General features: G+C 35.7%; 1 protein-coding gene and 1 non-coding gene across 2 annotated transcripts; both read right to left on the reverse strand.

Moving 5' to 3' along the window:
• Nucleotides 1-43,420: 43,420 nt before the first annotated feature.
• LOC130956129 (indole-3-pyruvate monooxygenase YUCCA6-like) lies at nt 43,421-47,613 on the reverse strand. The gene is made up of 4 exons (XM_057883162.1): nt 46,672-47,613; nt 45,389-45,637; nt 44,560-44,682; nt 43,421-44,365 (listed from the first exon to the last, which is right to left on the reverse strand). Exons 1-4 carry the CDS (start codon nt 47,389-47,391, stop codon nt 44,147-44,149), a joined length of 1,311 nt encoding a protein of 436 aa, XP_057739145.1. The 5' UTR covers nt 47,392-47,613; the 3' UTR covers nt 43,421-44,146.
• Nucleotides 47,614-65,421: 17,808 nt separating this feature from the next.
• Nucleotides 65,422-65,525, reverse strand: LOC130958414 (small nucleolar RNA R71). The gene has a single exon (XR_009077537.1). It is a non-coding gene; the product is annotated as a small nucleolar RNA R71 (small nucleolar RNA).
• Nucleotides 65,526-72,089: the final 6,564 nt, after the last annotated feature.

Here is a 72,089-nt window from a genome sequence, read left to right on the forward strand (position 1 = left end):
CACCACCGCGGTCATCTCCTTCTCTTGGATAGTGTATCGCCTCTCTGTATCATTCAACTTGCGACTCTCAAAGGCAATAGGATGTCCTTCTTGCATCAGAACTCCTCCAATAGTGTAGTCAGAAGCATCAGTGTGGACTTCAAACACCTTTGAGTGGTCGGGTAGTGCTAGTATTGGTCTTTCTGTGATAGTAGCCTTCAACTCATCAAAAGCCTTTTGACACTCTTTTGACCATTCCCAAGAGTGATTTTTCTAGAGAGGATCAGTTAATGGTGCAGCCTTGGCAGAGTATCCCTTGATAAACCTCCGATAGTAATTAGCCAACCCAAGAAATGACCTCAATTCAGATACCTTGTTTGGAAGTTCCCACTCTTTGATAGCCTTCACCTTTCCTTGATCCATGCAGAGAGTTCCATCTTTAATGATGTGTCCCAAGAAGTGGACTTTGTCCCTTGCAAAGGAATACTTTTCCTTCTTCACATATAGGTTATTCTCTCGCAAGATCTTAAATACGGTTCGTAAGTATTCTACATGTTCCTCCAAGGTATTGCTATAGACAACAATATCATCCAAGTAGACCACTACAAACCGATCAAGGTAAGGTCGAAAGATCTCATTCATCAAGGTACAGAAGGTCACAGGAGTATTGATCAAGCCAAAAGGTATCACCAACCACTCATACGATCCATACCTCGTGACACACGTGGTCTTAGACTCATCACCATCGGCAATTCTCACTTGGTGATATCCTGACCTCAAATCTAGCTTTGAGAACCATTGGCTCTACCAAGTTGATCAAACAAATCAGCTACCAAAGGAAATGTGTATTTGTTCTTGATGGTTACCTTGTTCAGTGCTCGATAGTCGATGCATAGTCTCAATGAACCATCATGCTTCTTTTGGAACAAGACTGGTGCGCCACAAGGTGCCTTTGATGAATAGATGAACCCAGCATCTAGCAAATCCTTGAGTTGCTTCTTCAACTTATCAAGTTCTGGCGGTGCCATTCTATAAGGTGTTGAGGCGGGAGGCTTTGCTCCTGACTCCAATTCAATCTTGTGGTCCACCTTCCTTCTAGGTGGTAGTTATTTTGGCAACTCGGGAGGCATCACATCCTTATTTTCTTCAAGGACTTCCTTGATTTTGGGAGGAACGTCTTCTCTTTCGGATGTTGACTCCTCTTATAATAGAGCCAAATATGTAATCTCTCCCTTCTTGAACCCTTTCTTGAGTTGCATAGCAGATAGTATCGGTGGTTCGCCAACTTTAGAGACTGTAGGGACCATACATGGAGACCCTTTCTCCATGACGCATTGGTGCACAAAATTGTGATCATCAACAATGGCGCCAAAAACTTGGTAGCGCTCTCAAACGTGAATCACACTTTGTCACAACTTTGCACAACTAACCAGCAAGTGCACTGGGTCGTCCAAGTAATAAACCTTACGTGAATAAGGGTCGATCTCACGGAGATTGTTGGTATAAAGCAAGCTATGGTCATCTTGTAAATCTCAGTTAGGCGGATTCAAATGGTTATAATGGTTTCGAAAATAATAATAAATAAAGCATAAAATAAAGATAGAGATACTTATGTAATTCATTGGTAGGAATTTCATATAAGTGTATGGAGATGATGTGTTCCTTCTGAATCTCTGCTTTCCTACTGCTTTCATCCAATCCTTCTTACTCCTTTCCATGGCAAGCTGTATATAGCGCATCACCGTTGTCAATGGCTACTTCCTATCCTCTCAGTAAAAAAGGTCCAAATGCTCTTGTCACAGCACGGCTAATCATCTGTCGGTTCTCGATCATGTCGGAATAGAATCCATTGATTCTTTTGCGTCTGTCACCACGCCCAACAATCGCGAGTTTGAAGCTCGTCACAGTCATTCAATCCCTGAATCCTACTCGGAATACCACAGACAAGGTTTAGACTTTCCAGATTCTCAAGAATGGCCGCCAAAGGGTTCTAGCTTATACTACGAAGATTCTGGTTAAGGAATCCAAGAGATATGCGCTCGGTCTAAGGTAAAACGGAAGTGGTTGTCAGTCACGCGTTCATAAGGATGGATGATGATGAGCGTCACGGATCATCATATCCATCAGGTTGAAGTGCAACGAATATCTTAGAACAAGAATAAGCTGAATTGAATAGAAAATAGTAGTAATTGCATTAAAATTTGAGGTACAGCAGAGCTCCACACTCTTAATCTATGGTGTGTAGAAACTCCACTGTTGAAAATACATAAGTGATGGTCCAGGCATGGCCGAATGGCCAGCTCCCAAATGTGATCAAAGATGTAAAATCCAAAGATGTGGTCCAAAGACTCACCTAGTACAATAGTAAAAAGTTCTATTTATACTAAACTAGCTATTAGGGTTTACAGAAATAAGTCTTAGTGCAGAAATTCACTTTCGGGGCCCACTTTAGTGTGTGCTTGGGCTGAGCTTGAGCTTTACACGTGCAGAGGCTTTTTTTGGAGTTAAACGCCAAGTTGTAACGTGTTTTTGGCGCTTAACTCTGGTTTGTGACGTGTTTCTAGCGTTTTACTCCAGAATGCAGCATGGAACTGGCGTTGAACGCCAGTTTGCGTCGTCTAAACTCGAACAAAGTATGGACTATTATATATTTCTGAAAAGCCCTGGATGTCTACTTTCCAACGCCATTAAGAGCACGCCATTTAGAGTTCTATAGCTCCAGAAAATCCATTTCAAGTGCAGGGAGGTCAGAATCCAACAGCATCAGCAGTCCTTTGTCAGCCTAAATCAGATTTTTGCTCAGGTCCCTGAATTTCAGCCAGAAAATACCTGAAATCACAGAAAAACACACAAACTCATAGTAAAGTCCAAAAATGTGAATTTTTCATAAAAAACTAATAAAAAATCCCTAAAAGTAGCTAGATCCTACTAAAAACTACCTAAAAACAATGCCAAAAAGCGTATAAATTATCCGCTCATCACGCATACTACGTCGTAGTACGGCATAGGTATTACATTTTCCTTCCTTTGTAAATCGAGCCCGATGACTATTTTAAAATCGTCCATGGGTGCTACTGAGAAATTCACAAGGCCCTTCCAAGAACCAAGAGTCATCTCAACCCCTTTTGCTACTCCCTTAAGGGGTTCACCCTTGGTATTCACAGGTTTGAACCAGCCATTCTTTTCGGTGATTTTTACCCCAAGCCTCTTTGCTTCATCAGGCATGATGAAGTTGTGTGTAGCACCAGTGTCGATCATAGTCATGACAAGTTTTTCATTGATAAAGGTGACGAACGGATTCTTGCGTGGTCTAGAATTTTACAAATAAGCTCTCGTTGAAAGTATAGCTTCTAAACCAACAAAAATCCTTTCATACAAAAAACTTATTTGTCACTAAAGCAAACCCAATAAAATTTATAACCGAAGTATTCAAACCTCGGGTCATCTCTCAAGCAATTGCAGGGAGGTGTGTTTATTATTGGTTATGGAAAAAGTATATTCTTGGGTTTTGAAATAGGGAACAGAAAAATAAACTGGCAATAAAGTAAATTAATTATCATGAAAATCATTGCAAGGTATAAGAACTGGAAATCCCATCTTAGTTATCCTTATCAGGTGTGATGAAAATTGTTTATTGCTCCCACTTAGTTAACCCTTACTAAATAAAGGAAAGTCAAGTGTACTAATCAATTTAATTCCTCAAGTCCAAGTCAACTCCAATGGAAAGACTAGTTTTAGAGGGATCCAAATCAATTAGCAAATTCTAATTTTCAATCAACAGCTGAGTTTGATAACTCAAGTGTCACCAATTACTCAACCAAAGCAAAGGGAGGAGAAAAATCCAGATAATTTATATCCTAAAGAGAAGAAAGCAATCATAAATCTAAAATACCTCAATGTGTATTAAATAAAAAAATCAAATTCAACAAAGGGATTCATAAACCATATTGAAAATAAACAACTAAAGTAATAGAATAAATAAAAGTAGAAGAGAACATAAATTAAAGGAACATTGAACCTGGAATTAAGAAGAAGTAAACCTAACCTAAGAGAAATCCTAAATCCTAAAAACTAAGAGAGAGGAGAGAGTCTCTCTCTCTAAAAACTACATCTAAAACCTAAATTGTGAATAATGAATGTTGTGTCATGAATGGATGCATTCTCCCACTTTATAGCCTCTAATATGTGTTTTCTGGGCCAAAAACTGGGTCAAAATAGCCCAGAAATTGCCCCCAGTGATTTCTGATACATCCAGCATGCGGCAAAGTCACGCGTACGCGTGGATTGCATTTTTTCCAGGTCACGCGTCCGTGTGATCCACGCATGCACGTCACCTATCTTTAAAGAAGCTATAACAAATTATATATCATTGTGAAGTCTCGGACGTTAGCTTTCCAACGCAACTAGAACCGTTTCATTTGGACTTCTGTAGCTCAAGTTATGGTCAATTTAGTACCAAGAGGTCAGGCTGGACAGCTTTAGCAGTTTCTTCAGTTTCTTGTATTCCTTCCACTTTTGCATGCTTCCTTTCCATCTTCTAAGTCATTCCTGCCCTGTAATCTCAGAAAACACTTAACACACATATCACGGCATCGAATGGTAATAAGAGAGGATTTAAACATAGCAGTTTTAAGGCCAAAGAAGCATGTTCTCAATCATAGCACAAAGTTAGAAAAGGAAAATGTAAAACCATGCAAATAGTATGAATAAGTGTGCAAAGGCTTGATAAAAACCACTCAAATTAGCACAAGATAAACCATAAAATAGTAGTTTATCAAAAGGTTTTGACATACATCAATCCTTTCTTTTCTGCAGTGCTTGCTTCTTTGCCCTTCACAACATTTATGTGTTGGATAGATCCAACACACTTAGTTACTTGAGTTTGAGCTTCTCGTTCCTCGGCGATAGATACCAAAGTCTCTATCTTAGGATAGTCCTTCATTTGGTGTGGTTTCTTGTACACGAAACATCCTCCTTTGGGCACGAAAGCATTCTTCTTTTCCTCGTACTCTTTCTTTGAAGAGTATTTTCCTTCCTTCTTGGTTGAGAAACTCATCCCCTTGTCTCCCCCACCTTTAGTAGAACTAGGTTTGGAGGAAGACTTGGGTTTAAAGTCTTTCCTATGATACTCAGTGAGTGATTCGGCCACCACGATGGCCTCATCGACATTCTTAACATTCCTTCTTTGTAGTTCTTGTTTTGCCCAAGGTTGGAGTCCATCAATGAAGAAGAATAATGCATCCTTTGATGCTAAGTTGGGGATTTGAAGCGTGAGAGTAGTGAACTCCATTACATAGTCGCTAATTGTACTCTTGTGCTTCAACTCCCTCAACTTCTTTCTTGCTTCATAAACCACATTCTCGGGGAAGAACTGTCTTTTCAACTCTCTTTTGAAATCTTCCCATGTGGATATGTTACAAGTACCATTTTTCATATCTACGCACTTTCTCCTCCACCACAAAGTAGCATTATCAGAAAGGTAGAGAGCTGCAGTGGGTACCTTTATTGCTTCTTCGACCATCCCTTGACCTTCAAAGTACCTCTCCATTTGCCATAGGAAGTTCTCCACCTCTCGAGCGTCCCTTACGCCCTTGAACTCCTTTGCCTTTAGGAGATCAATATTTGTCGTCTCCCTTATAATGGTTGGTTGAGATTTTGCCTCCTCGAACCAAACACGAACTTTCTCAAATAGCTTCAAGGAATTCTCAAGCTTTTCTTCGATTTGGAGCATGCTTTCTTTGAAAAGCATCTAGTTCTCCCAACACGTGAGCCTCGAGGGTTTCCTTGTGATGTTCTATCCTTTGGAAGCGCTCATCTATAGAGGATAGAACATTTTCTAACATAGAAACTCTTTCTTCTAAGAAGTTAGAGTCCTTACCTCTAGGCTCACTTGAAGAACGAACCTTCTTGCCTCCCCATTGAGAAGGAATAGCATTCCTTTCCCTTTGTGACTCAACATGCTCCATGGTTACACTAGAAGCCATACCCACAAACCACATGTGCTCCCTCTCAAACCTTGCTCTGATGCCAAATTTTCACGGCCTTGGACACACTCCAACGCTACCGTGCCGGCACTCGGACTTACTCAACCTCTTGAGTTAAGACCAAGTCAGCCTAACCCTTAATACTTAGCAAGAAAGCTAAGAACACAAGAGAATACAAGAGAAAGGAAGCTTGGTGGAAAGAGCACTTTATTACTCAAGTGTTAGTTACAAATGATTCACACATCTTACACTAACTCTCACCTCCTATTTATAGCCATCTACCTCCTCAATGGATAGTTAAGATTAAATCTAATCAACGGTCCAGATTAATCATCCAGAACCTTCTTTACAAATATCTATCCTACCACAACTTTCTAAATATTTCTAGATTATTCCATACCACTCTTTATACTTCTATATACATCTACACTCTTCTAGAATACTCTATGACCTTCCAGAGTCTTCTAGAACCTTCTAGAGTATTCCAGGACCTTCTAGGGCATTCTAGAACACTCTGGAACCATCTAGAGCATTCTCAAACACTCCAGAAAATTATACAAATGCTGTTAAAACTAACCTTCTAAAATTTACCGTGACAACATGTACACTATTGTGCGCGTGCTCTGAGCAGGGGACATATTTTCACTTGTGCTTACACACATCCTTGTGTGCACACACACCTTGTAGAATTTTAAAAACGTGCGTACGCACATTCTGGTGCGCACACACGCACAAGGATGTGCCTTCTGTTGAGAGTGTTCGCACACTCTGGTGCGCACGCATATCCTGCAAAACTTGCAAGTTGTGCGTATGCACAACATCGTGCGCACGCACACGCTAGGAAGTGCCTTCTGTTGGGGGCGTTCGCTCGTATCCGTGCGTGCACTCAAAATGGAATATTTTACCTTCTGTGCGTACGCACACCTCTATGCGTATGCACACATTGAGAAAACTCTTCCGGACGTGTGTATGTACAACCCTATGCGTACGCACGCTGCCTTATTTTTAACCGTTTTACCTTTCTGACAAGCTTGCGAACTTCTGTAACACTTGTTTAAAACCTTTTTGCCAGTTTTAGGGTTCTGAATCAATGGAGAAAATAATAAATGAATAAAAAAAGGCGTATTTTAGTTATGAGTTTAGAGCCTGTGACATAGGTTTTGAAAGGTTTGTGTAATTTCTAGCTTGAATTGATGAATGTTGAGTTATGAAGTATATGGTTGAAGAGATTTTTGGGGAAATGGGAATACTTATGATGAATTTGAGAAATTAGAAACCAGTGATGGTTATGATGAGTTGAGAATTTGGAAAGGAATGATGAAATTATTAGATTATATGAGACTGTGTAGGGCCTATATCCCTGGCGTGGTAGTTTTTCTGCTGCAAGAGTGTACTAGGTACTATATCCTTGGAATGATTTATGGTGAGACAGTTGTTGTTGATTCCTTCTCTGCTGCATGAGTGTGCAGAGCCTATATTTCTGGCGTGACAGATTCCCTGCTGTATGAGTGTACAGAGCCTATATCTCTGGCGTGGTAGGAAGGCTACATCTGGGAGGATGTGTCAAGTTGGCATTTATAGACCGACAAGTGATATCACGAGCCAATAGGCAGACATTCATCATATGCATCTTCTATATGCTTGTTTGCTTTGCTTAACTTCAGTTATGCCTAAATGAATCACATGTCTACTTGCTATTTGTTTACTTGTTGTATACGTATATCACTTGTACTTTACTTGTTTGCATTAAGTGTGTTTTCTACTGGGATTGAGGAGGCTTGGTAGGCGGTGGTGATGGAATCGCATGGAGGTTAGGCTGACGAAGGCTGTGGAACAGCAGTTCTATATTAGTTAAAAATCTCTTAAGATAGAATACCCTGTTTATGGTTTAAGTTATTTATTTATTCTAAGCTTGAATATCTATATCGGTGTGAAGTTCTAGGATTGCCTTTGGCATTCCGAAACCTTACATCTTATATACCGGGCATTGTTACCATACTTAGAACCTGTGGTTCTCATACCATATGTTGTTGTCATTTTTCAGACGCATGTCGTAACCCACCTCGGTGAGTTGCGAGATGGTGACTGATGCGTGAGCATCTTATCCATCTTTTTCTAGTGAATTTGCATCTAAATTGTTGAGTTTAATTAAGAATTAATTATATTTTAGCCACTATGGATGCTATTTTGAGTTTTGTGCAATTTTATTTATTTTAGGTAGCATTCGGAGGGATTTGATGAAGTTTCTGCAGAGAAAAAGAATAAACCAAAGAGATGACCTGCGAAGACCGACGCAGACGCATGGCTCACGCGACCGCGCGGAATGGAGGAAAGCGCAATGACGCGATTGCGTGCCTGATGCGAACGCGTGGACTGGAATTTGCACAAATGACGCGTCCGCGTGACTTACGCGTCCGCGTGACTCACAGAAAAGATCATCGACGCGATCGCGTGCCTGACGCGTCCGCGTGACATGCGCCACGTGCAGAAAATACAGAAAAACGCTGGAGGCAAATTCTGGGCTGTTTTGACCCACTTTCCAGCCCAGAAAATACAGATTAGAAGCTGCAGAATGGACAAAACAAGTGGTCCCCACCCATCAACTGAAAATCTGTTAATTAATTCGAATTTGAATTCAAATCTTATCTTTTAGGAAAAGATATTAATTTTATTTTTTTTAGATAATTAGATTTTAAATTAATTAGAATTAGTTATAAATAGGGGAGACTTCTCTTCTATTGGATTAGATTACATTAGGAGGATTCCATTAGGGAATTCTATACAAATTTATATTCTACATTCCATGAGCAACTAATCCTCCATTGTTAAGGTTAGGAGCTCTGTCTATTTGTATGGATTGATTTTATTACTTTTTCTATTTTAATTTATGTTTTGGATTTATATTTAAGAATTGTTTTCGTTCTTTATATTATGAATTTGGGTGGAACGGAAGTATGACCCTCTTTCTATTTGAGTTCTTGTATAACTTGGAAAAGCTCTATACTTGAACAATAGCTTGAAAACATATTCTCCTAAATTTTAATTATTTGGATTTAAGGGAATACGTGACATATAATCCCCTTATTTTTGGGTAATTAGAGTTTTTGTGGCAAGAAAACTGAAAATTGATTTTTACCCTCTAATTGGAATTAATTGACCAAGGAATTGGCAGTTGATGAACTTTAGAGGAGACTAGAAAGGTTTAAGGAATTAGGATCTAGTCACATATAGTTTGCCATAAATTAAATCCTACATAATTAAAATAGTTAGTAAGAAAAGTTAATCCGGAAAAATAGATAACTCTGAAGCCTTAACTGTTTATCCATATTTTATTCCCAATTTATTTAATTGTCTATACTTTTGATATTTTGAATTTAAACTTAAACCTTTTGAACATCTCAAAACCAATTTCTGCTTGCCTAACTAAGCCAATCAATCAATCATTGTTGCTTGATCCATCAATCCTCGTGGGATCGACCCTTACTCACGTAAGGTATTACTTGGTACGACCCGATGCACTTGCTGGTTAGTAAGTGTGGGTTATAAATTCCGCATCAGTGACAGAGCGGAATATGGTTTCATCTTTGTTTTATTCTGCTTTATTTTGATATAGTCACTCTCTCATCCTTTGTATTTATATAACATTGTTGCCTTAGAGACTTTATTTATGAAAACTTTGAGAAATAGGTTGTTGCTATTTTAAACATCAAAATTCTGTTGTATTCAGTTTGACTAGCCGGCCTAAACTCTGCAGGTTATGACTAGTCCTCTTTTTGTATATGATACTTATGTATATATTTTGTTTGATTTAAGTACTACCTTGCGTATCCTGAAACTATCTACAAGGTTTTATATATATTATGTCTTGTTCTATCCATACATATGTGTTTAGTTATCGTGTGTGAATACTTTGTGTTTTGTAATTCCGTTTTACGTGATCTTGAGCTTTATTCTTTTATCGGGCTTCTAGTTATATAAATTTTTGGATATATAATATATAATATAAGCTTTAGAACTATCGTAATACTTAGTTATTATTTACTTTACGACTAGAAGTACGATAAAATTTAGGATAATTAGAGTATTACAAATGGCACTAAAATGGAGTTTGCCTTCGATTTGAAGAATTAGCGCAGCTCCTAAAATGACGTCATCTTGTCACCAAGGCACCTATTTATCCTAATATGTTTTGGAATTTGACACCAATGCACCGTAACAAATACAACCAAATAAGCACCACAATAGCTAACTCCATTACATTTGGCTAAAGAGATTGTACTGAAAGATCCATATGTCACTGTTTTAAATGGTGATGAATTATTTTGTATTTTTTAATCTTAAAATATGTATTTGTCCTCAAATTAAAAGGTTAAAAATTTATGTGTCTTTTTTTTTTAATTTTAAAACTAATAATAAACGATATACAATCATGTTATATGTACACAAAAATTAATAACTAATAGCAATCGTTTAAACATACATATTTTAAGTTCATAGACTATTTTTAAACGTCATATTATTAGTTTTGAAAACTAATAATATTATTTTCAATATTAATTTTTCATCACACGTGCTTCATGTGTTTTTTGTGCTCCCATAACTTTTACCCACTCGGGTAAACTTGGTTGACAGGAATATACCAAAGGAATGAAGAATCTTAATTTGATTTTTATGTTAGTTGTTCCTCTTTGTTTGGGATTCACTCATTTTTTGTTGTGAGAAGATATTTGGATTCGGAAGCTGGATTAATGGATCAGAATGCTTAAATCAGCCATTGCTATTGGAGGTTGCATTATTGTTAGTTTGAGATCACTAGTTAACTAACTCACCTGAATTTCTGGATCATCATATATTATTTTTTAACTAAAATTTAAATGTATCTATATAAATTGTATCTAAATAGAGTAATAGACTACTTTTTATTTACCAAAATTTAAAGTGATAGACATTTAAAATCAATAAGGTATATAATTATCGACTATACATGAGAAGAATTTATACGTATAAAATGAGCTACTAAATCGAATATCATGTATTTATGCATAAATTAAATGGATGTATTATTTTATATATTTTTTATATTTTAATGTGTAATTTATATAGGTGGCTATTTTTGTATACACGTCGTAAGTCGTAATGCTTATTAGTTCAGGTCAAAATCAATTGAGATTAGTTTTTGGAATTTTTTATTTTATTATTTATTTATTTATTTTACAAAATTAACAGTTTCAAATCTTGAAAAAGTTTCTAACTAGAGAAGAACTATACTTCTATAGTATTTTACTACTTCAGAGTTCAAGTTCTGAATTCTCGACTGATTTGTAAACATTTTTTTCTTTAAAATAAAATACTTCAAAAAGGAAATAAAATTGTCCTAGTTACTATGCCAATGACTAAATCAGCACCAATATAGTTTAGTATCTGTTAGGACAAAGTTAAAGTGGATAGAGATTTACATAAAGATATTCAAATTGTGCAAATAAATTGCATGCATTATTACTTACAATGACCATAACTAAAACAATTATACTGCGTCAAACACAAAAATTTCAGTTATTCGAATAAAATATATGTTAAAATTTAAAATATATATTAAAAATAAATTAAATAATATATATTTAATAGACAAATACACCGTAATTAATTCTATGGTTAATTTTTAATGTGTATATAATATTTTTTATTTTAAAATTATTATTATTCATATCATAACATGAAATAAAGAACCGAACCACATGATCACTATTTACCTAATTAGTTGTTTACCCCTTGAAGTTCATGCAAATAACTAAGAAGGAAAGTAAGATAATAGTAGCCCTTTTTTGTGAGGAGTGTGGGTCATATATAATTATGCACTATTGAAATACAAGATTTTGAGATAAATTATGGTTGTCGTTAAAGTTAAAATAATAAATATTTTTTAGTTTTAGTGGATAATTATGTATCACTTTCTAATATATATATATATGGAATAATTCACATTGATAAAAAAAATGAAGCTTACAATTATGTAGATATCTTAAACTAGAATTGATTATATATTGTATCCTGAACATTTTTTATATATAATTATTCTTAACATACAAGTTATTTTTTTATACAAATTTATACAAGTTATTTATATCACACATGTACGTTATTCTTCATACTGTTATTGCACATTCTTTTTTTTTATTATTTTTCTCTTTTGTTATCGTCGTCACCAACACCACTACTACCACCTCCTCCTCCTCTTCCTCCTCTTTCTTTTTGTATTGGAATTTTTTTTCTCCGTCCTTTTCTTCCTTCTCCTTTATCATCAGTTATCTCGTTGTTGAAAATAATGAATAATTCAAGTTCAGATTGTCAATTGAACCAGAACAAAATTGATTATTGTTTTGAATTCAATCAAGTGACTGATGTGTGGTTCGATTCTAGTTAATTTTTTCGTTAGTAGCTTATGATTCTGTAGGTGAATAATATTTCATCATTAATGGTTTGAATTGAATGTAATGTAAAAGTTCTGCACTAAAGAAAATATTTTTCTGTATTTGCAACAAATTTGGGTATAATACGGAGATATTTGGGTGTAACACAAAGATATTTGAGTGTATTGTTTAAGAATTTTGTTTATGTGTGCTGATAAGTTCTGCATAATTCAAAACTCTTCTTCTCCCTCCTCCTCATCTTCTGCTGCTTCTTTTTCTTCATTTTCATCATCATCATCATCATCATCTTCTTCTTTTCTTATTCATCTTTTTTTTTCTTATTTTATCTTCTCAAATTTCTTCCTATTTTACTCTTTTAATAAAAAGAAAAATAAAAAAATCAAACAAAAAAGAAGAAAAAATACATAATGCTGTAAAATTACTTGGAAGAGGATGAACTTACATTCATTCAACTAAAAGAAAGAAAGAAATAAAAAAAATAAGAAAAAAATGCAGCATTAGAGGAAATATTTTTCTGTATTTGCAGCAAATTTGGGTGTAACACGAAGATATTTGGGTGTAATACGAATATATTCGAGTATATTGTTTAAGAATTTTCGGTGTATGTATGCTGATAAGTACTTCATAATTCAAAATCTTCATCTTCCTCCTCATATTCTGCTGCTTTTTCTTCTTTTTTTTCATCATTATCACTATCTTCTTCTTCTTTTTCTTATTCATCTTTTTCTTTTTATTTTACATTCTCAAGTTTTTTCTTGTTTTACTCTTTTAATAAGAATAAAAATAAAAAAAATCAAACAAAGAAGAAGAAGAAAAATTACTTGAAAGAGGATGAACTTACATTCATTCAACTAAAAAAAAGAAAGAAATAAGGGAAAAAAAGAAGAAAAAAATGTAGCATTAGAGGAAACATTTTTCTATATTTGCAGAAAATTTGAGTGTAACACGAACATATTTAAGGGTAACATGAAGAGATTCGAGTGTATTGTTTAAGAATTTTCGGTGTATGTGTGCTGATAAGTTCTACATAATTCAAAACTCTTTCTCTTCCTCCTCCTCATCTTCTGCTGCTTCTTCTTCATCTTCTTATTTCATATTCTCATAATTCTTTTTAGGAGAAAAAAATCAAACAAAAGAGAAAAAATACATAATATTGCAAAATCAATAGAAACAGGAGGAGGAAAAATGCAACAACAACAACAGTAATAAAAAATGGACGATGAAGATGAAAAGCGCGAAAAAAAAGGAAGAGAAACGCAAAGAAAAAGGAAAAGAAGAATGAGAAGAAGAAGGAAGAGGATGAGGAAGAAGAGAAATACGGAATACAAAGAAAAATAACATGATTTCACACTCGCGTTATGTAAGTGACTTATATACTAAAAAGATTTATATGTGTAGCAGTACTCCTCTATATAAATCGAATAAAATTAACTCGATTTATATCATTTACATATAAATCGAATCAATTAAATTCAAATTATTTAAGAAGACAATAAATTAAATTAATCAAAGTCAATTCATTAAAAAAAATAAGTAAAAATACTACTAAATTAAATCAATCAGATTTAAATTATAGTAGCACGCACTTGGCAAATGATAAAGCGACTCTATTAAATTTAATTTACTACCAAAATTTGATACACTAATATAATATATTATTCCACACGGCCTTGGCAACTTATAAGAGTGTAATCTATTGTGATAAACATAATGATGTAGATGAGCATTCAATACATGGGCGGTTGATTTTTTTTTTATAAAAGAGTGAAATTCTTAAGTTAAATTGAAAATTAATAAAATTTAAAAATTCAAAACTTCACTCATATAAAAATAGAGGCTTAAGTGTCAGACAATATCATCAATAATAATTCTTTCTCTTTCTCTCTCTCTCTATATATATATATATATAAAAAAATTTTTTCTTTTTCTTTCTTTCATACATTACTACATATATTAGTAATATATATATCTAATATATATATGAATCATCTCTTTTATATTGAGATAATAATTATGATGAATATTACTATTAAAATTATCTAATTATATTTTATATTTTAAATTTATTACCTCTTTTTTATTTATTTAGTTATTTTACAACATCATCCCAATAATAAAAGCCTTTGTTAAGTTTTGGTCGATTTATACCAATAATAAAAAAGAAAATTAAATATATCTATGGACTTTTTGAATTTTTAAAGATTTTATTTTTTTTCACACACTCTTAAAAGTATATATTATATAAAAATATAATTTAAACTAGCCTTATAATTAATATTTCTCTAGGAGTGTAAAGTTAGTGAAAATATAATACGATATATTATATTAATTTTTAATTTAAAATTACTGATTTTAAATAATTAATTTTTTTAAAATTAAATAAATATAATTAATCATATAAATATAATAATATGATTATATTTATTTTTATTAAATTAAATTAAATTATTAATTTAAATTATATTTATTTAAATTTTAAATTATATGAATAAAATTATATTAATTTAAAAAATATATATACAATCCAAATCGTACAAAAACAGAAATAAGTTTGCTAACCTGGACGAGTTTACTATTTTCATCAAATTTGCGAATTTGCTATTGCGTCGTCCAAACAATTAAAGAAGTTGGGTCTCAGTAAATAAATACGGAAAAATTGCTTTTGAGAAATAACAATTTTTTTATTTTATTTGAAAAAATTTTCCTAAAATTATGTATAAATAATATTTTGCAAAACTAATAGTTAAAAAGTTTAAACAAGTTATAGTTAACTATTTTGTTTGCTAAAAGTAAAAGGTATAATTTATTTTGTTTAACAACAGAAATCAAATTTTTAGAAAATAAAGATTAAATGAAAAATAATCAAATCATGAGTCTAATTCAAACCGAAGTAATAAAATCAATCTACAAATATTATTATGATAGGAAATTATAAATTTTTAATTGATTTATGTACAATATATATAATATATATAAATGATTTTAATTATATTAGTTATTTTATATTATATGAATTATATAAGTGATCTATCTCATTTATTATTAAAAATATAAATATTAAATGAAATAAATAATTATTATTTTTTATTTAAATTTAAATAAGAATAAATTAAATATTTTATTTTATCTAGGCCTTCAAGATTTAATAAGAATCAATAGTTAAATATAAATAGAGTTTTAGGGTTTTAGTTTCAATATACCAAAATCATTTTGTAACTCTTATTTTACTAGAAAATTGCTATATATTTAGCGTAAAATAAAAATTTGATAGATTTTGATTGAGAAAAATAAAAAAAATCACAAATTAAACTCTTTTAATTATATTCAAAAATTTAGATATATATATATATATATTTTTTTTCGCTCTCATATATTTTTTTTAATAATTTATCATGAATAATTTTGGATTAAGAAATCCAAAAATTCAAACATATTAATTAATACTACGACAGCATAAGTTAAGAAAAGCATTTTCTTTTTCTAGTGTTGATTATTACCATTGTTCAGAAAACCGAACTGGATCGGCCGGTTCGACCGGATTAATTGAAAACTGGTCATTTGTCCGGTTTGATTGCTGTAAAAAACTGTCCTACAAAAAACTAGCTTTAAAACTGGTCAAACCGACAGTTAATCGGTAAACCGCCAAAACTGTTCGATTTTTTTCCAATTCAGTGATATATATATATATATATATATATATATATATATATATATATATATATATATTGTTTAAAAAAAAAACGTTCAGAACCCCTCAGACCCTCACCCACCCCTGCCCCTCTCTCTCTCTCTCTCTCTCTCTCTCTCTCTCTCTCTCTCTCTCTCACTGGGCAAACTCAAACCCTAACGGCGGTAGGAACCCAACCCCATCCCATCGTCGAGCTCTTCTCTTCCGATAGACGGTGTTGTCGCCGCCGGTAGATACAGACTTGGGTGCCGTCTTCGCTCGTGGAAGGTCTGCTCGCTTCTCGATCCTCTTCTCCTCAACGTCGAGTGTTTGTTCAGAACTGTTGGCGACGCCGCCACGAAGGGCTTCTCCATTGTCGTCTGTGCTCGATTTGTTGGTGCCCATCTCTCTCTTCGAGTTCTCTCTCTATTCGAGGCTTCGAGCTCTCTCTGTCTCTCTCTTTCTCAATGCGACGTGTCTCTCTGCTCGGCTGTGGAGTATTCACCGCGCCGTCACCTTCTTTCCTCCCTCGCCGCCGGTAAGCACTACTGCCTCAATTTATTTTTGGTTATTTTGTTAATTTTATTTATTCTGATTTTTGAGTTGTTGGCCGTTGATATTTCCGATTCTGCGTTGTTGATGAACATCGTTAATGCTAGAATTTTTTCTGATTCTGAGTTGTTTATGTTAATTCTGAGTTGTTTATGGCTTTATGCTGGTTTTTCTGATTGAGTTGTTAATTTTGGTTGCTGATTTTTATTGAATCTGAATTGTTGATGGTGGTATGGTAAAATTGATTTTGTTGCTGCCTTCTGATTTTAATTTTCTATGCTTGATTTATTTGTTCTCTGTTCATGATTTTGTTTACTGGCTTCATTATTTGTTTGTTTGCTGGCTTCATGATTCTGAGGTTATTTTTTCATGAATTTGTTTGTTGGCTTCATGAATTTGTTTGCTGCTTCATGAAATCCTCTGAGACTGCTAATTACAAGGTGATAATACTCATTCACATTGCATTCAAATTCTCTTTTTGTTTGGTTTATTAATCACTTATGATACTGTTTAAAACAGAGGGCTACTGAACTAGAAAACATCATACGTAGGAAGAATTCGACGATCTCAAAATTAAAGAAGGATTTGGTGGTTCTAGAACAAAAGGTAAGAAGCTGATACAAGATATTTTCATTTTGAGATGATAATGAATAAGGACACACATAATTTTTCTAAGAAGTGGCCACATAACTGGTTTTTTTCACTATTGAGTGTAGGTTATGCAGCTTACTAGAGAACGCCGAGCCTCCTTCACTGCCTTTTATTTAATATTTAATTAAACCGGTTGAACTCCGATTGAACCCCCGTTGAACTCCGATCGAACCAATAAATTATTAAACCAATGATCTTACCGATTTATTGACTGGTCCGGTTCTCACAACCTTAATTATTACAAACACTCAGATCAAATCAACGTGATTATTTGTGTAATAACAACCTGGGTTATTGCGTTGTTATATATGTATAAATACAGAGATAATATTCAATTTGGTGTACAAATTTGTAAGTGGGTCTTAATTTAATTTTTAGAATTTTAATTATTTTTATTTAATTTTTAAATTTTGTAAATGTAATTCATGTTAATTTTTAGAATAATTTTTGACACACAAACATTAACAAAACACTCATATAAATAGTTGAATGTTATGTTAGATTTTGTAAAATAATGTGATGTTAATTTTAGCACTTAAATAATTTTAAAATAATATTGTAAGTGGTGTTTATTAATTTTTTTTTTCAATCTCAAAACATGTGATACGACATTATTTTTTAGCTATTTGATTACAAAACTAAAACAAAGATATTTTACAGATTCTAGAATGACATCTGATTATCTATGTCAATATTTCATTAATATTTGTGTACTAAAAATTATTCCAAAAATTAATATAGTCACATTTGTAAAATTTAGAGACTAAAAAAAATTTAAAAATTAAATTAAAACTCACATACAAATTTTAAAACCTAATTGAATATTAATTCTATAAATATGCTTTCTTTCTAGCAAAACATCATACTCAGGTTTCATTTTTGGAGCTGAAAAATAATAGTTGTAAAAAGAGAAAAAATTAATAATTATTTTCTATAATTACAATAAATCAATCACCACCATATATATTTGTGAATAGAATTCCATTAGAAAACCAATAAAAAATTTTGACAATGTGTATAATGAGTTAATTATTTAGCTTAATAAAATTAAATAATAAATTTAAAAACTTACATTCAGTTATTTCACATCAAATTTTAAATTTTAAATTTTTTAAAAATTCAGTTAGTTATTTAAAAAAAAATAACCATTTGAAATCCTAATTTACTAAAGCATTTCACTTCAATATTTTTTTTTCAATCGGCGACCACCCACCTTCATCAATAATTATCTCATTTCACCGTCACTACTTGGTTTGTCACACGCCATTCACCCTTAGTAAAAATAACCATTCACTTAAGGACAAAAATAATCATCCACATACCTAATGAATTGAACATGTAACACCCTACCATACAGAGTCTTATGCTTAAGTCATAATCCAGAGATGGCAAGGTATTACGACCTCTAACTATAAAAATTTAGTACGTATAGTAGTATGAATGATTGATTATAACTAGGAGCCTTTGTAGAAAAAGGGGTAAACAAGAAAAATCGCAACTCAAAAGCGCAACACTCCGATCAATAACGTAACGAACGAGGGTAAACCAACGCGAGATTATATATATACAAAGGAGTGTCAAAAACAGGAATATCAAGACTCAAGATCCGGCTGCGAAGATAACCGGTCCGAGCATAGCAATATATACATATGATAAAATAAGGAAAACCCCAAAGGAAACCCAAAGGGACACAAATACATAAAACCTATTCTCCAAAATCTTCCATAAGAGGAGTCATCACAGTTGTATTATTTAATGGAGATAAAAGTATCTAAGCAAAACATATAAACCAAAACTTAGTCCCGAGAACAAGGATCTTCGCAAATCTATAAGTCTCCAGCATGCCTCAGTGGGAAACCTCACGTCCTGCATCTGAAAACCACAAAATCCGCATGGGTGAGAACCAGAGGTCCCCAACATGGTAACAGCTTCCACATATATACATAATAATAGAGGAAAGCCAAAGGCAATCCTAGAACTCCCTCCAGATAATATCAAAGCTTATAAACAAGCTAAACCATATAAGGGCATCTGACTAAGATTCTTCAGTCTAACTAATACTTCCCTTTCCAATTCCTTCAAACCTCCCAACCACCAGCAGGAGTATATTATAGCAAACACAGTTATATCAGACAAAGAATATACAAATAGGAGCAGTTAAGACATTTAGACAATTAGCAAGTTATATGCAGTCAAATAGGCAATCTCAAACAATTCACATAGTATGCATATGATGAATGCCTGTCCCTAGTGGCCGATGATATCATCTTGTCGGTTATAGAGCCAACCCGACAAGTCCTGGTCGCTAACCATTGGACTGTCCCTCTGTCGCGCATCCCCAACTCGAGTTATACTCGTTATAAAATTGATCATAAACATGATCCATATCCATCACCCTCACTGGTGAATATTTCGGGGGCGAGCTCATCCGGGTCTTTCACAGTGCCCGGCCACACTTACGACATAGGGTCAACAGAGTCTCGAGCCTCCACCTGGAGCACGTGGTGGCTAGCCACTGCTTCCTCCCAGGGATCTCGTGCCTCTGATAGTGGAAGTGCAAATCTCAATTATCAATAATTCAGCATAAACATGCATGAATTCTCATTCATGGATCAACATCCATATCAGCCATCCGGCTCACGGTTCCGTCCAGAACCAGCCAATATTCATATCATACACAGCCTTTCCGGCTCACGGTTAAATCCATAACCAGCCGTTTCATTAACAATTATAGCCTTTCGGCCCATGGCATAACAAGCACTTCCACCACCATCCCCCGCATCTCACATAATCATCTTGATCCTCATGGATCATTCATTTTTCCCTTGCTTCACTCGCAAGTCACCTCATTCACTAGCCCCTTTTTAACAGCTAGGCATGTCATAATGATTTAAGACATAAATGGTGAGATCGGAGGCTTAGAAGTATGAGATTTGGCTTTTAAAACTCAAAAATCAACTTTGGGATGAAAACAGGGCCACGCGTACGCGCACTCCATGCGCACGCGCGGATGGCCTTAAAAACTCATCGACGCGCAAGCGTCATGCACGCTAACGCGTGGATTCAAAATTTGCCAATCGACGCGCACGCGTCAACCACGCGTACGCGTGGGTGTTCTCATGCCCCAGGCACAACACTGGCACAGTTCTGGCATAACTCTCTGGAAAATGGCTGGGCATTGGGTGCAGCACAATCGGCGCGCCCGCGCACATCACGCGCACATCATGCGCACGCGTGGATGGCACTTTTCGGAAGAACGGCGCGTACGCGCCAAGTGCGCCCACGCGCAAGGGGTCATTCTGCTAAAAATTTTCTAAGTTAAAAACTGCAGAATTCACAGATTTAAACCCCAATCTTCCAACGGACATAACTTCCTCATTTTAAATCGTTTTTCACCCGTTCTTCGAACGGCATGGACATCCCGAATCCAATTTCATTTCTAAACAGATTTGGTACAAAACAGAGATCCGTAGTCTAAGTTATGTTCCGCCAAAGTATGCCCAAAAACCATATTTTCATACAAAACCACCAAGTGTCATTTTCAAAACAAGCCATTTTTCAACTCTTTTCAAAATCAATCAAAACATGCCAATTTCATCCCTTTTCTTTGAAATCAATCAAATTATATCAAATTCAACATCAAGCCTCCTCAACTCATACATTGACACTTTACCACAATTTACCAAAAATCACTATCTCATCATTTTACCCCACTTCACCCAAGTGGCTCAAACTCAAACACATTGACATATCATATACTATTCCTCATGCCAATTCTCAACAACTCCAATTCCAATAAATCATTATTGTACACAATCAACATCATACTCACCATCAACATGGTTCAACCCACAATTCAACCATAACCAATCATCAAGCATATATCACAACATGCATATTTCTCATACATCATACCACCAAGGCATCAATAATCATCATCACATATATGACCACATCATATATCTCAATCATTCAACAAAATCAACAATTCAATGCCTATCTTAGGGCCTCTAGCCTAAGTATTTCCTACCACATTACATATTAGATACGGGAAACCGAAACCATACCTTAGCCGATTTTCCCAAGCTCCACCGGAGCACTTCCAAATCACTTATTCACAAGCTCTCAAGGCCTCAACACCTCCAAGAACGGATTTTTCACCATCAAATCCCTTTTTCAAGCTTTTCAAAATCACCAATCAAGCTCCAAAATCCACAAATACACAACCTAAGCCACAACCATCATACCCATACACAACATCTCAAAACCCAAACATCATAGAACAACAAAATTACACTAGGGTTGAGAATCTTACCACACCCAAGGTCCAAGGAGACAAGATTAACCTTCTCCTTCAAGAGAGTTGGGTCCTATAACATCAAAGAACCCAAAATCTCAACATTTTACCCATGAAACTCGAAAATAAGGGCTGGAATTTCGAACAGAAACACGTGGCTTACCTCAAGATTGATTGTATGGGTTTTGTAGAGCTCTCCGCAGTGAACGCGTGGCCACAAATGGAGCGGCAATCAGAGCTCTAGATCAAAAGTTATGGTGGTTTGAAGATCAAGTGAGAGGTAGAGGTTTGAGGGAGTGTTCTTCCCCCATTTCCTCTCTTTTTCAGCGTGTTTGGTGTTGTGTGAGGAGAGAGAGTGCTGAAAACTAGGGTTTTGGTTTAGTTATATTGGGCCAAGGGCCCACTTTGGGTCCGGTTGGCCCGGTTTGGCCCGTTCGGTCCAATCTTGGTCCGAATTCTATAAAATTGGTACCAAAATTCTCGTCTCAGTCTCCTCTATCACATTTAGCCATAAAAATCACATTTTAGGCTTTCTAGAATAAATTCTCATTTATGGGTTAATTAGCCGTTAATTAACCAGGTTTTACATTCTACCCACCTAATTGGGAATTTTGCCCACAAAATTCAAATGCAATTACCTGAGAATAAATGCGGATAATCCGATCGCATCTCTGACTCGAGTTCCCAAGTGTGTTCCTCAACACCGCCTCGACTCCAAGCCACTTTGACTAATAAAACCTCTTTTCCACGCAACCGTTTGATACTAGTATCATCAATTCTGACTGGAGCCACTGGAAGCGTCAAATCTTCCCTTAACTGAACCGATTCAGGTACCAACACATGGCTAGCAACAGGAGTGTACTTCCGAAGCTGCGACACGTGAAACACGTCGTGCAGGTGATGAGCGGATAATTTGTACACTTTTTGGCATTGTTTTTAGTATGTTTTTAGTATCTTTTAGTTAGTTTTTAGTATATTTTTATTAGTTTTTAGTTAAAATTCACTTTTCTGGACTTTACTATGAGTTTGTGTGTTTTTCTGTGATTTCAGGTATTTTCTGACTGAAATTGAAGGTTCTGAGCAAAAATCTGATTCAGAGACTAAAAAGGACTGCAGATGCTGTTGGATTCTGACCTCCCTGCACTCGAAGTGGATTTTCTGGAGCTACAAAAGCCCAATTGGCGCGCTCTCAACGGCGTTGGAAAGTAGACATCCTGGGCTTTCCAGCAATATATGATAGTCCATACTTTTCCCAAGATTTGATGGCCCAAACCGGCGTGGCAAATCACCCTCAGAAATTCCAGCGTTTAACGCTGGAACTGGCATAAAACTTGGAGTTAAACGCCCAAACTGGCATGAAAGCTGGCGTTTAACTCCAGAAAAGGTCTCTACACAAAAATGCTTCATTGCTCAGCCCAAGCACACACCAAGTGGGCCCGGAAGTGGATTTTTCTGTCATTTACTCATTTCTGTAAACCTTAGGATACTAGTTTACTATTAATAGGACCTTTTGACATTGTATCTGTACCTCATGACACTTTACACGTTTCTTTGTGTACCTTTCACGGCATGAGTCTCTAAACCCCATGGTTGGGGGTGAGGAGCTCTGCTGTGTCTTGATGGATTAATGCAATTACTACTGTTTCTTATTCAATCATGCTTGCTTCTATTCTAAGATATCACTTGCTCTTAACCCGGATGAATGTGATGATCCGTGACACTCATCATCATTCTCAACTATGAACATGTGCCTGACAACCACCTCTGTTCTACTTTAGATTGAGTAGATATCTCTTGGATTCCTTAACCAGAATCTTCGTGGTATAAGCTAGAACTGATGGCGGCATTCAAGAGATCCAGAAGGTCTAAACCTTGTCTGTGGTATTCTGAGTAGGATTCAATGACTGAATGACTGTGACGTGCTTCAAACTCCTAGCAGGCGGGGCGTTAGTGACAGACGCAAAAGAATCACTGGATTCTATTCCGGCCTGACCGAGAACCGACAGCTGATTAGCCATGCTGTGACAGAGCATAGGAACATTTTCACTGAGAGGATGGGAGGTAGCCACTGACAACGGTGAAACCCTACATACAGCTTGCCATGGAAGGAGCCTTGCGTGTTTGATGAAGAAGTCAGTAGGAAAGCAGAGATTCAGAAGATGGAGCATCTCCAGAGCCTCAACCTATTCTCCATTACTGCTGAACAAGTACCTATTTCATGTTCTTTTGCTTTTCACAATCAATCCTGATAATTCCTGATATCCTGACTAAGATTTACAAGATAACCATAGCTTGCTTCAAGCCGACAATCTCCGTGGGATCGACCCTTGCTCACGCAAGGTATTACTTGGACGACCCAGTGCACTTGCTGGTTAGTTGTGCGGGATTGCAAAAGTGTTATTGCAATTTCGTGCACCAAGTTTTTGGCGCCGTTGCCGGGGATTGTTCGAGTTTGGACAACTGACGGTTTATCTTGTTGCTTAGATTAGGACTGTTTTATTTTTATTAGTTTAGAGTCTTTTAGTTGAGTCTAGTTTCATATTCTAAGTTTGGTGTCAATTGCATGCTTTTGTTTTTCTTTTAAAATTTTCGATTTTGCATGTTCTTAGTCCCTTTTTAATTCATAAAAATTCTAAGTTTGGTGTCCTCTTTGTGTTTTTTCCTTTAAAATTTTCGAAAATTAGTGTTTGATTTTCTAAAAATTTTAAGTTTGGTGTCTTTTTGTTGTTTTTCTCTTTCCTCTTTTCAAAAATCAAATCTTTTTCATAAAAATTTTTCAATCATATCTTTTTAATTGCTGTTTTCAAAATCTTTTTAATTAACTAATTGATTCAGTTCTCAATTTGCTTTGATCTTGTTTCTTTCTGATTTTCGAATTTTTTATTTTAATTGCCTTTTGTTTTATTTTATTTTTTTCGGTTAATTCAAAAAAAAAAAAACAAAATTTATCTATTTGCAATCATTATCATTTCCCTTTTGTCCATTATGGACCTAAGAGGGATTGATCAGTCCAAAAGGACTCTGGGGTCATATGCTAACCCCATTACAGCTGCATATGGGAGTAGCATCTGTACACCTCCCATCAAAGCAAGCAGCTTTGAGCTAAATCCTCAACTCATTATCATAGTGCAGCAAAATTGCCAGTATTCCGGTCTTCCACAGGAAGAACCTACTGAATTTCTGGCACAGTTCTTACAAATTGCTGACACAGTACATGATAAAGAGGTAGATCAGGATGTCTACAGACTATTACTGTTTCCATTTGCTGTAAAAGATCAAGCAAAAAGGTGGTTGAATAACCAACCTACAGCAAGCATAAAGACATGGAAACAGTTGTCAGACAAATTCCTGAATCATTTTTACCCTCCAAAGAGGATGACACAGCTAAGGCTGGACATCCAAGGCTTTAAACAAGAGGATAATGAATCCCTTTATAATGCCTGGAGAGGTATAGAGGTATGCTTAGAAAATGCCCCTCTGAAATGTTTTCAGAGTGGGTACAGTTAGACATCTTCTACTATGGGCTCACAGAAAAAGCTCAGATGTCTTTAGACCACTCAGCTGGTGGATCTATACACATGAGGAAGACAATTGAAGAAGCTCAAGAGCTTATAGACACTGTTGCTAGAAACCAATACTTATATTCTAGCAATGAGTTCGTTCCAAAAGAGGAAGTCATGGCATTAGTCACTGATCCTAATCCTCAAGAACAGATGAATGAGCTTAATCAACAATTGCTCCTGATGACAGAACAGTTAGCAAAATTTAAAGAAATGCTCCATGATACTAAGGTTGCTAACAAGAACATAGAACTGCAGTTGAATCAAGCAAAACAGCAAATATCTAAACAGATAACAGAAGAATGTCAAGCAGTTCAACTGAGGAGTGGAAAAACACTGAACACCACTGCTCAAAAGAGCAAAAAGCCAAACAAGGAACAATTGACAGAGGATAACCAAACCACTGTTCAAAATCCCTCTGAGGACAGTAAGAGCCCAGAGAGGAATGTTATTGGCGTTCAAACGCCAGAAAGGGAAGGAAAGCTGGCGTTAAACGACCATTCCTTGCCCAGTTCTGGCGTTCAAACGCCAGAAAAGGGGGAAAAGTTGGCGTTAAACGCCCATTTTCCACCCAATCCTGGTGTTCAGACGCCAAGGGAGGATCAGACACCTGAGAGTGCTGACAACAATCCCTCTAACAAGGCTTCTTCAACCACTTCTGTAAGGAATAAACCTGCAGCATCAAAGGTTGAAGAATATCAAGCCAAGATGCCTTATCCTCAGAAACTCCGCAAAGCGGAACAGGATAAGCAATTTGCCCGCTTTGCAGATTATTTAAGGACTCTTGAAATAAAGATTCCATTTGCAGAGGCACTTGAGCAAATACCTTCTTATGCTAAGTTCATGAAAGAGATCTTAAGTCATAAGAAGGATTGGAGAGAAACTGAAAGAGTGTTTCTCACTGAAGAATGCAGTGCAGTCATTTTGAAAAGCTTACCAGAAAAGCTTCAAGATCCTGGAAGCTTTATGATACCATGCACATTAGAGGGCGCTTGCACCAAGACAGCCCTATGTGATCTTGGAGCAAGCATCAATCTAATACCTGCATCCACTATCAGAAAGCTTGGGTTGACTGGAGAAGTCAAACCAACCAGGATATGCCTCTAACTTGCTGATGGCTCCATTAAACACCCATCAGGCATAATAGAGGACATGATTGTCAAGGTTGGGCCATTTGCCTTTCCAACTGACTTTGTGGTACTGGAAATGGAGGAGCACAAGAGTGCAACTCTTATTCTAGGAAGACCTTTCCTAGCAACTGGACGAACTCTCATTGATGTACAAAGAGGGGAAGTAACCCTGAGAGTCAATGAGGATGAGTTCAAGTTGAATGCTGTAAAAGCTATGCAGCATCCAGACACACCAAATGACTGCATGGGCGCTGACATTATTGACTCTCTGGTAGAAGAGATCAATATGGCTGAAAGCCTAGAATCAGAGCTTGAGGACATCTTCAAAGATGCTCAACCTGATCAAGAAGAACTAGAGGGAGCAAAAGAATTTTCGAAAATTCCTCAGGAGGAGAATAAACCTCCCAAACCTGAACTCAAACCTCTACCACCATCCCTGAAGTACGCATTTCTGGGAGAGGGTGACACTTTTCCAGTGATTATAAGCTCTGCTTTAAATCCACAGGAAGAGGAAGCACTGATTCAAGTGCTAAGGACACACAAGACAGCTCTTGGGTGGTCCATAAGTGATCTTAAGGGCATTAGCCCAGCTAGATGCATGCACAAGATCCTGTTGGAGGATAATGCCAAACCAGTGGTTCAACCACAGAGGAGGCTAAATCCAGCCATGAAGGAGGTGGTGCAGAAAGAGGTCACTAAATTACTAGAGGCTGGGATTATTTATCCTATTTCTGATAGCCCCTGGGTGAGCCCTGTCCAAGTTGTCCCCAAGAAGGGAGGCATGACAGTGGTTCATAATGAAAAAATGAACTGGTTCCTACAAGAACAGTCACAGGATGGCGCATGTGTATTGACTACAGAAGGCTCAATACAGCCACCAGAAAGGATCATTTTCCTTTACCATTCATAGACCAAATGCTAGAAAGACTAGCTGGTCATGATTATTACTGCTTTTTGGATGGCTATTCAGGCTACAACCAGATTGCAGTAGACCCTCAGGACCAAGAGAAAACAGCATTCACTTGCCCTTCTGGCGTGTTTGCCTACAGAAGGATGCCTTTTGGTCTGTGCAATGCACCTGCAACCTTTCAGAGGTGCATGCTCTCTATCTTCTCAGATATGGTAGAGAAATTTCTGGAAGTCTTCATGGATGACTTCTCAGTATATGGAGACTCATTCAGCTCCTGTCTTAACCACCTATCACTTGTCCTGAAAAGGTGCCAAGAGACTAACCTGGTTTTAAACTGGGAGAAATGTCACTTTATGGTGACTGAGGGAATTGTCCTTGGGCATAAAATTTCAAGCAGGGAAATAGAGGTGGATAAGGCAAAGGTAGAGGTGATTGAAAAATTACCACCACCTGCCAATGTTAAGGCAATCAGAAGCTTTCTGGGGCATGCAGGATTTTACAGAAGGTTCATAAAGGATTTTTCGAAAATTGCCAAACCTCTGAGTAATCTGCTAGCTGCTGACACACCATTTGTGTTTGACACACAGTGTCTGCAGACGTTTGAGACCCTGAAAGCTAAGCTGGTCACAGCACCAGTCATCTCTGCACCTGATTGGACATTGCCATTTGAATTAATGTGTGATGCCAGTGATCATGCCATTGGTGCAGTGTTGGGACAGAGGCATAACAAACTTCTGCATGTCATTTATTATGCTAGCCGTGTTCTAAATGATGCACAGAAGAATTACACAACCACAGAAAAAGAATTACTTGCAGTGGTTTATGCCATTGACAAGTTTAGATCTTATCTAGTAGGATCCAAGGTGGTTGTGTACACTGACCATGCTGCTCTTAAATACTTACTTACAAAGCAGGATTCAAAACCCAGGCTTATCAGATGGGTGTTGCTTCTGCAAGAGTTTGATATAGAAATAAGAGACAAAAAAGGGACAGAAAACCAGGTAGCTTATCATCTGTCCCGAATAGAACCAGTAGCTGGGGCGTCCCTCCCTTCTACTGAGATCTCTGAGACTTTCCCGGATGAGCAACTCTTTGCTATTCAGGAAGCTCCATGGTTTGCAGATATTGCAAATTATAAGGCTGTGAGGTTCATACCCAAGGAGTACAGCAGTGTGCAAAGAAAGAAATTAATTTCAGATGCCAAGTACTACCTCTGGGATGAACCATATCTCTTTAAGAGATGTGCTGACGGAGTGATCCGCAGATGTGTACCCAGAGAAGAAGCACAAAGGATCCTATGGCATTGCCATGGATCACAGTATGGAGGACATTTTGGAAGTGAGCGAACAGCCACTAAAGTCCTCCAGTGTGGCTTCTACTGGCCTACTCTCTATAAAGACTCCCGAGAGTTTGTGCGTAACTGTGACAGTTGCCAAAGGGCTGGTAACCTGCCTCACGGATATGCCATGCCTCAACAAGGGATATTAGAGATAGAATTGTTTGATGTATGGGGAATTGACTTCATGGGTCCATTCCCACCATCATACTCAAACACTTACATTCTGGTGGCAGTGGACTACGTATCTAAGTGGGTAGAAGCAATTGCTACACCCACTAATGATACCAAGACCGTGCTAAAATTCCTCCAGAAACACATCTTCAGCAGGTTTGGTATTCCCAGAGTACTAATCAGTGATGGGGGCTCTCATTTCTGCAACAAACAGCTATACTCTGCTATGGTTAGATATGGAATCAGCCATAAAGTGGCAACTCCGTATCATCCACAGACAAATGGGCAAGCTGAAGTCTCTAACAGAGAGCTAAAAAGAATCCTAGAACGGACTGTGATAGCCCGAAGAAAGGATTGGGCAAAGAGCTTGGATGATGCTCTGTGGGCGTACAGAACAGCATTCAAAACTCCTATAGGAACCTCTCCATACCAATTGGTGTATGGGAAGGCCTGTCATTTGCCTGTGGAACTGGAACATAAAGCCTACTGGGCGACCAGATTCCTAAACATGGATGCTCAGTTAGCTGGTGAAAAAAGATTGCTCCAGTTAAATGAGCTAGAGGAGTTCAGACTCAATGCCTTTGAAAATGCAAAAATTTACAAGGAAAAGGCAAAGAAGTGGCATGACAAGAAATTGTCAACCAGAGTTTTTGAGCCAGGACAAAAAGTTCTGCTCTTCAACTCCAGGCTCAAATTGTTCCCAGGAAAACTCAAATCCCGGTGGAGGGGTCCGTATGTGATCACAGGAGTGTCACCATATGGATATGTTGAGCTTCAGGATATTGATTCTGACAAAAAGTTCATTGTTAATGGATAGAGAATCAAGCATTATCTTGAAAGCAATTTTGAGCAGGAATGCTCAAAACTGAGACTTGAGTGATTCTCAGTAAAGGTCCAGCTAAAGACAGTAAAGAAGCGCTTGCTGGGAGGCAACCCAGTCATTAGGAGGTTATATGATTAGTTCTTACAGAGGCAAGTATCAAAAATGAAGGAATTCACAGAGTTACAGAAGGATTCAGCTCAAAAAGCAGAGAAAAAGAGCTTACTGGCGAAAAAACGCCAGTAAGGGGCATTTTGGGCGTTAAACGCCAGAATGGGTACCATTCTGGGCGTTTAACGCCAGGAATGGTGCCATTTTGGGCGTTAAACGCCAGAATGGGCACCATTCTGGGCGTTTAACGCCAGGTGTGCAGCATCCTGGGCGTTCAGAAAAACGCCCAGTGATAAAGGATTTCTGGCGTTTAACGCCAGCCAGGGCACCTGGCTGGGCGTTAAACGCCCAAAAGGGGCAACAATTGGGCGTTAAACGCCAGAATGGGTGCCATTCTGGGCGTTTAACGCCAGCAAGGTGGGGGACCACAATTTTGTTTTCAAATCAGATTTTTTCAAACTTTCCTTTTCTTACCCATATTTTTCTACAAAAATACATTTCAATCTCTCATCATTCACTTTCAAATTTTCAAAAATCTAAAATCACTCTCCATATCTTCTCAAATCTCCTTTCAAAATTCTCTTTTTTTTCGAAAACTCCCCTCCCCACCTTATAAATACACGTTTGGCTCCCTCTTTCCACCACACCATTCGAATTTCCTCTTCCTCCCTTTCTCTTCCTTCCTTTCTTTTGCTTGAGGACAAGCAAACCTCTAAGTTTGGTGTGCTTTTCCGTGATCACTAAGCCAAGATTCATCAAGATCATGGCTCCTAAGGGAAAACAAACCAATTTAAGAGGAAAGAAAGAGACTATTCCAAAGAATCTTTGGAATCAAGAGAAGTTCTTAACCAAAGAACATGAAGACCATTATCACAAAATAATGGGTCTGAGGTCAGTGATCCCGGAAGTTAAATTTGATCTGAAAGAAGATGAATATCCGGGGATCCAAGAGCAAATTCGAAACAGAGGATGGGAAGTTCTAACCAATCCTGAAACAAAGGTTGGAAGGAACATGGTTCAGGAATTCTACTCAAATCTGTGGCTAACAGATAAGCAGAGAATGACTGGAACCGCTTACCATACCTACAGAACCATGGTCAGAGGGAAAGTTATATACTTCCATCTGGACAAAATAAGAGAAATCTTCAAGTTGCCTCAACTGCAAGATGATCCTGACTCCTTTAATAGGAGAATGGTGAGAGCAGACAAAGGGTTGGATCAAGTTCTAGAGGACATATGCCTCCCTGGAACTAAGTGGATAACCAATTCTAAGGGTGTCCCAAACCAACTCAAGAGGGGAGACCTCAAACCAATTGCAAGAGGTTGGCTAGACTTTATTGGGCGTTCCATACTGCCCACTAGCAACCGTTCTGAGGTAACTATCAAGAGAGCAGTGATGATTCATTGCATTATGCTTAGAAAAGAAGTGGAGGTTCATCATGTGATTACCTGTGAGATCTACACAATTGCAAATAAGAATTCCACTGTAACCAAACTGGCCTACCCAAGCTTGATCTCCTTACTCTGTAAAGAGGCTGGAGTGAAGATGGGAGCAGATGAATTCATACCCATTGAACATCCAATCACCAAGAAGTCAATGGAAGGAGCAAGAGGAGCAGGGGCGTGAACTCCAAGAGCTGAAGCACCAAAAGCTCTCCTCTCAAGCTGAGGGAGCATCCACTTCTCAAAATCAAGGTTGTTGAGTCCTAACTCTGTGAAAACCTTTATCATTAGGAGCCTATGGTTTGTTTTGTTTTCTATTTTTAGTTTCATTTTATATCTATATTTGAGTCTTGTTCTTAATTCATAATTAATAAAATTTAAAGATTATGCCTTGAAGTTATGCATGCCCTATGAATCCATCACCTCTCTTAAGAGAAAAATGCTTTAATCACAAAAGAACAAGAAGTACAGGATTTCGAAATTTATCCTTGAAACTAGTTGAATTAGTTTGATGTGGTGACAATACTTTTTGTTTTCTGAATGAATGCTTGAACAGTGCATATGTCTCTTGAATTTGTTGTTTTGAGAATGTTAAAAAATTGTTGGCTCTTGAAAGAATGAGGAGAAAGAGAACTGTTATTGAGGATCTGAAAAATCATCAAATTGATTCTTGAAGCAAGAAAAAGCAGTGAAAAAAATATATATATATATTTCGAAAAAAAAAAAGAAATAAAGTTGTGAACCAAGGCAAAAAGAGTGTGCTTAAGATCCTTGGACACCTCTAATTGGGGACTCTAGCAAAGCTGAGTCACAATCTGAAAAGGTTCACCCAATTATGTGTCTGTGGCATGTATGTATCCGGTGGTAATACTGGAAGACAGAGTGCTTTGGGCCACAGCCAAGACTCATATACTAGCTATGTTCAAGAATCATTATACTTAACTAGGAGAATCAATAACACTATCTGAGTTCTGAGTTCTCATAGATGCCAATCATTCTGGACTTCAAAGGATAGAGTGAGATGCCAAAACTGTTCGGAGGCAAAAAGCTACTAGTCCCGCTCATCTAATTGGAACTATGTTTCTTTGATATTTTGGAGTCTATAGTATATTCTCTTCTTTTTATCCTATTTTGATTCTCAGTTGCTTGGGGACAAGCAACAATTTAAGTTTGGTGTTGTGATGAGCGGATAATTTGTACACTTTTTGGCATTGTTTTTAGTATGTTTTTAGTATCTTTTAGTTAGTTTTTAGTATATTTTTATTAGTTTTTAGTTAAAATTCACTTTTCTGGACTTTACTATGAGTTTGTGTGTTTTTCTGTGATTTCAGGTATTTTCTGACTGAAATTGAAGGTTCTGAGCAAAAATCTGATTCAGAGACTAAAAAGGACTGCAGATGCTGTTGGATTCTGACCTCCCTGCACTCGAAGTGGATTTTCTGGAGCTACAAAAGCCCAATTGGCGCGCTCTCAACGGCGTTGGAAAGTAGACATCCTGGGCTTTCCAGCAATATATGATAGTCCATACTTTGCCCAAGATTTGATGGCCCAAACCGGCGTGGCAAATCACCCTCAGAAATTCCAGCGTTTAACGCTGGAACTGGCATAAACTTGGAGTTAAACGCCCAAACTGGCATGAAAGCTGGCGTTTAACTCCAGAAAAGGTCTCTACACAAAAATGCTTCATTGCTCAGCCCAAGCACACACCAAGTGGGCCCGGAAGTGGATTTTTCTGTCATTTACTCATTTCTGTAAACCTTAGGATACTAGTTTACTATTAATAGGACCTTTTGACATTGTATCTGTACCTCATGACACTTTACACGTTTCTTTGTGTACCTTTCACGGCATGAGTCTCTAAACCCCATGGTTGGGGGTGAGGAGCTCTGCTGTGTCTTGATGGATTAATGCAATTACTACTGTTTCTTATTCAATCATGCTTGCTTCTATTCTAAGATATCACTTGCTCTTAACCCGGATGAATGTGATGATCCGTGACACTCATCATCATTCTCAACTATGAACATGTGCCTGACAACCACCTCTGTTCTACTTTAGATTGAGTAGATATCTCTTGGATTCCTTAACCAGAATCTTCGTGGTATAAGCTAGAACTGATGGCGGCATTCAAGAGAATCCGGAAGGTCTAAACCTTGTCTGTGGTATTCTGAGTAGGATTCAATGACTGAATGACTGTGACGTGCTTCAAACTCCTAGCAGGCGGGGCGTTAGTGACAGACGCAAAAGAATCACTGGATTCTATTCCGGCCTGACCGAGAACCGACAGCTGATTAGCCATGCTGTGACAGAGCATAGGAACATTTTCACTGAGAGGATGGGAGGTAGCCACTGACAACGGTGAAACCCTACATACAGCTTGCCATGGAAGGAGCCTTGCGTGTTTGATGAAGAAGTCAGTAGGAAAGCAGAGATTCAGAAGATGGAGCATCTCCAGAGCCTCAACCTATTCTCCATTACTGCTGAACAAGTACCTATTTCATGTTCTTTTGCTTTTCACAATCAATCCTGATAATTCCTGATATCCTGACTAAGATTTACAAGATAACCATAGCTTGCTTCAAGCCGACAATCTCCGTGGGATCGACCCTTGCTCACGCAAGGTATTACTTGGACGACCCAGTGCACTTGCTGGTTAGTTGTGCGGGATTGCAAAAGTGTTATTGCAATTTCGTGCACCAGCAGGTTCGAAAGATAAGGTGGTAGAGCCATCCGATACGCCACCGGTCCAATCCTCTCTAGGATCTGAAATGGACCAATGTATCGAGGATTCAACTTCTTTGCCTTAATCGCCCTACCTACTCCTGTAGTCGGAGTAACCTTAAGGAAAACATGGTTTCCTTCCTCAAATTCTAAGGGCTTTCACCTTTGATCGGCGTAACTCTTTTGACGACTCTGCGCCGTAAGCATCCTATCTCGGATTTTCTTGACTTGTTCAGTAGTCTCAGCTATCATTTCCGGTCCCAACAAGCTTTTCTCTCCAGCTTCATACCAACATAGCGGAGATTGATATTTCTCCCATACAAGGCCTCATACGGAGCCATTCCAATGCTCGCATGATAACTATTATTGTATGCAAACTCCACTAATGGCATATACCGATCCCAACTCGCCGGTTGGTCCAAAACACAAGCTCTCAACATATCCTCTAGTGTTTGGATCGTCCTCTCAGATTGACCATCTGTTTGAGGATGGTAAGCTGTGCTCAAGCTTAATCGGGTTCCAAAAGCCTTCTGAAATGCACCCCAAAACCTTGAAGTGAAACGAGGATCTCTATCAGAGATTATAGTAGCAGGTACACCATGAAGTCTCACAATCTCCTTTATGTATAATCGTGCTAGCTCCTCAAGGGTGTAAGTCATCCGAATGGGTAAAAAGTGAGCTGACTTCGTCAGTCGGTCCACAATCACCCAAATAGCATCAAAACCAGCCCTAGACCTTGGCAATCCTGACACAAAGTCCATTGCAATACTTTCCCACTTCCATTGTGGAATCTCTAAAGGTTGCAACATCCCGGAAGGTCTTTGATGTTCAATCTTTACCTTTTGACAAGTTAAGCACTTTGAAACATATTCCGCCACATCGTTCTTCATACCCGGCCACCAAAACATCGCCTTCAAATCATGGTACATCTTAGTACTTCCCGGGTGAATGGAGAATCCGCTTTTGTGTGCCTCCTTTAAGATATCTTGCCTCAAAGTGCCAACATCCGGCACAATGATCCTACCCTTGAACCTCCATAACCCATCTTTTTCTTCCGACACTCTCCACTGTTTTCCTTGCTCAATGGCCGGTAACACTTTCCATAACGCTTCATCATCTTGATGAGCCTTTCGAAGTTCGGACTTAAAGTCACTTGAGATTTCTAGTCGGCTCAAACACAAGGTTCCGGATACCTCTCGAGCGCCAATTTTAAGACTCTCGAATCCCTTGAGCAACTTCTCCTCTTGAAGCATCATCCAAGCCGCATATAACGACTTCCGACTTAACGCATCTGCCACTACGTTCGCCTTTCCCGGATGGTAATGCAATTCAAAGTCGTAGTCCTTCAACAATTCCATCCACCTTCTCTGCCTCATATTAAGCTCTTTCTGATCAAAGAGATACTTCAAGCTCTTATGATCAGAGAAAACTTGGAACTTAACCCCATAGAGATAATGCCTCCACACCTTCAAGGCAAACACAACCGCAGCGAGTTCCGAATCGTGCGTAGGGTAACTAACTTCATGAGGTCTCAACTGTCGTGAGGCATACGCCACCACATTATGGTGCTGCATCAGCACGCACCCTAGACCCTTCAATGAGGCGTCACAATACACCTCAAAAGACTCATTCGGCTCGGGTAACACTAACACAGGTGCAGTAGTCAACTTTTTCTTCAATGTCTGAAAGCTCTCCTCGCATTCAGGAGTCCAAACAAACGGAGTGTCTTTTCGGGTTAACTTCGTCATTGGCAAAGCTATCTGTGAAAAGCCTTTGATAAACCTTCGGTAATAGCCAGCTAAACCCAGAAAACTCCTTATCTCCGTTATGGTAGTTGGTTGTTTCCAAACCATTACAGCCTCCACCTTAGTTGGGTCTACGGCTATTCCCTTCTTACTCACCACGTGACCCAAAAACTTCACCTCACTCTTCCAAAACTCACACTTAGACAGTTTTGCATAGAGTTTCTTCTCCTTTAGAATCTGCAACACGGTCCTCAAGTGTTCCGCATGTTCTTCTTCAGTCTTGGAATAAATTAGTATGTCATCAATGAAGACAACAACGAATTTATCCAGAAACGGACGGAAAACTCTATTCATGTAATCCATGAATACCGCAGGAGCGTTCATCAACCCAAAGGACATCACAGTGTACTCGTAGTGACCATAACGAGTTCTGAAAGCAGTCTTAGGGATATCCTCACCCCTCACCCTTATCTGGAGATAACCGGATCGCAAATCAATCTTGGAGAAAACTCCAGCTCCTTGTAACTGATCCATGAGATCATCAATTCTTGGCAGTGGGTACTTATTCTTTATTGTAACCTTGTTCAACTGCCTGTAATCCACACAGAGCCGCATACTCCCATCTTTCTTCTTCACCAGTAACACTGGAGCGCCCCACGGAGAGACACTTGGTCGTATAAAATTCTTTCCCAACAAATCCTCTAACTGAGACTTTAGCTCGTTCATCTCTAACGGTGACATCCTGTAAGGAGCACTTGAGATTGGTCCCGCCCCGGGCACCAATTCAATAGCAAACTCAACCTCTCGGTTAGGTGGAAACTCATCAATATCATCGGGAAACACTTCCGAAAACTCACACACAACCGGAATCTGTTCCAGCCTTTGATCATCTCCCGAAACGCCCGCGGTTAACAACATGATACCCTGACATTCGATTCCAGAACAGTTCACCATCATCGAGTTCAAGTAATAATTATTCACCACGACCGGCCCTTCGGTATCTTCCGGCATAAAGTACACCGACTTTGTAGAACAATCAAGCAGGACATGGTTCTTAGATAACCAATCCAATCCCAAGATAAGATCAAGACCGACCATCGGCAAGCAGACTAAATTATGAACAAAATCACGCTGCTTGAACCTAAAGGAAACTTCCGGGCATCCTAGCCTAGTTACCGTAGCTTCATGGGTAGCATTGTACACTCTTAGATCATAACCTAAGGTTACAATCTTCAAGCCTAACTCATGGGCTTTCTCAAATGCAATGAATGAATGCGATGCTCCAGAATCAGATAAAGCATTTAGAGTTTGACCAGCTATTTCACAGTTACCTCTAATAAGTGTCTCGGATCCCTCGGCACCTATAGCTGAAGTGGTGAACACCCGACCAGTCTGTTGTGCCTTCCCAGCACCTTGTTTCTGCCTCTCCGGACAACTGGCGGCTTTATGCCCCGCCTTTCCACAATTGTAGCACAAACCCATCCGGCCTTGCATGGTGCTCCCGGATGGTGACTCCCACACCTAGTACAAGCTTGATCATTCTGAGGCTGCTTCCCAAACTTCTTTCCTTGGGAGTTGTTGTTGTTGGTCCTCCTAAATGAGCTTTCCCTCTTGAAAGACGGACCTCTAGGTGCAAAGCTCTTCCCTCGGTTCTGTGGGAATGATCCTTTGTGACTCCCTTTCTCAGCGGTTGCCCTTCTCACACACTCTTCAGCAACCCTACACTTGTTCACCAATTCGGAGAAAGTCCTAATCTCCATTGGCCCTACTGAACTGAAGATATCACTCCGGAGTCCTCCTTCATACTTAACACACTTTCATTCCTCATATTCCACCAGAGTCCCTTGGCACATACGAGAGAACCTGAACAGCTCCTCAAACTTGTCAGTATACTCTGATATGGACATAGTACCCTGCTTCAGCTGTAACAATTCAAGTTCCTTAGCCGTCCTAGCAGAAGTCGGAAAGTACTTCTTATAGAACTCTTCTCGAAAGACATTCCAGGTGATATAGTCATCACCCTGCTGCAGAAGACGTCAGATGCCTTGCCACCAATGCGACGCTTCACCGGTGAGCATATAAGTGGCAAACTCGACACACTGTCCTTCAGGTACCACTTGTGCTTGTAATGCTCGCTCTATAGCCTGAAACCATGTATCAGCCTCAGTCGGGCTAGTAGTTCCCTTGAACTTAGGCGGATTAACCTTCAAAAAGTTTGCCAGTGTCATCGGGCCTTGAACTCCACCCCCATCATTACCATGGTTGTTCATCTGTTGACCAAGAGCCTCAGCAGTGGCTTGCATAGCAGCATCCATGTTCTCCAACGCAGTCATAAAGTTCACCGGGTCATTAGGGTTATTCTCCGGTGCACGAGCATTCGTACGACCTCTCGTACTACCTCTACCGCGTCCACGAGGCGCCATCTGGTTCCTATACACACCCAACAATCGATATTAAGTTGATCAGTCTTAATATCGGAAGTCTAGTGCTTCAAAGTCCCAAATGCATGCTCATGAACGTTTATGCCAATTATATCAAGCAGATATACTAATAGCACATAACACACACACAGAGAATGCACAGAAGCATAGTCAGTCCATCCCTCAGGCTCTACAGGAACGAACTGCTCTGATACCATAATGTAACACCCTACTATACAGAGTCTTATGCTTAAGTTATAATCCAGAGATGGCAAGGTATTACGACCTCTAACTATAAAAATTTAGTACGTATAGTAGTATGAATGATTGATTATAACTAGGAGCCTTTGTAGAAAAAGGGGTAAACAAGAAAAATCGCAACTCAAAAGCGCAACACTCCGATCAATAACGTAACGAACGAGGGTAAACCAACGCGAGATTATATATATACAAAGGACTGTCAAAAACAGGAATATCAAGACTCAAGATCCGGCTGCGAAGATAACCGGTCCGAGCATAGCAATATATACATATGATAAAATAAGGAAAACCCCAAAGGAAACCCAAAGGGACACAAATACATAAAACCTATTCTCCAAAATCTTCCATAAGAGGAGTCATCACAGTTGTATTATTTAATGGAGATAAAAGTATCTAAGCAAAACATATAAACCAAAACTTAGTCCCGAGAACAAGGATCTTCGCAAATCTATAAGTCTCCAGCATGCCTCAGCGGGAAACCTCACGTCCTGCATCTGAAAACCACAAAATCCGCATGGGTGAGAACCAGAGGTCCCCAGCATGGTAACAGCTTCCACATATATAATACATAATAATAGAGGAAAGCCAAAGGCAATCCTAGAACTCCCTCCAGATAATATCAAAGCTTATAAACAAGCTAAACCATATAAGGGCATCTGACTAAAGATTCTTCAGTCTAACTAATACTTCCCTTTCCAATTCCTTCAAACCTCCCAACCACCAGCAGGAGTATATTATAGCAAACACAGTTATATCAGACAAAGAATATACAAATAGGAGCAGTTAAGACATTTAGACAATTAGCAAGTTATATGCAGTCAAATAGGCAATCTCAAACAATTCACATAGTATGCATATGATGAATGCTTGTCCCTAGTGGCCGATGATATCATCTTGTCGGTTATAGAGCCAACCCGACAAGTCCTGGTCGCTAACCATTGAACTGTCCCTCTGTTGCGCATCCCCAACTCGAGTTATACTCATTATAAAATTGATCATAAACATGATCCATATCCATCACCCTCACTGGTGAATATTTCGGGGGCGAGCTCATCCGGGTCTTTCACAGTGCCCGGCCACACTTACGACATAGGGTCAACAGAGTCTCGAGCCTCCACCTGGAGCAGGTGGTGGCTAGCCACTGCTTCCTCCCAGGGATCTCGTGCCTCTGATAGTGGAAGTGCAAATCTCAATTATCAATAATTCAGCATAAACATGCATGAATTCTCATTCATGGATCAACATCCATATCAGCCATCCGGCTCACGGTTCCGTCCAGAACCAGCCAATATTCATATCATACACAGCCTTTCTGGCTCACGGTTAAATCCATAACCAGCCGTTTCATTAACAATTATAGCCTTTCGGCCCATGGCATAACAAGCACTTCCACCACCATCCCCCGCATCTCACATAATCATCTTGATCCTCATGGATCATTCATTTTTCCCTTGCTTCACTCGCAAGTCACCTCATTCACTAGCCCCTTTTTAACAGCTAGGCATGTCATAATGATTTAAGACATAAATGGTGAGATCGGAGGCTTAGAAGTATGAGATTTGGCTTTTAAAACTCAAAAATCAACTTTGGGATGAAAACAGGGCCACGCGTACGCGCACTCCACGCGCACGCGCGGATGGCCTTAAAAACTCATCGACGCGCAAGCGTCATGCACGCTAACGCGTGGATTCAAAATTTGTCAATCGACGCGAACGCGTCAACCACGCATACGCGTGGGTGTTCTCATGCCCCAGGCACAACACTGGCACAGTTCTGGCATAACTCTCTGGAAAATGGCTGGGCATTGGGTGCAGCACAATCGGCGCGCCCGCGCACATCACGCGCACGCGTGGATGGCACTTTTCAGAAGAACGGCGCGTACGCGCCAAGTGCGCCCACGCACAAGGGGTCATTCTGCTAAAAATTTTCTAAGTTAAAAACTGCAGAATTCACAGATTTAAACCCCAATCTTCCAACGGACATAACTTCCTCATTTTAAATCGTTTTCCACCCGTTCTTCGAACGGCATGGACATCCCGGATCCAATTTCATTTCTAAACAGATTTGGTACAAAACAGAGATCCGTAGTCCAAGTTATGTTCCGCCAAAGTATGCCCAAAAACCATATTTTCATACAAAACCACCAAGTGCCATTTTCAAAACAAGCCATTTTTCAACTCTTTTCAAAATCAATCAAAACATGCCAATTTCATCCCTTTTCTTTGAAATCAATCAAATTATATCAAATTCAACATCAAGCCTCCTCAACTCACACATTGACACTTTACCACAATTTACCAAAAATCACTATCTCATTATTTTACCCCACTTCACCCAAGTGGCTCAAACTCAAACACATTGACATATCATATACTATTCCTCATGCCAATTCTCAACAACACCAATTCCAATAAATCATTATTGTACACAATCAACATCATACTCACCATCAACATGGTTCAACCCACAATTCAACCATAACCAATCATCAAGCATATATCACAACATGCATATTTCTCATACATTATACCACCAAGGCATCAATAATCATCATCACATATATGACCACATCATATATCTCAATCATTCAACAACATCAACAATTCAATGCCTATCTTAGGGCCTCTAGTCTAAGTATTTCCTACCACATTACATATTAGATACGGAAAACCGAAACCATACCTTAGCCGATTTTCCCAAGCTCCACCGGAGCACTTCCAAATCACTTATCCACAAGCTCTCAATGCCTCAACACCTCCAAGAACAGATTTTTCACCACGAAATTCCTTTTTCAAGCTTTTCAAAATCACCAATCAAGCTCCAAAATCCACAAATACACAACCTAAGCCACAACCATCATACCCATACACAACATCTCAAAACCCAAACATCATAGAACAACAAAATTACACTAGGGTTGAGAATCTTACCACACCCAAGGTCCAAGGAGACAAGATTAACCTTCTCCTTCAAGAGAGTTGGGTCCTATAACATCAAAGAACCCAAAATCTCAACATTTTACCCATGAAACTCGAAAATAAGGGCTGGAATTTCGAACAGAAACACATGGCTTACCTCAAGATTGATTGTATGGGTTTTGTAGAGATCTCTGCGGTGAACGCGTGGCCGCAAACAGAGCGGCAATCGGAGCTCTAGATCAAAAGTTATGGTGGTTTGAAGATCAAGTGAGAGGTAGAGGTTTGAGAGAGTGTTCTTCCCCCATTTCCTCTCTTTTTCAGCGTGTTTGGTGTTGTGTGAGGAGAGAGAGTGCTGAAAACTAGGGTTTTGGTTTAGTTATGTTGGGTCAAGGGCCCACTTTGGGTCCGGTTGGCCCGGTTTGGCCCGTTCGGTCCAATCTTGGTCCGAATTCTATAAAATTGGTACCAAAATTCTCGTCTCAGTCTCCTCTATCACATTTAGCCATAAAAATTACATTTTAGGCTTTCTAGAATAAATTCTCATTTATGGATTAATTAGCCGTTAATTAACCGGGTTTTACAGAACATCTAACATATTTTAATTATATATAACTAAACCCAATCCAATCAAAATAATCATCTATATAAAAATTAAAATAACCATCCGCATACCTACTAAAATGACCATCCTAAATTGACCATTAAAATAGAAGAAGATGATGAATAAACAGAAGAAACAACTATTATGGTGAAACATAGTTTTGAAGGACTAGGCATGACGAAAGCGGCACTGTTGTGAAGCATAGGGCTCAAATCTAAAAGAAGCTAACCAAGCTTGGATCCGAAGAAGAAGAAGAGTATGGTAGTATCATCCGTGAGAAGAGGCTTAAAGAAATGGGAGAAAGCGAAGCCGGTTCAAAAGAGAGGCGCGCGAAAAAGCAGCAACAACGTTAGGCTGAGCGTCGGAGGGCGAGGCGTGTCGGGTTGACCGGTAGAGGTGAGGACGGTATCGGTGGGAGGATGTGGCAGCTTTGGTATGGCCCGCGAGGGATTCAGTGACGCGAGGTGATGACTGGAGAAGATGACAGTGAGTTTTGTACGTGTATTAGAGGTTACGATAAGATTAGAAATAACCGTACGTAGTGTGAATGGGTTTATATACTAATCCTAATTTTTTAAAGTTTAAAATTTAAAATTAAATAATTAATTAATAATCTAATTTTTAATTGTAATTTTATCTTTTTTAATTCATTGTGCACATTGTAAATAATTAGTATTGATTCCAATACTTTCCCTTGTGTATATTTTATATGTGTTATTTATAAATTTTGTTAATCAAGTATTCAACTAGTAAAATAATCAAACTTATCACAATAGAATAATTAAATTTTATATAACATAATGATCAAACTTTTCCATAATAGCATAATCAAACTTTTTTGAATTTCAAAAAGCATTCATTACTTTATTTTTATACTTTTATTTATGTGTTTTTATTTTAAATATAAAATTTATTTGATTATACAATTTATAAAGTTTGATTATTGGTGTGATTAAAATTTGATTATATTACATATAAATAAAGTTTAACATTATAATATTCTATTATAAATTTGAATATATAAATTCTAAAATAAAACATATCCTTATACAGGTGATTACTTTTTTTTAATATGTAACTTAATTAAAAAAATAATTAATATATATAAAACCTTCAAAAGTTTGGTTGCTATATCTCAAAATCAACATTTCTACCATCATTCTATGTATATCTGAAAACATTATGTCAATTTCCAAAAATACCCCTAAAAAGAAAATTAAAAGAAAATTGGCAATGTATAAGTATAACCCTTCAAAAAACTAAAGGGTGGTTAATTGCTACAACAAAGCCAAGCCATACATTGTTGCTTGAATTGAATTTCTTGCTTCTTGTGAATTGGTGTTAATTTAATGAAGTTGGTGGGAGAGGGAATATAGCTAATAAATATTTCAACAATTCTACTGCAATTCTCTGCAATATCACTTGTTTTCAAAACGCATATTCCTTTATATAAGTTAAGGGGGTGGTGGTCCTCACTCTTGCATGGAGAATGAAATCATTTCGAAAATGAAATTGCATGGAATAAGTAGTCATAATAAATTAAAAGGAAATGGCACATATAACAAAATAAATAAATAAATAAATAAAGAATAAAGGTTTTTCTTCTATTATTATTTTTTATTATTATAATTAATTTTTTTGCTTTCTTTATTTAACAAAATAATTATGGTAAAGAAAAAAAAACTCAAACCAAAATAATATATACATTATACCCATTCATAATGCCATATTGGCAAAAAAAATGTTATTATACTTTATACCAAAAAGAAAAATTAAAAAAAAATTGGAAATATAGGTTAACCCGCAATCACTTCTTTCTCAATCACATACCAGACACTTTTCTCCACAACCCCACACTTTCTTATGCATTCATTCATAAACTTCTCTCTTTTCTTTCTTGAAAGTCAAAACCTACTTAGGAGGGAAACAAAAGGGTAACAATTTACAAGACTCATAGAGAGCTAAGGTCCCCCCAAGTGAAAGGAAAAAAAATAATGTGTAAAGAAGCCATATATAACTCCTTCTTTTCCTTCAACTTCAATTCAATTATAACTCCTTTTCAACCCCAAGTCGGTAGATGATGAATCATTGAAAAATAAGTTCAAGGGCATTTTAGTAAATTCCTCAAAACTTTTTTCCTTTTTGCTTTAATTTGCCCCACTTTTTCTCCATTTATGGATTGATTAATTGGAGGAGGAAGAGCTAGCACACCATGTTTTTTTTTGTACTAGCATATAGATAGTGTGCACATGATCATATGAGTGATGAGTTATAGTACCATATATCATCATCATCATCATCATAAAAAAGGAATCTTTTTTTTTCTCTCCCCCCTTAATTTCATCCATGTACTATAACTTGATCACTTTCTTTCTCAATTGATGAGAAAACTCTTCCCCCATTTGTGATTTGACTTTTTTGACCCCAAAACTCATTTTCTATGAATTTGATTGAGGGAATGCATTATTAGCATTATGATTATTTGCCTCATGTTTGTAACACCTCTCAATGTCTTGAGCTATTCTCTTTGCATCAATGGATGCACCAAGTAGTCCCTTTTTGGTGAAACCCACAGCATAGAGTCCATTCCTTCCTTTCCACCCATTTGGGAATGGCTTCATTGGGAAACCATCTTCCTTTGAGAACATATCATTTTCCTGCTCATAAATCAATAGTTCAATACCATGTCAAATTCATTACTATTTTTCTTTCTTTCTTATTTAAGTTTTATATACTCAAAAAAAAAAAAAAGCATAAGAGTCATGAGTTAATTATTATGAAAATAAAGTTGCTAAGCAAGTTGTCCTTAATATATGAAACAAAAACAAAAAAGAAAAACAAAAATGCCTACCTTTAGCCAATAGGGTACATTGCTTTTGTAACCAGTTGCCAAAATGATGGCATCAAAATTCTCTATTCTTCCATCGACAAACTCCACAGTGTGACGTTTTAGCCGCTTTATGCTTGGACGCACCTACACACCCCAATTTTGAGTTTGACATAACTTAGATTTCATGTTTAATTTTATGTCTGAGTCCAAACAACAACCAATATCTTTCTGAAAGTTACTTGTAACACAATCATCAATCCAATCAACATTTTCTTTCTTTCTTTCCTTTTTCAAAATCCCAAACCCTTTAGTTTCGCCACATGATTTGATTGAAGATCATGCAATGACGGGAAATAAGGGGTCATTTCATTATTGCTCCAATTTATCAATACAATTATGCTAGATAGATACTAAAATTAAATCAATTATTAAAATAAAATACAAATAAGTTAAACTACATATCTATTTATATTCAAATATAATATAAAAAGAATTTTGTTAAGAATAAGTGTTTAAATAAACTTGTTAAATTATTAAAAAATTGAAAATTTTAATATTACTCAACCTATTACCAACTTATATATTACAAAATTCTAGTTAAAAAGAGTAAATATAAGTTGCACTTCTTGAAAAGCAAAAGTAGTTTTTGAAATAAAAATTTTAAAAATAAATAAATAGGTACATTTACCATCACTGGATTAAGTATATAAAAGCATGGTCAAATTAAAGATATTTGCGACCCCTAAGAAAACAAAGATTTGGGGAGGAACATACATAATAATTAGTGAAAAATAAAAAAGAGAAAGCAAAGTTGAAGTTGATATTTGTTAAAGGAAATGGTGGGAAGTACCTTAATGTCTCCACCTTTAATCTTGGCAAGGGTACCCACATCAAGGACAGGGGTCTTTCCGGAGAGGTTTTTGAGTTCGAGGGGACCCAAACGAGGCCGATCCAAACCGAACCGCGAAGTGTCACCTAGCATGAGCCATGACACGATCAGGAGGAACCGATCGACAAGTCGCAATGGAAACCACTTCAGTAACCACATGGACAGCCCAAAAGTTGATTTTCCCAGCATCTCTCGTGGTAGGATGTGTACCTTCAAAGTTCAACCCAAAAAAAAAATTCAAATTAAAAAAATTAAAAAAAAATAAAAAACTTTCATATTATATTCTAATCAACTATTAGTATAAAATTGTGAAAAAATAAATTTATTTTTAATATACTAAGAGTATAAAACGTTTTACACTGTTTTATTTCTGTCAACAAAATTAGTAAAGTTTGAAAGTTATTTGTGGCCTAATTAGTTGCAAGCCTTAATGAGAGGTTTATGAAAGAAGAGCAAAAAGAAATTAATTAAAAAATAAAAATAAAAATCAGTTATCATTGTTATTATTACTCATAACCATGATGCGCATGCTTGTGAATCCCAATGAAAGTGGAAGATCAAATTTTGATGTTTGGGTTATCGAGGATTATTAGTGCGACTGTTTATAAAGCCTTTTGTTTTCTAAATCATTTTAAAACTATACATACATAATCCTTTGAACTTGAACCTTGTTATGGCTAATTCTACTATATATATATATATATATATAATAAATAAATTTCCTTCTCTTTTTTCTCATCAAAGGCTGCATTTTTATTTTTTTTTCCAATTGGGAGGGAGGAAGAGTTGAAACTTGAAAAGTTGAAGCTTTCATCATGTGTAGAAACTGGAAAGAACCTTAAACACAACCATCTTTTTTTTTTAATGTTTCAAATTTGAAAACTTTTGCACGAGCAAAATGGATTATTCTTCTATCTGAGAATTTTACCAAAATCTAGAAAAAAAAAATTTGTCTATATTTCGAAAATTTGACAAAAGTCGCAAAGTCCATTAAAAAGGCACACTACAGCGGGATCAAAAAAGTGGAGTAGGAGGCTCTTCTTGCAAAGACTTAAACTAGCTTTCTTTCTTTCTTTCTTTTCATTTAAAACCAGAAATTCCAAATCAGGAGCAACATAAAAGAAAAACTAGCATAACTGACACAACTGTGCAAGTTAGCCTCACTTCAAAATTATTAGATAAAAATTTAGTGAGAAAAGAAGAAAGAAGAAGAGGAGGAAATAGAAAAAAAGTTTTGAACTCACTGAATCTCTAACACAAAGTGAAGGAGCAGCATCATGGTTACAAAGATCCAAACAAACTTCCATGCCGGAATTTCCGCATCCAACAACCAAAACCTTCTTCCCTCTAAACTCTTCTCCACTTTTATACAAACTCGTGTGCCTTATAGCCCCTTGAAACTCCTGAATCCCTTCAATCTGCGGCACCACCGCCTCTGCATTCTCGCCAGTGGCCACGATCAACCAGCGGCACGTGTACTCAGTACTTGAACCGCCACTAGTGATCAACTTCCACATCCCAATTCTGGAGTCGAACTCGGCTCGGTCCACGGTCTCATTGAACCGCGGCCTAATCCCGAACCGGTCGGCGTAGTCCTCCAAGTACTGTACGAACTGCTGCTTGGTTGGATAGGTGGGAAAATCTGGAGGGAATCCCATCAATGGAAGCTCGCAGAATTGCTTGGGCAAGTGAAGGTGAAGGCGGTCGTAGGTTTTTAACTGCCATAACGAAGCTATGCAGTTGGATCGCTCCAGGATTACGGACGGGATGCCTTTTTCTTTGAGGCAGGCTGCCGTGGCCAGTCCGGAAGGTCCGGCTCCCACGATGACCGGACCTTCAATCCATTCCTTTCTATTCTTATTCGTTGTTAAGGACCTGGATTTATAACCACGATTTTTCATTGCTATGAATAGAGGATCGTGCGCTTGCTTTCCTTCTGTCTCTCTTTCGCTACAATAGTCCATGAGAGGGAAAATAAAAATAAAATGATATTAATGAAGCAAAGGTTTTGTGGTTGAGGAGCGAGTGGGAATGGTAAGTAATTTAAATTTGATTTTGATTATGATTAGGATTTAGGATTAGGATTAACGAGAGATAAGAGAGCTTATCCAGATTGTGAGAAAGAAGAAGGAATGTGGTTTCAAAATGAAGAGAGGGTTAAGCGGAAGGATCGGAAGAGGGAGTAAGGGGGTATGTCAGCATTCATCACAGAGAGAGACTGCGAGAATTGAACCAGACCGATGTTGATATCTCTCTCCCTCTCTTCTCTCAATTTATATATACTTTTTTTTCATCTAACAATTCTCTTGTTACCGTGGACCCTCCTCCAATATGTTTTTCTTTTTCACAAATCACGTTACTATTTATTGGAATATAATGCTAGTATGTATACAAGTTACTACTTACTAGTTACTACCCAGTTAATGTTGTCTTTTGTGCCAACATCCCAGTTAAAAATCGTTACATGATAATTTATTTCAAAATATTCATGATTTTTATCTTTATTTTTATATAAAAATAATTTCACATGAGTACTTATTTTGTGTTTGAAAGTATTATGCTCTTTACTAGTACACTAGCAGTAAATAATTGCGTAGTAAATAGAATTTTGACTTAATTCGGTAGAATTTTTTATATTTTAATTTTGAATAAGTTAACTAATTCTACAGAAATTTTACTGAGTCGGATAATTTTACAAAACATCTCAATTTTTTTTATCTTGGTTAATTGTTTATCGAACAAAATTAATTATTTTTTAGTTTAATTTTAATATATTGTAGTATAAAATAATTTTATATATATGTCAAAAAAATAATTACTTTTTATATTATCTGTGTGAATAATCATATAAAAAATATATAATTAAATAACTACGTAAAATATTTATATGTGAACATATTAAAATTAAACTCCCAATTAAATATATAATTTAACAATAGTTATTTATTATGTATGTATAGTTGAATCCACAACTTAATAATTAAATTTCTTACCTCTATCATTTGAAATTGAATGTTTTACTCTCAACTCCTCTCCATTTCAATAGAGTCGGTTTGAAAAATTACTTTTTAAAATTTTAATTTATCAAAAATAATAGTATTAATATTTGATTCAATTTTTAAAATTAAATTACAGTTTTCTAAAAAACTATTTAGGAATTTATAAAAAAGTTAAAAAAATTACTTCTCTCATAATGTTACTATTTTTTATCAACTTTTTATAAAATAAATATTTTTAAAATTAAAAATTCAAATACAAAATAATTTATTTATAAATTAATTTTAATATAATTATTTATTATTTAAACTATCTTTTAAAAGGAGCTTAATTAAACTCTTTATCCAAACTTAACGTTAATGCCTTTATAATTTGGTATATAACTTCTAAGTTGATACTGACTACTTGGGGAGAAAGGTAAAAAGAGAAGGCACATTAGTGGGGACTTGTTTATTAATTTAAACAAAATGCTAAATACACAGAATCTTGCAACCCCCCCCCCCCCCAAAAGAAATAAATAAATTAATATACACAAGAATCATAAAAAGTTCAAGGATTACACATATTTAATTTTGGATTTAATTAATTTAATCCCCAAATGGAAACGTCACTATGTACGTCAATATGAATTAGAAAGAGATTTATTGGAGAGGGTGGGGGATTGTAATTTGTAAATTATTATTATTATTATTAGATCAGTTTTATTGGTTAGCAAAAAATGAAAAACGGCATGAATGGAAGTAATAATTAATTAATTATCTACAAGATTTAAGCTGGTGAATAGTTATCAACTTATCATCCTTATTATGGCCGATGTGAAATGAGTAGCGACTCAACTTGCGTTGGATGCAATACCACACAAAATAAACAAATAAATAAATAAATAACTATCATTATTTTCTAAAGATATCTTCCAAGTTAAATTAGGTTATTATATAATTTCATAAAAAGGAATAAATTATTATTTAATACTTATATAGAAGGATTCGCAGTATATATAATTGAAAGTAAAACAATTCATATGCAAATAAATCAAATTTTCTAGATATTTGTGTATATTAATATACATTATATAACTTTTGTTAACAAAATAATCAACATAAAAATAATTAAACATTTCGTAAAAGAATAATCAAACTTGTTATATTAAGATAATTTTTTATTTAGAAAAAGGTTAGACGTGAAAAAAAAAATAAAAACACAAGTCCATTTAAACTTCAAAGTGGAGAATTCAGTTAGAAGAAGTAGGACTTCGTTTTCGAATTCATTGGAGAATCCGCTCAATAAATGTTGAGATAGAATTACGACTTAATGTTTACCAAATAAAGAAAGAATAAGAATTAGGCTTTCGCAATGACATGTCACACCCGGTTTAGTCTAAAATACCCTCGCAATTTTTTAGTTGAACAATTGTTTAATTGAATATAGAAGAATAATATCATTTGAGTTATAATTTATTAGCGTTTAAGTGTTAAATCTTTGGATGAAGAAAATTCTGTAACAATATATATATATATATATATATATATATATATATATATATATATATATAATTATTTGAATTCAGTTTTCGAATTTTACTTTATGCATGTAACAATTTATAGTTTAATAATAAATTTTTAAATAAAATTTTAATCCATAATAGATTAGTTCTTATCTTGTGAAAAATTGTCGTATGAAATTAATATATATAATAAAAGTTTGTTTCTAGGTACAATGGGATCAGAAAAGTATGTTCTCACCCTAAAAACAGGGAATTAAACTGTATAAAAATTCAATTTGGTCTTTCAAATTTCAAAAGAGACATCATTTGCTTTTAAAAACTTTTATTTTTCTAAAATAATGTTTTCTTTTAAAAAAAAAAGATTCAATTTGGTAATTCAATCTTCAATTAACCGCGAAATTTGACATCGTAACCCAATTTGATCTTTCGGTCACCTCCTCATGTCATGATAACATGGCATGCTTGATTTCATTGAGGAACCAAATTAGTTATATGGTTAAATTTTAGTAATTGAATTGGTTCATCGAATAAATTTTATAATTATTTTATCTCAATTGAAGTTTAAAGGGACAAATTGAGTAAGACGTGAAATTTCAAATATCAAATTGAGCTATTATTCGAATAAATCAGTTCAAATTCAAATACTTCTCAATATCATAACATACATGCACTCTCTAAAATTCTTTAATTAGGTTTAGATTTAATTGTTTTAGATGCTTGCTCAACTATATCATTCTTATTTACAAATGCCACATAAATATAAAAATTCGGTAGAAAAATATGTATTTAATGTTTATAGAAAAATTTAATCGTACTACTATAAAAAATTTGATTGTTCTACTTTAAAATATTTGGTTATTTTATTATATATAAATCAGATTTAATTATTCTAGTAGTCAATTATTTAAAAAAAAATAATATATATAAATTAAATATACATAATATATATATATATATATATATATATATATATATATATATATATATAGTAGCTAAATTTTTGCTAGTATTTTCAAAAGTTAAACTACATAATTGTTACGAGGAAAATATATATAATTCGAACTACTTAAAATTAATTAATATTATTGCTTGTACTTCAAAATCGGTATTCACTTTTAATTAGACACCTCTTAAATCTAAGGTGAAAAAAAAATGGATGAATGAAAGATAAGTAAGATCTACAACAAAATCTAATGATAACAAAGTTCTTGTTTAAATAAATACCACCTTTCTAAATAAGCAAATAGTATTATTATAAAATTAATTTGATGATAAAGCATCTCAAAAATCATTCTAAAGTAAATGAAGTGAAAACTAAACGTTCCTGATATCTTGAAATATTTAAAAAAAAAATACATCAATTTTTCCCTTACTAAAAAAGATGTTCCGAATAATAAGTTTAGAGAATATTATTGCCTTATAATATAATATATTCCACTATTCATACAAAAGCAAATGCTTTTTCCTTTCTTTTTTTAGAAACTAAGACTAATATTAATGTAGATAATGTAACTAAAATCTTAATTTAACTTTTAAAATTTTTATATATTAAAATTTTAAATAACTTAATTAATTCTAAAAATTTCTGTTGGATTAACGAATTTACGATTTATATGATTCCATATTTTACATATTTAATTTATTTTTATAAAAAAATTATATAAAATATTATTTTTTAAAACAAAATGTAGGGTCTGATGAGAAAGCAATAATTTGAGTTTATTGCAAATTGAGTAAGTCATTAAATGGTAGATACTAGAGGCCCTTGAACTCGCTAATACGAGTGACCTAATCATTGGAAAAGGATATCAAGACAATAACTACACACAAATGAAGGCCATATATATATTGATGACTTGGAATAAAGAGGGCCATCCCAAGGCATCACATTGTGGGTAGTTATTAATATATATATATATATATACACACAAATTTATCTATCTTTTGCTCTAAGGAGGACACGTGTTAAAATTATAATTTTAATTTTTTTTAAAAATACAAAAAATTTTTAGTTTCTAATGTATTTATTAAAAGAAATTTAAATTTTTTATTAATAATAATCTTATTATATATCTTTTTTTTCGGTAGAATAGAAAGATCAAATCCTAATAAAAAGACAAAACAAAAAAACAAAAAAAATCAGATAGTTACATTCTATTAACCTGAGATGAAAGCATCTAAAGAGAGAGTATGAGTTGTATCTGGAGAGGGAGCATAAAAAATATGAAACTCATACAATAGATCATGTCTCTTTTTAGCGAAAATATCTGTCACTGAATTGCTTCTCGAAAAATATGGTTCCAATTAATTTGTGGGATTCTTTTCACAAGAATAACAACATCCTCAAGGAGCGTTGTACAGGAATGCTGGACTGAACATCTATTTTTAAAAAAATTTATGACCATTTTAAAATCCGACTCAATAATCACATACCGAAACTCATTAACCACCGTAATCTCAAAATCTCTAATAATACCCCATAATTCAGCTTGCATGATTGAGTAGATGCCTAAATTACAAGAGAAATTTGTGACAAATCTTTTCAACTGATTACAAAATATTTCTCCACAACTTGCATGCATTTTTCGTATGACTGAAGAAAATTCATCAACGTTAATCTTAATATATATTTAAAAAAATTATTTATACATTAAAATTAGTCACTAAAATTAATATTGTATATTTATGTATTTATAAATAAATATACATATAATTTAACTCATTTTTAATGTGTATTTTATATTTTAATATATATTTTATACTAATAATTAATTTTAATGTATAATTAATATAATTGAGTATATATATATAGTGGTTGTGTACTTTTTTAACATTTTCACTCGATGTTAATAAAAAATATATATTTTAAAATTATATATATTCAAAATATATTTAATATAAAAATATTAAATTAATTTTTATGGAAGATAGTATTTAAAATTTATAAAAAAACAAAAAAAATTTATGAATAGTTGTGATTATTTTTAAAATACACACTAAATAAAATGTGGTAAAAATTATATAATTATTTTTATTCAATGAATTATGTCTATATCCTTATTCATTTGTGACATGAATACTACGTCTCGAGCAGTGAAGTCATTACCGACATTTATACTCTATACTTAGACATGCAATACATATATACTCTTTTATTATCGTTAATTAATTATTCACAAACTTGTCATAGTTTAAATGACCAACATTATTGTCAGAGATTTAAATATTATTAAAAAATACAATAATAAGAAGGAAAATATTCTAAAATAATGGTATATATGGACGCTTAAGTAAAGTCTGTTTTTCAAACTTATTGAAGATGATTATTCATCGATACTTCACAAACTATATACTTTTATTTAAATTAATGCCTATATATTCCATTTCAATTTTAGATTAGTTTTACTTATATTCACACAAAAAAAAAAAAACAAAAAGATTAGTTTTACACTTTTACTTATGAATATTAATAAATTAAACATTGCATATTTACATTTTAATCAAAAAAGGAAGAAAAAAAACTAAAATTAGATTATATAATATAATTTTAATCCCATCTTGAATTGAACTTAAATTTCAATTTGTACTTTTCCTATTGCTTCTGTATTTAGTTCTGAATATCAATATCAATATCAATTATTTTCAATTTCAAAAAGTAATTAAATATTATATATATTTAATATAACATAATTAGGTTTTGAAGCTTTAATACATAACATTTTGGTTTAATTATTCTAATAATCCCCATTATTTTACTAAATTTATAATTAGATTTTTATGTATTTTTTTAATTGATTTTCTTTACTATTTTTAATTTTATAATTAGATCTTTTTTAGTGTAAAAAGTATTAGAGTTAATTTTTTTTTTTTTTGTAAATTGAAGGTATTTATAATTAAAAACTTAGTTAGATCTTTAACTATATGTATTTTGAAAAAAAATTCTGATATTAATTTTAATATTTTTAATATAAAATGGCCTAATTACAAAATTAAAAGTAAAATAAGGTCCAATTAAAAATAAAAAATTATAAGAACCTGATTAAAAATTTAGTAAAATTATACATACCAATAAAATGATTAAACCTAATATTTTTTAAAATTTTACCATAAAAAACTCCATAGATTTTAACTGTTTTAAAATATTGGTGATGAAAATTTTAGCAAGCACTTTTTTATAGGATCTTTAAATGTAACGAAATATGTAAAAGGAGAATATTCTAAAGTTTCATTAAGAAATCAGCACAAGTTTCATTAAGGAAAACCATGCATGCATGTTCTCTTATTTTCCTACGCCAAGGTTCCAAAAAAAATTTACAGCAAAATTTGCAGTAAAATGGTTTTAAAAAAAAATTGCAAGAAAAATCCGCAGTTATTGTGTTATTTTTTACCAGTGCGCAACCACAATAATTATGGATGCCATTTTTTAGCAACCACTAGTTTAAAAGTAACAAATGAAGAGAAAGACTTGGCAATATATATGGATGCCATTTTTTGGTAGAGGAAAACTAAAATTAATTTTAAATTTGTAACATCCTAACTTTTTTTTAATTATGTTCATTATTCAATAATTAATTAATTAAATTTATAATAATTTAATATTTAAATTTATAATTAAAAATTATGTTATATTTAATTTAATTCTTTATGAATTTATTTTCTTTAATTTATTTAAATAATATAGAATTTTATTCGACAATAATAAATATTTTTAGTGAAGTAAAAAATTTTAAGTCAAAATTTATTTGAGTGTCAATAAATATATCACTTTTTTATTTACTTATCAATTATTAATTTAAATATTACTCATTTATATCATAACGAAATAAGAAAAAAAGTTGACTTTTTTCTTATGGCTCCTCAAAAAATTTTACTTAAACAAATACTTCAATATACATAAAAATAAATTAACAGAATTAGTTTTATTATACTGCTATTATTATTATATTGTACTATAACATTTATTATCATACAATTTCTTATTTTTAGAGTTGTATAAATATTTTATAACTAATTATAAAACAAAAAATTCCTATTATTATTAGTTATCTAAAAAAGTTATATATATACAAAAAATGTTCACGCATTTTATGGGTCTAAATCTAGTTAAAATAAAAAAGTCTTAATCTCTAGTTTATTTTGACAAATTTTCAATTCAATTATAGACTTATAGAGTTTATATTAAATTTTTTTATTAAGATGACCGAAATTGATTTTTTTTTTAAATATTATAAGCATACGGTTAACTTCTACATTTATAATTAATTTTACAATGCTCAAAATGACATAATTAAATTAAGTGTCTCTAAAATATTCTTATCAAAAAATAGGATGTGGTGTTGTTGTGAGAATAATGATCCTTAATTTTTCTTTATTTTCTAGAATGGGTATACTAAAAAAATTATTTATAAATCATAGAAAAGTTTATTTTAAGACAGTCGTGTGATATAAAATTTGCATAAATTTAAAACTATTAAAAGACTGAATTTAGACTGCCTAAATTGTCTAATAGCAGATATAAGAAATTGAGTTGAAATGCGAACTAAAATTACTATTAGATATAAAAGACAGAACCTAAGAGAGAGATTTGGGTAACGTTAAGCTGATATTGGAATTTGAGATTTGTAAACCCATGTTTAATGGTCAAGTTTAGAAAGTCAGACTAGCTGAGAAATTAGAACAAAGTGAGACACGAGGTCTAGATGAGGGCCATGAGATATGAGATATGAGACATTGAGAAATAAAGACTTAAATAGACTGTCTAAAGATGCTTTTGAGAGTCTGCTATATTTTACTGCTTGATTGAATTATTATGCTAGTTTGTGTGATTTATATTTAATACACAGAGACTAATAACTCAAGACAAAAAAAATTAATGATATTATCTATTATGTGAATCTATCTTATATATGTCTAAGTCGCATTAAGTGTATTTAATTAGTTCATTGTAACACATTTATTATCAGAATGTCACGCTTTCGGCTGCGCCACTCTGATAGTGAGAAGTATTACGACGACTTCGTATATGTAATAATAAAATAAGAGTCTTTGACTTGAAACCGTATCGCTGTTTTTATTGAAAAACCGAAAAAAATATTTTATCTTGAAAACAAGCAAGTATATACATATACAAAATTTCTCACATAAGTAGCTTATAATAATAATGTACATACAAAACGTACAACTCCTATCCCTCTTACAATATTATAATAATAAATGCGAGAAAAATCTATAACATATGTATATAAACAGAAGCAGCATATCCAAAAACTACACAAGCTTTTTTGTTCGGCCTGAAAAGAGAAGTTTGTAATGGGTAGAAACATCGTCCTTGCTGGTTCTCAGTAGAGGATTTTTAAGAATTCTTATAAGAAGATATTTTAAATAAAACTATTTTCAATCACAGTGATTCATCAGTTCATAGTACAAATCTAAAATTCGTATTTTTCTTATAAAAATTTCACTCAAAAATAATATTCTATACATTTCACCGCTTACTAAGAAACCATTTTAACCAAAACTTACCACTGGTCTAACCAATGATGGCCTCTATCCCAAATCAGATCAATTCGTCCTCCAGCCCAATATATATTCAAATCTTGGCCTCTGACCCAAATCAAATCACCTCGGCCTTCGGCCCAAATTAAAATAATTCACCATCAAAACTTAATCCCAAAACAAAATCAATAACAAACACAAACAAATTCAAGGCAAGCACATTTAAAGAACAGTTAAATCAAATATCACAATTACCAATTAAACAGAATTAAGCAAATAGGCAAACCAAAACAGTTAAGCCCACCCAAACAAAGCAAATGAATACAACATGATGCATGCATGTTCTATTGGGTGTGAGCTCACATGTCGGTTGAATCGCCAGAGCCCACACATCCAATAGTTAACCCAGATATTGTCTCTAGGTTGCGCATTCTCAGAAGGATCATAAACGAAGGAAAGCGCCTTTTCACATTCTCCTAGAGATATCATAAAGGAAAAGTGCCTTTCCACATCGAAGAAGTGTGCCTTTCCACCTTACAACCAAAGAAAGATGTGGGAAAAACAATACGAAAGAGAGTGCTTTTCCACTTTCTTCACATCCCTACCACGACAAGAGAGGAAATCCTTCATCCTCAACTTGCTAAAACTATGAGTGGGACAAAATCACCATCCTCACAACATCAATCATACTTACATTTCAATAATATCCACAATCAATCATGCTTAAAAAAATCAGAATTCTTTCCTTAAATTAACTCAAGACAAAATAAGTTATTAAATCAGATCAAATTCCCTTAAATCAAGATTTATTAAATTAAATTCTACGGTAAAGTTTTCGAACTTTAGGGGAGCGACAACGAGTCTCATTACTGTTCAATCAAATACCCAAAATATAATCTTTTTTGTAATTAGTTAAACCAAATTCATTCTTTTGAAAAAGCAAGTTAAATCCTCGTTTTACTCGACCAAAATTCCAAACTACATCAAAAACTATTTAGAGTGTAAGACATTTTTATAAGTCTCAAAATCCCTTTCTTCTGAACCAAATCAAGTTCTAAATACTTTAACTCCTCAAAACATAATGTTTTAGTTGAATAAATCAACCTCAACTTCTTTTAAAACTCGAAATTTTTTCTTAAAGACTCAAAATTCGTTATTCTTAAATACTTATAAAAATTTTGACAACATTTCTCCTAAAATTCGGAATTTGTCACCCTTTATGAATACCATCAAAACATTTTTCAAATCCTTTCCAACAGGTTCAAAACTAAATCATTTTCCAAATAAACAAAAAAAAATCATATTTTCAACTATTAATTCGTTTTCAATGTCAAACCATTTTGAAATCCAACCAACTTCAATATCCAACACCAAATCAAGAAAATCATTATAACAAAATATCAATACCCAATCCATTCCAATAATTCAAGAGGCCAATTTAACAATCACCAACTCAACAAAATCAATTAATTAACCAGGTTATACAACCTTTTCAAATACTCAAAATATCCATCAAGCTAGCAACTCTATTAATCTAGAATAGCTCAATTTAATCCATAAGACATTATGAAAATCATAAAAATATATTTTTCGCATTAATATCGACTTATAACAATTCTTGATAATAATTTAAGTTTAATAAATCGTCCCTTCCTCAATCGCGACACAACTACATTGTAAAACTCTTTTTTTTTCTCGGCCTGCAGCAAAAGCAGCCACAATCACATCTCCATTTCACCTTCGGAGCGACAAGACAACTCTAAACACGACATGCAATCACCGTAATTCAACCATCGCTGAAACTTCAGTAATATAAAACGGAATAGCAATAAAAGGGGTTTTCAGAGAAAAATAATTTATTGCACTAAGAAAGAACCGAGATGACAGAATGACAGCAACCCCCGAACGGCTCCGGTGAACTCCATCAGCGGCGGTTCCAACCACCACGACTCAAACAATGGCGACGGCAGCCTCTGGCAGCAACGGTGGCAGAATGACAACTTCCAATGATGGCGTGCAACTCACCGGCGACTATGGCAGCGGTGGAGGATGACATCAATGGCGGTAAAGGCAGCAGAAGGCGGTGATGGAATCTGCTCAGCCTTGGATTCCTCTCTCTCTTTCTCTCTTTCTCATCTTCATAGCTTTCTCTCTCTTTGAAGCTCGGCCTTCACCCATGGAAGGCAATCCAGCAGCTCCACGGAGTTAGAACAACAATGGCAATAGGTGACTTGACGGCGGGGCACGATAACAGCTCAACGGACGACGGCAGTGGCTCCCTTTGCGTCTCTTCTCTCACACTCATTCTCTCCCTCTTTTCCTCCGCAATAGCTCTACTTTCCAACAGTGACAACGGACGCAGTTTCCTCTCTCTTCCTGATTACCTTCTTCCCTTTCTTCTTTCTCCCTTTTCTTTCTTTCTTTCATTCTACCGTGTAAGTGTGTATATGGGAAGGAGATGGCAGTGGGTGAGTGGCGGTGAGGTGGTGGCTAGATTAGGATTTTGTGTGTGTGTATATTTTGAAATTAGGGTTAGGATAGTTTAGGTTATTTTAACAAAATTAGAGGTAATTGAGAAATTGAAAACTAACTTTAATCCAACAATAATATTTATAAAAATACTAATTATCAAATTACAATTTATTTTCAAAGAAATACTCTAATTCAATAATTCGAGATGATCAAACTAATTTCGTTTAAAATCATAAAATAAAGCTAAAAATCTAAATATTCAAAATTAAACAGATAAAATTTTTATTAATTTTTCAATCACCAAAACTTTAAATCGATAATATAAAATATCTAATTAATATAAAAATCTCTAAAAATATAATCTTGAATAAGTATAATAAATCATAAAATAACTTATTATTAAATTTTTAAAAATCTATGGTCTTACACTCATGATGAGAATAAATCTATTTTGTAGCTTTGGTCGAGAATAGAATTGTCTGAATTGTTAAATACAACTGACTCCTGACATGTTTTTATGGTGGGGTGTTATATTTATATTTTATTTATTTATTCATTTGCTTATTTTACTTGACTGTGTAGATTGATTGAATTTATTTATGTTTCAACTATCATGTATTTTTATAGAAAAAATATAGATAAAATCACTAAGGTAAGACAAGGTTGAATTATCATTTTAGAAAAGATGAATTTTGAGAATAATTTTTTTCTTTAAAAGGTGAGAATGTAACATCCCATTTTTTGAATCATATTCATTATCAATAATTAATTAATTAATTAAAATTATAATGATGTAACATTTAAATTTATAATTAAAAAAAGATAATGCACTTGAAAAATCAATCTATCTATTTTAAAATTTGAAAATATAAAAATACTAGTTTTAATGAATTCTTAACCGATAATAAATAACCTTTTAAGATATAGTAATAACTCATAATTAATTTCATATTTATTGGATTTGAATAATCTTTAACTATATGAAAAGATGAGAAAACTAGCTTTATTCTTTGAGTTTAATACAACATCACATTCAAATTCTGTTAGGTAGATAAATATATTACAAGTTTATAGTGAAAAATCGCGCAATAACTAACTATCTTGATATACTAACAGTATTTCATAAATATCTCAAGTTACAGTGATCTGATTGACTTCGTTCAATATTTATTTTATAAATAACTCAATTGTCAATAACTTTGTATCTAATAAGTATTTTCAACTTCTAAATATAGAAAATTTTATCGTTTTTACAAAATGACAATTTAGATTGAAACTTTTACCTGAACACAATTTAGCTTCTTTTAACACAATCTGTATATACCTAAGAGTTATTTGAGTCCTTTCTTTCTCATTTTATTCCCCTTTTCTATGCAAAAAATACTTGGTGACCTATCTTCTTATTGAGTTTAGAAAATAATAATCACATTTTTTACGATGACAAAATATTGTATTTGGATGAGTTAAAAATCCAAAGTTATTTGAAGTGTATTTTATTGTGCAGAGTGCAGACTCATAATAGAGTTTAATGTATTAAATAAATTGGGATAAACTTGGGCCATCAAATACAACTAAGGAAGGCCTATTCCTGCATTTTGTTTAGGCAAAAGAACTTATTGCATTACATCCAACATGGCTGAACTTCACAAGCAAACAAGCAAGTTCAGAATTGGTTCAAGTTAATGTGAAGAAATGCTTCACTTTTTGATCAAGCACCAAAGAGGTAAAGGAGAAAAAAAATTGGAGGCTAAGTCAAATCAATAAAGCCAAATCAAATTCCTAAGTCAAGGATGTTCAGAAGAAAAAGGTAAAATAAGTTTACCATTTGTATACACAGGCAGTAGGTTGTTGAAGCTACTTTTAAGAGCAACCACAATTGGGGTAAGAAGAAAAAATAAAGGTAACTTTTTTTCTGCTGCAAATCATTGCCGAAAATGTAATTTGGAGGCAAAACACAAGATTAATGGTGTGGATTTGGCTAATTCATTGGATGTATCTTGACTAAGTTACCATTAGTGTCCATCTTTCCTTTGTGCCACTCATCTCTATTTTTAATCCTGATTTTCTGCTTCAATTTCTTAGGAGAAGAAGAAGAACTCAGATGGTTTAATATTCAAGGTATTGACTCTTACCTCTAATAAAGCTTCGGAGGTGTTACCCCATACAATAGGGGGTAATTAGCCAAAGATTGAAGTAAGGAGAGAGAACCCATAAATCTGAACTTACCCAGAATCCTCACCACTCAAGTCTAAAATTTTAGAAGCAATGCACCTACACTAAAGAAATCATTCCGCCAAGATGAAAGATAACATTTGATTGTTCGGAAATTAGGTTATGCTTATAGCTTTCAAGCTGTTTTAATTCTTCTCCTTCGTGGTTCTTTATTGAATATTCTAATTCTTCTGTTTATCTTTTTTGTTTCATTCAATGAAAAAAGATATAAATGTGAGGATTTAGAAAAAGTCATTGAGATAAAAGGTAAATATAGTTAGCTTGGAGAAAATTCAAATGATTATATCAATCTTTTTTGTAATTTATTTCTATTTTGTTTCTCGTACATGAGAGGTATCCCTTACTAAGTTGAGTGAGCATTTAGTGTTGTGAGTCTAGGAAGTGGACTTAGCCAAATCAAGTTTTGGTTAGAAGTTTAATTTGTCCCAAATAGGATTAGGAAGAATTCTAAAAAATTGGTGAATGTAAATCTTTGAAAAGATAGTGAAAATTCTACTATACATGTGATAGAGACTGGATGTAGATCACATGACACAAGGTGACTGAACCAGCATATATAACTGTTGATGAGCGGATAATTTGTACCCTTTTTGGCATTGTTTTTAGTATGTTTTTAGTAGTTTTAGTTTAGTTTTTATTATATTTTTATTAGTTTTTAGTTAAAATTCACTTTTCTGGACTTTACTATGAGTTTGTGTGTTTTTCTGTGATTTCAGGTATTTTCTGGCTGAAATTGAGGGATCTGAGCAAAAATCTGATTCAGAGACTGAAAAGGACTGCAGATGCTGTTGGATTCTGACCTCCCTGCACTCGAAGTGGATTTTTTGGAGCTACAGAAGTCCAATTGGCGCGCTCTCAACGGCGTTGGAAAGTAGACATCCTGGGCTTTCCAGCAATATATGATAGTCCATACTTTGCCCAAGATTTGATGGCCCAAACCGGCGTTCAAAGTCACCTACAGAAATTCCAGCGTTAAATGCCGGAACTGGCACCAAAATGGGAGTTAAACGCCCAAACTGGCATAAAAGCTGGCGTTTAACTCCAAGAAGAGTCTCTACACGAAAATGCTTCATTGCTCAGCCCAAGCACACACCAAGTGGGCCCGGAAGTGGATTTTTATGTCTTTTACTCATCTTTGTACACCTTAGACTACTAGTTTTCTATAAGTAGGACCTTTTACTATTGTAAGAGAGAAGAATCTCGGTAGCTATCTTTGAGTTTTATGCTATCTTAGATCATTGGGAGGCTGGCCTCACGGCCATGCCTAAACCTTGTTCTTATGTATTTTCAACGGTGGAGTTTCTACACACCATAGATTAAGGTGTGGAGCTCTGCTGTACCTCGAGTATTAATGCAATTACTATTGTTCTTCTATTCAATTCCGCTTGTTCTTTGTCCAAGATATCACTTGTTCTTCAACTTGATGAATGTGATGATCCGTGACACTCATCATCATTCTCACTCATGAACAAAGTGACTGACAACCACTCTTGTTCTACAAGCATATGAGGCTTAGTGAATATCTCTTGGATTCCTGATACACGATGCATGGTTGATCGCCTGACAACCGAGTGCTCGCCTGACAAACGAGCCAGCCATTCCGTGAGATCAGAGTCTTCGTGGTATAGGCGAGAACTGATGGCGGCATTCAAGAGAATCCGGAAGGTCTAACCTTGTCTGTGGTATTCTGAGTAGGATTCAATGATTGAATGACTGTGACGTGCTTCAAACTCCTAGCAGGCGGGGCGTTAGTGACAGACGCAAAAGAATCAATGGATTCTATTCCGGCCTGACTGAGAACCGACAGATGATTATCCATGCTGTGACAGAGCATAGGCAACGTTTTCACTGAGAGGATGGGAGGTAGCCACTGACAACGGTGAAACCCTACATGAGCTTGCCATGGAAAGGAGTAAGAAGGATTGGATGAAGACTGTAGGAAAGCAGAGAGACGGAAGGGAAGGCATCTTCATACGCTTATCTGAAGCTCTCACCAATGATATACATAAGTATCTCTATCTTTATCTTTATGCTTTATTCATCATCTATACCTATTTGAGTCTGCCTGACTGAGATTTACAAGGTGACCATAGCTTGCTTCATACCAACAATCTCCGTGGGATCGACCCTTACTCGCGTAAGGTTTATTACTTGGACGACCCAGTGTACTTGCTGGTTAGTTGTGCGGAGTTGTGTTTATGCCATGGTATTGAGCACCAAGTCTTTGGAGCCATTACCGGGGATTGTTCTGTGTAAAAGTAGCGATCACAATTTCGTGCACCAAGTTTTTGGCGCCGTTGCCGGAGATTGTTCTTGTGTATGGACAACTGACGGTTCATCTTGTTGCTTAGATAAGGTATTTTTCTTCAGAGTTCTTAAGAATAAATTCTAGTGTTTCATGATGATCTGTTGAAGTCTGGCTGGCTGAGAAGCCATGTCTAATCTTATTGGACCGAGGTTTCAACTGATCATCACAATAGCTTGTTGATTTCCATCAATCTTGCCATTGGAGCAATGATCTGCTAAGGCTTGGCTGGCCATTGGCCATGTCTAGTGTTTTGGACCGGAGCTTTCTTTGGAAGCTTGGCTGGCTGTGAAGCCATGTCTAATTCCTGGACCGGAGTCTTAGACTAACATTGCAATGATTCCTGGAATCCAAATTGAGAATTCTGAAACTTTTATTTTCTAGTTTCATATAATTTTCGAAAAAGCACAAAAAAATTACAAAATCATAAAAACCAAAAATATTTTATGTTTCTTGTTTGAGTCTAGAGTCTAATCTTAAGTTTGGTGTCTTGCATGCCTTGTTTATTTGACCTTGGTTCTATTTTCAAGTCAATAGTACAGGGAATTGAAGATTTAGAACATGCAGCAGAGGAATTACACAGAAAAAGCTGGGCGTTCAAAACGCCCAGTGAAGAAGGACAGACTGGCGTTTAAACGCCAGCCAGGGTACCTGGTTGGGCGTTTAACGCCCAAAAAGGTAGCATTTTGGGCGTTAAACGCCAGAATGGATACCATTCTGGGCGTTTAACGCTAGGATGGCACAAGGGGGAGGATTTTGTTTTCAAAATCAATTTTTTTCAAGTTTTCAAAGTTTTTCAAAACCAAATCTTTTTCAAATCATATCTTCTCAATCAAATGTTTTCAAAATCAATTTCTTTCCTTTTTCAAAGATACTTACTAACAATTAATGATTTGATTGAACATTTTAAGTATGTTGCCTTTTCTGTTGAGAAAGGTTTAATGTTCGAATCATATCTTTTCTTGTTAAGCAAGTCATTACTTTTTAAAATTATATCTTTTAAAATTGTTTTCAAATCAAATCTTTTTAAATTGTTTTCAAAATCATATCATTTCAATCATATCTTTTTAAAACCATAACTTTTCAATCATATCTTTTTAATCACATCTTTTTCAAAATAGTTTTCAAATCATATCTTTTTGATTTCTCATTTCAAAAATCTTTTTCAAAAATTACTTGATTTCTTCTCCACTCTTGATTTTCGAAAATTAATTAATTTTTAAAAAAAAAATGTTTTCAAAATATTTCACTTGATTTTCGAAAATTTCTTCCTCTCTTCCCACATCCTTCTATTTATGGAGTACGACTCCTTCTAAATGCACAATTCGAACTCTATCTAATTAAGTTCGAATTCTTCTACCTCTTCTCTCTATTTTTCTGTTCTTCTGACACCTCAAGGAATCTCTATACTGTGACATAGAGGATTCCACACTTTCTTGTTCTCTTCTCTTTCATATGAGCAGGAACAAAGACAAAGGCATTCTTGTTGAAGCTGACCCTGAACCTGAAAGGACCTTGAAGCGAAAACTAAGAGAAGCTAAGGCACAACTCTATGTAAAGGACCTAACAGAAATCTTCAAAGAAGAAGAAGACATGGCAGCCGAAAACAACAATAATGCAAGGAAGGTGCTGGGTGACTTTACTGCACCTACTCCCGACTTCTATGGGAGAAGCATCTCTATCCCTGCCATTGGAGCAAACAACTTTGAGCTTAAGCCTCAATTAGTTTCTCTAATGCAACAGAATTGCAAGTTCCATGGACTTCCATTGGAAGATCCTCATCAGTTCTTAGCTGAATTCTTGCAAATCTGTGACACTGTCAAGACTAATGGGGTAGACCCTGAGGTCTATAGACTTATGCTATTCCCTTTTGCTGTAAGAGACAGAGCTAGGACATGGTTGGACTCATAACCTAAGGAAAGCCTGGACTCTTGGGAAAAGCTAGTCAATGCCTTCTTGGCAAAGTTCTTTCCACCTCAAAAATTGAGTAAGCTTAGAGTGGAAGTCCAAACCTTCAGACAGAAGGATGGAGAATCCCTCTATGAAGCTTGGGAAAGATACAAACAATTGATCAGAAAATGTCCATCTGACATGCTTTCTGAATGGAGCATCATAGGTATTTTCTATGATGGTCTCTCTGAACTGTCCAAGATGTCTTTGGATAGCTCTGCTGGAGGATCTCTTCATCTGAAGAAGACGCCTACAGAAGCTCAAGAGCTAATTGAAATGGTTGCAAATAACCAATTCATGTACACTTCTGAAAGGAATCCTGTGAACAATGGGACAAGTCAGAAGAAAGGAGTTCTTGAGATTGATGCTCTGAATGCCATATTGGCTCAGAACAAGATATTGACTCAACAAGTCAATTTGATTTCTCAAAGTCTGTCTGGAATGCAAAATGCACCAAGCAGTACTAAGGATGCTTCATCTGAAGAAGAAGCTTATGATCCTGAGAACCCTTCAATGGAAGAGGTGAATTACCTAGGAGAACCCTATGGAAACACCTATAATTCTTCATGGAGAAATCACCCAAATTTCTCATGGAAGAATCAAGAGAAACCTCAACAAGGTTTCAACAACAATAATGGTGGAAGAAACAGGTTTAGCAATGGCAAGCCTTTTCCATCATCTTCTCAGCAACAGACAGAGAATTCTAAGCAGAACCCCTCTGACTTAGCAACCATGGTCTCTGATCTAATCAAAACCACTCAAAGTTTCATGACTGAAACAAGATCCTCCATTAGGAATTTGGAGGCACAAGTGGGACAGCTGAGTAAGAAAATTACTGAACTCCCTCCAAGTACTCTTCCAAGCAACACAGAAGAAAATCCAAAAGGAGAGTGCAAGGCCATCAACATGGCCGAATTTGGAGAGGAAGGAGAGGAAGTGAACGCCACTGAGGAAGACCTCAATGGGCGTGCACTGACCTCCATTGAGTTCCCCAATGAGGAACCATGGGAACCTGAGGCTCAGAATGAGACCATAGAGATTCCATTGGACTTACTTCTGCCTTTCATGAGCTCTGATGAGTATTCCTCCTCTGAAGAGGATGAATATGTCACTGAAGAGCAAGTTGCTAAATACCTTGGAGCAATCATGAAGCTAAATGACAAGTTATTTGGAAATGAGACTTGGGAAGATGAACCTCCTTTGCTCACCAAAGAACTGGATGACTTGTCTAGGCAGAAATTACCTCAAAAGAGACAAGATCCTGGGAAGTTTTCTATACCTTGTACCATAGGCACCATGACCTTCAAGAAGGCTCTGTGTGACTTAGGGTCAAGTGTAAACCTCATGCCTCTCTCTGTAATGGAGAAGCTAGGGATCTTTGATGTGCAAGCTGCAAGAATCTCACTAGAGATGGCAGACAACTCAAGAAAACAAGCTTATGGACTTGTAGAGGATGTATTGGTGAAGATTGAAGACCATTACATCCCTACTGATTTCATAGTCCTAGAGACTGGGAAGTGCATGGATGAATCCATCATCCTTGGCAGACCCTTCCTAGCCACAGCAAAGGCTGTGATTGATGTTGATAGAGGTGAACTGATCATTCAAGTGAATGAAGAATCCTTTGTGTTTAAGGCTCAAGGATATCCCTCTGTCACCATGGAGAAGAAGCATGAAGAGCTTCTCTCAAATCAGAGTCAAACAGAGCCCCCACAGTCAAACTCTAAGTTTGGTGTTGGGAGGCCACAACCAAACTCTAAGTTTGGTGTTGAACCCCCACATTCAAACTCTAAGTTTGGTGTTGGGAGGTTCCAACATTGCTCTGAGTATCTGTGAGGCTCCATGAGAGCCCTCTGTCAAGCTACTGACATTAAAGAAGCGCTTGTTGGGAGGCAACCCAATGTTATATTTTATCTATTTTCTTTTGTTATTTTTTGTTATTTTGTAGGTTGATGATCATAAGAAGACACAAAATCAATTGAAAAAGCAAAAACAGAATGAAAAACAGGAAGAAAAACAGCACACCCTGGAGGAAGAACCCACTGGCGTTTAAACGCCAGTGAGGCTAGCAACTGGGCGTTTAACGCCCAGTCTGGCACCATTCTGGGCGTTTAACGCCAGAAAGGGGCACCAGACTGGCATTAAACGCCAGAAAAGGGCAAGAACCTGGCGTTAAACGCCAGGAATGGGCACCAGCCCGGCGTTTAACGCCAGAAATGGCTCAAAACGTGATTTTGAGTGCCATTTGGTGCAGGGATGATTTTTCCTTGACACCTCAGGATCTGTGGACCCCACAGGACCCCCACCAACCCACCACTCTCTCTCTTCTTCTTCACCCATTCACCAATCACCTCAATACCTCTTCCCATCTTTCTCTTCACCACTCACATCCATCCTTCATAAAACCCCACCTACCCTACCATTCAAATTCAAACCACTTTCCCTCCCAAACCCACCCTCCCTTGACCGAACCCTACCCCTCCCTTCTCCTATATAAACCCTTCTTCACCCCTTCATTTTCACACAACCAAAACACCACTTCTCCCCCTCTTTGGCCGAATACAACACCATCACCCTTCTTCCTCATTTCTTCTTCTTCTACTCTATTCTTTCTTCTTTTGCGCGAGGACGAGCAAACCTTTTAAGTTTGGTGTGGTAAAAGTATTGCTTTTTGTTTTTCCATAACCATTTATGGCATCCAAGGCCGGAGAAACCTCTAGAAAGAGGAAAGGGAAGGCAAAAGCTTCCACCTCCGAGTCATGGGAGATGGATAGATTCATCTCAAGGGTGCATCAAAACCACTTCTATGAAGTTGTGGCCTTGAAGAAGGTGATCCCCGAGGTCCCCTTTTCACTCAAAAAGGGTGAATATCCGGAGATCCGCCATGAGATCCGAAGAAGAGGTTGGGAAATGCTTACCAACCCCATTCAACAAGTCGGAATCTTGATGGTTCAAGAGTTCTATGCCAACGCATGGATCACCAAGAACCATGATCAAAGTGTGAACCCGGATCCAAAGAATTATCTTACTATGGTTCGGGGGAAATACTTGGATTTTAGTCTGGAAAGTGTAAGGTTGGCGTTCAATTTGCCCATGATGCAAGGAGATGAACACCCTTACACTAGAAGGGTCAACTTTGATCAAAGGTTGGACCAAGTCCTCTACCTTAGCAAGGTTAGCCTTTCCTCATCTCATTTGTCACCTCTGCTATTCAGTTGGAGTTGACATAGAAGGAGACACCCCCATTGATGAGGACAAGCCCATCACCAAGAAAAGGATGAAGCAAACAAGAGATCCCTCTCATCATGAGATCCCTGAGATGCCTCAAGGGATGCACTTTCCTCCACAAGGCTATTGGGAGCAACTAAACACCTCCCTAGGAGAATTAAGTTCCAACATGGGACAACTAAGGGTGGAGCACCAAGAACACTCCATTCTCCTCCATGAAATTAGAGAAGATCAAAGGATCATGAGAGAGGAGCAACAAAGACAAGGAAGAGACATTGAGGAGCTCAAGCATTCCATAAGACCTTCAAGAGGAAGAACAAGCCGCCATCACTAAGGTGGACCCGTTCTTTAATCTCCTTGTTCTTTAATTTTCTATTTTTCGAATTTTAGTGCTTTATGTTTGTCCATGTTTGTGTCTTATGATCATTAGTATCTTAGTGTCTATGCCTTAAAGTTATGAATGTCCTATGAATCCATCACCTTTCTTAGAGATTGTTCTTAATTGAAAAAGAAAAGAATTGCATGAATTTTGAATTTTATAACAGTTTAATTATTTTGATGTGGTGGCAACACTTTTGCTCTCTGAATGTATGCTTGAACAGTGCATATGTCTTTTGAATTTGTGGTTCATGAATGTTGGCTCTTGAAAGAATGATGAAAAAGGAGACATGTTACTGAGGATCTGAAAAATCATAAAAATGATTCTTGAAGCAAGAAAAAGCAGTGAATACAAAAAAAAAAAGAAAAAAAGAAGAAGCGAAAAAAAAAACGAAAAAAAAAGAGAAATAAAAGGAAGAAAAAGAAAGAAATAAAGTTGTGATCCAAGGCAATAAGAGTGTGCTTAAGAACCCTGGACACCTCTAATTGGGGACTTTAGCAAAGCTGAGTCACAATCTGAAAAGGTTCACCCAATTATGTGTCTGTGGCATGTATGTATCCGGTGGTAATACTGGAAGACAGAGTGCTTTGGGCCACAGCCAAGACTCAATAAGTAGCTGTGTTCAAGAATCATCATACTTAACTAGGAGAATCAATAACACTATCTGGATTCTGAGTTCCTAAAGAAGCCAATCATTCTGAGTTCCAAAGGATAGAGTGAGATGCCAAAACTGTTCAGAGACAAAAAGCTAAAAGCTCCGCTCATCTAATTAATACTGATCTTCATAGATGTCTTTGGAGTTCATTGCATATTCTCTTCTTTTTATCCTATTTGATCTTCAGTTGCTTGGGGACAAGCAACAATTTAAGTTTGGTGTTGTGATGAGCGGATAATTTGTACCCTTTTTGGCATTGTTTTTAGTATGTTTTTAGTAGTTTTAGTTTAGTTTTTATTATATTTTTATTAGTTTTTAGTTAAAATTCACTTTTCTGGACTTTACTATGAGTTTGTGTTTTTTTCTGTGATTTCAGGTATTTTCTGGCTGAAATTGAGGGATCTGAGCAAAAATCTGATTCAGAGACTGAAAAGGACTGCAGATGCTGTTGGATTCTGACCTCCCTGCACTCGAAGTGGATTTTTTGGAGCTACAGAAGTCCAATTGGCGCGCTCTCAACGGCGTTGGAAAGTAGACATCCTGGGCTTTCCAGCAATATATGATAGTCCATACTTTGCCCAAGATTTGATGGCCCAAACCGGCGTTCAAAGTCACCTACAGAAATTCCAGCGTTAAATGCCGGAACTGGCACCAAAATGGGAGTTAAACGCCCAAACTGGCATAAAAGCTGGCGTTTAACTCCAAGAAGAGTCTCTACACGAAAATGCTTCATTGCTCAGCCCAAGCACACACCAAGTGGGCCCGGAAGTGGATTTTTATGTCTTTTACTCATCTTTGTACACCTTAGACTACTAGTTTTCTATAAGTAGGACCTTTTACTATTGTAAGAGAGAAGAATCTCGGTAGCTATCTTTGAGTTTTATGCTATCTTAGATCATTGGGAGGCTGGCCTCACGGCCATGCCTAAACCTTGTTCTTATGTATTTTCAACGGTGGAGTTTCTACACACCATAGATTAAGGTGTGGAGCTCTGCTGTACCTCGAGTATTAATGCAATTACTATTGTTCTTCTATTCAATTCCGCTTGTTCTTTGTCCAAGATATCACTTGTTCTTCAACTTGATGAATGTGATGATCCGTGACACTCATCATCATTCTCACTCATGAACAAAGTGACTGACAACCACTCTTGTTCTACAAGCATATGAGGCTTAGTGAATATCTCTTGGATTCCTGATACACGATGCATGGTTGATCGCCTGACAACCGAGTGCTCGCCTGACAAACGAGCCAGCCATTCCGTGAGATCAGAGTCTTCGTGGTATAGGCGAGAACTGATGGCGGCATTCAAGAGAATCCGGAAGGTCTAACCTTGTCTGTGGTATTCTGAGTAGGATTCAATGATTGAATAACTGTGACGTGCTTCAAACTCCTAGCAGGCGGGGCGTTAGTGACAGACGCAAAAGAATCAATGGATTCTATTCCGGCCTGACCGAGAACCGACAGATGATTATCCATGCTGTGACAGAGCATAGGCAACGTTTTCACTGAGAGGATGGGAGGTAGCCACTGACAACGGTGAAACCCTACATGAGCTTGCCATGGAAAGGAGTAAGAAGGATTGGATGAAGACTGTAGGAAAGCAGAGAGACGGAAGGGAAGGCATCTTCATACGCTTATCTGAAGCTCTCACCAATGATATACATAAGTATCTCTATCTTTATCTTTATGCTTTATTCATCATCTATACCTATTTGAGTCTGCCTGACTGAGATTTACAAGGTGACCATAGCTTGCTTCATACCAACAATCTCCGTGGGATCGACCCTTACTCGCGTAAGGTTTATTACTTGGACGACCCAGTGCACTTGCTGGTTAGTTGTGCGGAGTTGTGTTTATGCCATGGTATTGAGCACCAAGTCTTTGGAGCCATTACCGGGGATTGTTCTGTGTAAAAGTAGCGATCACAATTTCGTGCACCAACTGTGTACTTCTTTCTTTTCTGTTATGTTTTCGTTCTATTCGTTATGAGATAAAAATATTTTGTCTCGTGCATAATCACTTTCATAAACACAGCATAATCTGTTTTGTGCGGTGAAGTTTAAAAAGAACTTAAAAGTGATACTAGATTCAACCCCCTTTTTCTAGGTCATTGAAAACCTTCATCTTCTATCTTCTATTATCTCTACAGATTGTCACTCATATACTTTTTTCATTTTATTATAAGAATAACCATTATCTTTTCTCACTTCCTTACTCTCATTATAAATTCTTCGTCAAACTATTCATAAATTCTACTCATATATTTTATAAGATATCCTCTCTGAAAGATGCTAACTATGGAGACCAGAAATATAGAGATTTTCTTTCTACTACTACAATAAAACCAACACAAATTAAAAAATTTGCATAAGATTCATATTTTCTGCAACCTCTACATTTATATTGAGTTCATCGAATAAGACATTTTAGTAATTAGAACTC

The sequence above is a fragment of the Arachis stenosperma genome, chromosome 10 (assembly GCF_014773155.1).
Source record: "Arachis stenosperma cultivar V10309 chromosome 10, arast.V10309.gnm1.PFL2, whole genome shotgun sequence".
Classification (NCBI taxonomy): Eukaryota; Viridiplantae; Streptophyta; class Magnoliopsida; order Fabales; family Fabaceae; genus Arachis; species Arachis stenosperma.

What these genes read in the sequence shown, in the direction of transcription:
- LOC130956129 (XM_057883162.1), bottom strand. Translation starts at nt 47,391, where the DNA reads ATGGACTATTGTAGCGAAAGAGAGACAGAAGGAAAGCAAGCGCACGAT. An exon ending in TTAAAGGTGGAGACATTAAG is followed by an intron (nt 44,683 to 45,388) that starts GTACTTCCCACC and finishes TGGGGTGTGTAG; the next exon opens with GTGCGTCCAAGCATAAAGCG. An exon ending in ATGTACCCTATTGGCTAAAG is followed by an intron (nt 44,366 to 44,559) that starts GTAGGCATTTTT and finishes ATTTATGAGCAG; the next exon opens with GAAAATGATATGTTCTCAAA.